This window comes from Cibotium barometz, chromosome 3 (assembly GCF_041138505.1).
Source record: "Cibotium barometz isolate CiBa-2024 chromosome 3, ASM4113850v1, whole genome shotgun sequence".
Lineage (NCBI taxonomy): Eukaryota > Viridiplantae > Streptophyta > Polypodiopsida > Cyatheales > Cibotiaceae > Cibotium > Cibotium barometz.
In genome coordinates this window covers 73,446,103-73,518,191 of record NC_141048.1, presented here as the reverse complement: position 1 = coordinate 73,518,191, position 72,089 = coordinate 73,446,103, and the positions used below count along the sequence as shown (strand labels likewise).

The 72,089-nt window shown below is 40.6% G+C and overlaps 1 long non-coding RNA gene across 1 annotated transcript; it reads right to left on the bottom strand.

Moving 5' to 3' along the window:
* Window positions 1-14,639: 14,639 nt before the first annotated feature.
* Window positions 14,640-54,342, bottom strand: LOC147640507 (uncharacterized). Its single transcript, XR_015263189.1, has 2 exons — window positions 51,372-54,342; window positions 14,640-16,329 (listed from the first exon to the last, which is right to left on the bottom strand). It is a non-coding gene; the product is annotated as an uncharacterized LOC147640507 (long non-coding RNA).
* Window positions 54,343-72,089: the final 17,747 nt, after the last annotated feature.

Here is a 72,089-nt window from a genome sequence, read left to right as displayed (position 1 = left end):
ATCTTTATAGGTGCGGTCGAATCAGTCTGGTCAGTAATGATCTTGACTACGTAGAGTAAAATTTTATCTTGGAGGAATCGCCTGTGCTTTCCGGGCAAGAGAAGTTTTTCCGAGTTCGGTTTTGGACGAATCGAGGAATTAGTCACCTGTCCGGATATCCGTGGGCGAGGCCCCGAGTGTGGGACCTTGCCCCGCGCAAGTTGTGCTACTTCCACTGCTAGCACCCTGAATCCGTTGCGCGGTGGGGACAGGGATCTTACAGTTGGTATCAGAGCATTTGGTTAATGAGGATCAACCGAGAAACCAAATATGTCAAAAATTCAAGAAGCACTAAAAGGTTGTAATTGTGTGATAAAATTCGTACAATTTAATATTCAAACTGAAATTCGTAAATTGGTAATTGGGTCTTCAGACGGAAGTACCGTAATTGTATGGAATCCGTGACTTGCTTGAGGCCTAGACATGATGGTATTTACCTGATAGTTCCAAGAACCATGACTACTCGTATATACTGAGGGTATAACTGTAGCTCTTTACTGGCAGTATATACGAGTAAATCTAAGACTTGAAGTTATAAGCATTAATACACTATCCAGATGATGAACTCGAATGTGGTTGATATGATTTTAAATTCTGATTGAGAAATGATGAGTTGATTTGGATTCTGATTGAAAAATGAAGATTTCTGAATTTAGGTTGAAATGTAATAAGCTGAGCAAAACCACAATGAGGATGAATGGGACGAGTCCCTGTGATAGTGTTCTTAACTGGAATAACGTTAATGACTTCAACAAATCACTATGAGATTAGTGGATTGTGCTGTTAGATTGCTACTGTTAACACTTGACCCGATGGATCAAGATAATTGGATAACAAATTAAGGACTCGTTTGACTAAAATTCCCGTGGAGGAATGGTGAGAAGGAAATCTTTTTTCAGTCTAATGGACCATTATTGTGTTAAAAGTATGAATGTTATGATCTGAATGAATCGTTATCCGATGATGAGTTCTATATAAGGGATCTTTATCCCAGGATTCTGTTGGATTAACCAGAATATAAGGAACCCCAGAATCAATTGGATCTTAAGGGGAAGAGTTGTCCTCTAGTTGCGAGATGAGGACATCTCGCATTTTTTAAGTGGGGTAGGATGTAGGATTCCACCCTCTAGCTTTTTGAGGTGTGCAGGTGTAAGAACCTCCCCTTTTGATCTTATAATTATTCCTCTCTCTGAAATAAAAGAAAGATTTTGTTTTACCCTGTTTTGATCTAGAGAGAGAAAATGTCTAGAGAGAGATAGTCCAAAATTGAGATATTTTTGGATAAAAAAATCCTCCTAGTGTCTAAAATGAATTCCCCTGAAACAAAAATTCAAAAAGAACTTTCCAATGTGCAATTGGAATTATCAAGAAATGGGTATAAAGGACCTTAACCTAAGGGTCTAGATTTTCAGAAATTTTTGGATTATGGTCCAATTAAGGTTCCTATGGGCCAATAAGATCAATCCATGTGTGGGGAGGAGATAAATCCAATTTGTAAAAGAAAAATACCAAAAAATGATTAAATGCTCACATAAGATGAAGAGTTGACTATGTACAAGGGTTATTAGTAAAAATGAGATATTTTTGGTATAATGATTCCATTTTAACACATGTGTAAGGAAGGGGAGTCCCTTCAAGAGGACGCCTGCTTCACATACTTCACTATGAGTATTACTAAGAAAATGAGATATTTTGGGTATAATGATTCGATTTTGACACATGTGTAAGGAAGGGGAGTCCCTTCAAGGAGACGCCTACTTCACATGCTTAAATGAGTTTTAAACTCAAAAATAATGTGATATTTTTATCTCTCCTCTCTCTTGGATCAAACCGAATCAAAACCGAATAAAAAAGGAACCAAACTAGGTCCAAATCTAGTCCAAATTCAACCAAACTGAATCTGGAAAATTCTAGAAATCAGTTGGTCTTGGTTAGAGCTTCCCTCTCCTATAAATAGAACCAGAGTCCTTTGTAAAAAAATAGGAGAATTTTACTATACCAGAATTATACTGAAATAATGATAATTTTTTATTCTCTAAAATTCTCTCCAAATTGAAGAAATTGGAGCTTCCCTCTTTCTTCAATCTCCATTGGTGGCTCCATCAGTATACCAAACTAATTGATTGGTTGGGGGCCTCTACCGTGATTAAAAAATCAAGCAATTTGTAAGGTAAAGTGTGAATTTTGATCTTTTTCCATAAATTCTCAATGTTTCTCTCTTCTCAACCCCTCTCAAGCTTGAGAAGCTTAATTGGAATGGTTTTTGAATGCTATTGAAGTTAATTGATTAATGGTAATGAATAATTACATAAATTTCTATTTATGCTTAATTTTAATGATTTTTATGTAATTTCTCTCTCTCACTCAAAGAATGGTCATTCTCATGACCTATTCTCAACCCAAATGAAGCTTCTCATAAAGCTTTTCCTTAATCCAAGATTACTTTATGCTTGTTTAATTGGAGGCCAGATTAATGGCTTTTTTTAATGCTTTTAGTTTATGTATTTCATGAATATGGATGATTCAATCCATTGTTGGGTTAATGATCCAATTAGGGATCATTCTAATCATTCCCTTAATGTTAAGCTTTATCCTTTAAAATAATTGAGATTTATCAGTCATAGCAGCGGAGCTATGGTAAAATTTTTGTAAAAATTACACATAAAACAATTTCATTCAAAGCATGAAAAGAGGACTTTCTACCATATTCTAGGAATTATCATCCTAGATTAATTGAAAGAATTTTATTGTAATCATGGAGAAATTGATTTTTATGTTATGCATAATTGATGAATTAAGAAAAAGAGGATTTCTAGTAATTAAATTTTATGTAAAAAAGAATAATCCCCATCGTATGAGTATTCTTAAAGGGTTATTTTCATTCTAGGCATAGAAAAATGTATACTAGAAATATTTTATTATAAAAGTGTGATTTTCATCATAAATGATTTTATGCATAAATTAGATGCATAAAAGAAATTCTTTAATATTAAAAGAATGATTTTCATCATAAATGATTTGTATGCATAAAAGATTTTTTTATATTAAAAGTGAGATTTTCATCATAAATGGATTTTATGCATAAATTAGATGCATAAGAGAAATTCTTTTATTCTAAAAGTGTAATTCCAACTAAATTGGATTTATGCATGGAAAGATGCATAAAGAATTTATTTTAACCCAAAAGTGTTATTCTCACCAATTTTGATTTTATGCATAGAAAGATGCATAAAGAATTTTATTTTTAATTCAAAAGAGATATTCTTATCAATTTTTATTTTATGCATAGAAAGATGCATAGAGAATTTTTTTTAATTCAAAAGAGTTATTCTTATCAATTTTGGTTTTATGCATAGATAGATGCATAAAAGATTTTCTTCTTCTAAAAGTGTTAATTTCATTAAGATGGAAATTTATGCATAGAAAGATGTATAAAAGATTTATTTTTATTTCGAAAGTATTATTCTCATTAAAATAGAATTTATGCATAGTAAAATGCATAAAAGGATTATTATAAAAGTGTTATTCCTATTAAAGTTATCTTTATGCCTAATAGGATGTGATAAGATGCGTATGGAAAGTGATAGGACGTGATAAGATGCGTATGGGAAGTGATAGGATGTGATAAGATGTGTATGGGAAGTGATAGGATGTGATAAGAGGCGTATGAGATGTGATAGGATGTGATAAAATGCGTATGAAAAGTGATAGGATGTGATAAGATGCGTATGAGAAGTGATAGGATGTGATAAGATGCGTATGGGATGAGTTAGGATGTGATAAGATGTGTATGGGATGAGGTAAGAAGTGTATCTGATGGGATAAGATGTATATGGGTTGTGATAGGGCGAGAATGGATGTGTTGTAAAAGAATAGATGTGAAGTCGTATGTGGATATATGAATGAGAATGTGACGATGGATGAATGAATATGGATGTGGATGTATGAATGTAGATGTAGATATGGATGTGGATGCATGAATATGAACGTGGATATGGATGTATGGATAAGGATGTGGATACAGATGAGGATATGGGTGTGGATGTGGAAATGGATGTATGAATATGGATGTGGATGTATGAATGTGGATGTGAAAATGGATGTATGGATGTAGATATGGATGTGGATATATGAATGTGGATGTGAAAATGGATGTATGGATGTAGATATGGGTGTGGATGTGGATGTGGATGTATGGATGTATGGATATAGATATGGATGTGGATGTATGGATGTAGATGTGAGTGTGGATATATGGATGTAGATGTGAATGTGGATGTGGATGTGGATGTGAAAGTGGATGTATGGATGTAGATATGGATATGGATGTGGATGTATGGATGTAGATGTGAATGTGGATGTATGGATGTGGATGTGGATGTGGATGTATGAATGTGGATGTGAAAATGAATGTATGGATGTAGATATGGATGTGGATGTGGATGTATGGATGTGGATGTGGATGTAGATGTATGAATGTGGATGTGGATGTAGATGTATGGATGTATGGATGTAGATATGGATGTGGATGTATGGATGTGGATGTGGATGTGGATGTATGAAAGTGGATGTGGATGTGGATGTGGATGTGGATGTGGATGTGAAAATGGATGTATGGATGTAGATGTGAATGTGGATGTACGAATGTGGATGTGTATGTGGAATAATGAATGCGAATATGTATGTGAATGGATATGAAGTCGATATGAGCGAATGGATGAGATGAGATGTCATGTGAATCACAATGTGAATGAATAATATAAGATGTGAACGAATGAGATGTAATGAGAAATAGATGTGATGAGTCGTAATGTAATTTAAGAAAGATAGGAATGGATGTTATGTGAAGTGAATGGATCTGATGTGATGGGATGGAAAATGATGTATTTGGTTAAGAATAGATACACATATGATTTGGATTTGGGTTAAGTAATATGGATTGATGTGGAACAATCTGGAAAGACGAGAGTTCATTATAGAAACTGTAATTGTGAACTGTTTGTAAATGATTGTTTTATGTCAAGAATGCTGGGGAATCATTTTGCCTGTCTTGAGAATGTGGTCGTGGAGACCTACCTGATAAAGTTGCAACAGCTGACGGAGAGTCAATGGAGGATGTCTCGCGTAGCAAGGTCGGCCGAGGTCTTGACCAGCCTCGGTTCGATTTAAATGGTGAGCTTCGGGTACGGTGGATGAGGGACCAAGAAGCGGCCTATGAGTGAAGCTCTAGGTGACCTGCGAAGGATCCTAGAGGGTGCTGACCATACGGTGCTCAGGCTCTGGGTCACCGAAGATACCCACACGTGCGTCGTGGAAGATATTGGAACAAGGAGTAAGTTGTTTTCTGAAACCGGGCATGGATCTAGTTGATTGACCTTGCTGGTCCTCAACGGATGAGTCCATGGCTCTTTTATATGGAACTATTGGTTGATCTTGCTGATCTTTAACGGAGATTCCATCTTGATTTTTATAAAAGATTATATTGCCAGGTACTATGAGCTAGGAACTATTGAAAAGGCCCTTGAGTGAACCGGTGGTGAGCGTTCTGGTTGCCAATGATGCCATAAGTACACCAATGAAGGAATGATTGGAAATAAGGATTCAATCAGAGATTTTGAGGATTGTGATCAGTGACACAATGGTTTCATTAAAGGATTGTTTTAAAGATAGCCGACGCTGAGAAAAAGACAATTTCAAAGATAGCTGATTGTTTTAAAGATAGCTGATGCTGAGGAAAAGGCAATTTCATATTGGGTGTGTAAGTGGTGTGACTAGTTTTATGTTTGCATGAACATCTGGCTAGGGGGCCTGGGAACTCTTTTCCCTGGTACCCGGGACAAAACCTAACCAAATTCTAAATTGAATCCCATCACTACAGTGGTTGGGTGGTAATCTAACCCATGGGACTGGATGGGGTTAGGCTGGACTGATGGATCCGTAAAATGAGACTCCTTTCTATTATTACAATAGACGAAGTAAATCCTGGATAGTAATTGTTCTATGGATAGGAATCAACGGATGTGCCTCTTGATGGGGAAAAGAGCGTTGATCTCTATGACCCAAGTGCTTTCCGGGCAAGAGAAGTTTTTTTGAGTTCGGTTTTGGAAGAACCGAGGAATTAGGCACCTGTCCGGATATCCGTGGGCGAGGCCCCGAGTGTGGGACCCTGCCCGCGCAAGTTGTGCTACTTTCGCTTCTAGCACCCGGAATCCGTTGTTGCGCAGTGGGGACAGGGATCTTACAGTTGGTATCAGAGCATTTGGTTGATGAGGATCAACTAAGAAACCAAATATGTCAAAAATTTATCAAGAAGCACTAAAAGGTTGTAATTGTGTGATAAAATTTATACAATTTGATATTCAAACTGAAATTCGTAAATTGGTAAATGGGTCTTCAGACGAAAGTACCGCAATTATATGGAATCCCTGACTTGCTTGAGGCCTAGACGTGATGGTATTTACTTTATAGTTCCAAGAACCATGACTACCCGTATATACCGAGGGTATAACTGCAGCTCTTTACTGGGACAGTATATACGAGTAAATCTAAGACTTGAAGTTATAAGCATTAATACTATCCAGATGATGAATTCGAATGTGGTTGATATGATTTTAAATTCTGATTGAGAAATGATGAGTTGATTTGGATTCTGATTGAAAAATGAAGCTTTCTGAATTTTGGTTGAAATGTAATAAGCTGAGCAAAACCACAATGAGGATGAATGGGACGAGTCCCTGTGATAATGTTCTTAACTGGAATAACGTTAATGACTTTAGCAAATCACTATGAGATTAGTGGATTGTGCTATTAGATTGCTAATGTAAACACTTGACCCGATGTATCAAGATAATTGGATGACAAATTAAGGACTCGTTTGACTAAAATTCCCGTGGAGGAATGGTCAGAAGGAAATCTTTTTTCAGTCTAATGGACCATTATTGTGTTAAAAGTATGAATGTTATGATCTAAATGAATCGTTATCTGATGATGAGTTCTATATAAGGGATCTTTATCCCAGGATTCTGTTGGACCAAAATATAAGAAACCCCAGAATCAATTGGATCTTAAGGGGAAGAGTTGTCCTCTCGTTGCGAGATGAGGACATCTCGCGTTTTTTAAGTGGGGTAGGATGTAAGATTCCTCCCTCCAGCTTTTTGAGATGTGTAGGTGTAAGAACCTCCCCTTCTGATCTTATAATTATTCCCCTCTCTGAAATAAAAGAAAGATTCTATTTTACCCTGTTTTGACCTAGAGAGAGAGAAAATGTCTAGAGAGAGGTAGTCCAAAATTGAGATATTTTTGGATAGAAAAATCCTCCTAGTGTCTAAAATGAATTCCCCTGAAATAGAAATTCAAAAAGAACTTTCGAATGTGCAATTGGAATTATTTAGAAATGGGTATAAAAAGACCTTAGCCTAAGAGTCTAGATTTTCAGAAATTTTTGGATTATGGTCCAATTAAGGTTCCTATGGGCCAATAAGATCAATCCATGTGTGGGGAGGAGATAAATTCAATTTGTAAAAGAAAAATACCCAAAAATGAGTAAATGCTCACATAAGATGAAGAGTTGACTATGTACAAGGGTTATTAGTAAAAATGAGATATTTTTGGTATAATGATTCCATCTTGACACGTGTAAGGAAGGGGAGTCTCTTCAAGGAGGTGCCTACTTTACATACTTCACTATGAGTATTACTAAAAAAATGAGATATTTTGGGTATAATGATTCCATTTTGACACATGTGTAAGGAAGGGGAGTCCTTTCAAGGAGGCGCCTACTTCACATGCTTGAATGAGTTTTAAACTAAAAAATAATGTGATATTTTTATCTCTCCTCTCTCTTGGATCAAACCGAATCAAAACCGAATCAAAAAAGAACCAAACTAGGTCCAAATCTAGTCCAAATTCAACCAAATTCTAGAAATCAGTTGGTCTTGGTTAGAACTTCCCTCTCCTATAAATAGAACCTGAGTCCTTTGTAAAAGAATAGGAGAATCTTACTATACCAGAATTATGCTGAAATAATGATAATTTTTTATTCTATAAAATTCTCTCCAAATTGAAGAAATTGGAGATTCCTTCTTTCTTTAATCTCCATAGGTGGCTCCATCAGCATACCAAACCAATTGATTGATTGGGGGCCTCTATCGTGATCAAATAATCAAGCAATTTGTAAGATAAAGTGTGAATTTTGATCTTTTTTCATAAATTCTCAATGTTTCTCTCTTCGCTTGAGAAGCTTAATTGGAATGGTTTTTAAATGCTATTGAAGTTAATTGATGAATGGTAGTGAAGAATTACATAAATTTCCATTTATGCTTAATTTTAATGGTTTTTATGTAATTTCTCTCTCTCACTCAAAGAATGGTCATTCTCATGACCTATTCTCAACCCAAATGAAGCTTCTCATAAAGCTTTTCCTTAATCCAAGATTAATCTATGCTTGTTTAATTGGAGGCCAGATTAATGGCCTTTTTTATGCTTTTAGTTTATGTATTTCATGAATATGGATGATTCAATCCATTATTGGGTTAATGATCCAATTAGGGATCATTATAATCATTCCCTTAATATTAAGCTTTATCCTTTAAAATAATTGAGATTTATCAATCATAGCAGCGGAGCTATGGTAAAAGTTTTGTAAAAATTACACATAAAACAATTTCATTCAAAGCATGAAAAGAGGACTTCCTACCATATTCTAGGAATTATCATCCTAGATTAATTGAAAGAATTTTATTGTAATCATGGAGAAATTGATTTTTATGTTATGCATAATTGATGAATTAAGAAAAAGAGGATTTCTAGTAATTAAATTTTTTGTAAAAAAGAGTAATCCCCATCGTATGAGTATTCTTAAAGGGTTATTTTCATTCTAGGCATAGAAAAATGTATACTAGAAATATTTTATTTTATAAAAGTGTGATTTTCATCATAAATGATTTTATGCATAAATTAGATGCATAAAAGAAATTCTTTTACATTAAAAGAGTGATTTTCATCATAAATGATTTGTATGCATAATGCATAAACATATGCATAAAAGATATTTTCATATTAAAAGTGAGATTTTCATCATAAATAATTTTATGCATAAATTAGATGCATACAAGAAACTCTTTTATATTAAAAGAATGATTTTCATCATAAATGAAAATCATAAATGATTTGTATGCATACAAATCATAAATGATTTCTATGCATAAAAGATTTTTTTATATTAAAAGTGAGATTTTCATCATAAATGGATTTTATGCATAAATTAGATGCATAAGAGAAATTCTTTTATTCTAAAAGTGTAACTCCTACTAAATTGGATTTATGCATGGAAAGATGCATAAAGAATTTATTTTAACCCAAAAGCGTTATTCTCACCAATTTTGATTTTATGCATAGAAAGATGCATAAAGAATTTTATTTTTAATTCAAAAGAGATATTCTTATCAATTTTGATCTTATGCATAGAAAGATGCATAAAGAATTTTATTTTTAATTCAAAAGAGTTATTCTTATCAATTTTGATTTTATGCATAGATAGATGCATAAAAGATTTTTTTTTCTAAAAAAGTTAATTTCATTAAGATGGAAATTTATGCATAGAAAGATGTATAAAAGATTTATTTTTATTTCGAAAGTATTATTCTCATTAAAATGGAATTTATGCATAGTAAAATGCATAAAAGGATTATTATAAAAGTGATATTCCTACTAAAGTTATCTTTATGCCTAATAGGATGTGATAAGATGCGTATGGAATGTGATAGGATGTGATAAGATGCGTATGGAATGTGATAGGATGTGATAAGATGCGTATGAGATGTGATAGGATGTGATAAGATGTGTAAGAGATGTGATAGGATGTAATAAGATGCATATGAAAAGTGATAGGATGTGATAAGATGCGTATGGGAAGTGATAGGATGTGATAAGATGCGTATGAAAAGTGATAGGATGTGATAAGATGCGTATGGGAAGTGATAGGATGTGATAAGATGCGTATGGGATGTGATAGGATGTGATAAGAGGTGTATGAGATGTGATAGGATGTGATAAGAGGTGTATGAGATGTGATAGGATGTGATAAGATGCGTATGAGATGAGTTAAGATGTGATAAGATGTGTATGGGATGAGGTAAGAAGTGTATCTGATGGGATAAGATGTATATGGGTTGTGATAGGGCGAGAATGGATGTGTTGGAAAAGAATAGATGTGAAGGCGTATGTGGATATATGAATGGGAATGTGAAAATGGATCTATGAATATGGATGTGGATGTATGAATGCAGATGTGGATGTATGAATGTAGATGTAGATGTGGATGTGGATGTATGAATATGAACGTGGATATGGATGTATGGATAAGGATATGGATACAGATGAGGATATGGGTGTGGATGTGGAAATGGATGTATGAATGTGGATGTGGATGTACGAATGTGGATGTGAAAATGGATGTATGGATGTAGATATGGAGGTGGATGTATGAACGTGGATGTGAAAATGGATGTATGGATATAGATATAGATGTGGATGTATGAATGTGGATGTGAAAATGGATGTATGGATGTAGATATGGATGTGGATATATGGATGTGGATGTGGATGTGGATGTATGAATGTGGATGTGGTTGTGGATGTATGGATGTATGGATGTAGATATGGATGTGGATGTATGGATGTAGATGCGAATGTGGATATATGGATGTAGATGTGAATGTGGATGTGGATGTATGAATGTGGATGTGAAAATGGATGTATGGATGTAGATATGGATTTGGATGTATGGATGTAGATGTGAATGTGAATGTATGGATGTGGATGTGGATGTGGATGTATGAATGTGGATGTGGATGTATGAATATGGATGTGAAAATGGATGTATGGATGTAGATATGGATGTGGATGTGGATGTGGATGTATGGATGTAGATATGGATGTGGATGTGGATATATGGATGTAGATGTACGAATGTGGATATATGGATGTGAAAATGGATGTACGGATGTATGAATGTGGATATATGGATGTGAAAATGGATGTATGGATGTAGATATGGATGTGGATGTAGATATGGATGTGGATGTATGAATGTGGATGTGGATGTGGATGTATGGATGTAGATATGGATATGGATGTGGATGTGGATGTGGATATATGGATATGGATGTGGATGTGGATGTGGATGTATGGATGTAGATATGGATGTGGATGTGGATGTATGAATGTGGATGTGGATGTGGATGTATGGATGTAGATATGGATGTGGATGTGGATGTGGATGTGGATATATGGATGTATGGATGTAGATATGGATGTGGATGTGGATGTGGATGTATGAAAGTGGATGTGGATGTGGATGTATGAATGTGGATGTGAAAATGGATGTATGGATGTAGATGTGAATGTAGATGTACGAATGTGGATGTGTATGTGGAATTATGAATGCGAATATGTATGTGAATGGATGTGAAGTCGATATGAGCGAATGGATGAGATGAGATGTCATGTGAATCAGAATGTGAATGAATAATATAAGGTGTGAATGAATGAGATGTAATGAGAAATAGATGTGATGAGTCGTAATGTAATTTAAGAAAGATAGGAATGGATGTTATGTGAAGTGAATGGATCTGATGTGATGGGATGGAAAATGATGTATCTGGTTAAGAATGGATACGCATATGATTTGGATTTTTGTTAAGTAATATGGATTGATGTGGAATAATCTGGAAAGACGAGAGTTCATTATAGAAACTGTAATTGTGAACTATTTGTAAATGACTGTTTTATGTCAAGAATGTTGGGGAAGCATTTTGCCTGTCTTGAGAATGTGGTCGTGGAGACCTACCTGATAAAGTTGGGGAAGCATTTTGCTTGTCTTGAGAATGTGGTCGTGGAGACCTACCTGATAAAGTTGCAACAGGTGACAGCGGAGAGTCAACGGAGGACGTCTCGCGTAGCAAGGTCGGTCGAGGTCTTGACCAGCCTCGGTTCGATTTAAATGGTGAGCTTCCGGTACGGTGGATGAGGGACCAAGGAAGCGGCCTATGAGTGAAGCGCTAGGTGACCTGCGAAGGATCCTAGAGAGTGCTGACCATACAGTGCTCGGGCTATGGGTCGCCGAAGATACCCACGCCTGCATCGTGGAAGATATTGGAACAAGGAGTAAGAGTTGTTTTCTGAAACCGGGCATGGATCTAGTTGATTGACCTTGCTGGTCCTCAATGGATGAGTCCATGGCTCTTTTATATGGAACTATTGGTTGATCTTGCTGATCTTCAATGGAGATTCCATCTTGATTTTTATAAAAGATTATATTGTCGGGTACTATGAGCTAGGAACTATTGAAAAGGCCCCTGAGTGAACAGGTGGTGAGCGTTCTGGTTGCCAATGATGCCATAAGTACACCAATGAAGAAATGATTAAGGATTCAATCAGAGATTTTGAGGATTGTGATCAGTGACACAATGGTTTTATTAAAGGAATGTTTTAAAGATAGCTGATGCTGAGAAAAAGGCAATTTCATATTAGGTGTGTAAGTGGTGTGACTAGTTTATGTTTGCATGAATATCCGGCTAGGGGGCCTGGGAACTCTTTTCCCTTGTACCCAGGACAAAACCTAACCAAATTCGAAATTGGATCCCATCACTACAGTGGTTGGGTGGTTGGCTAACCCATGGGACTGGATGGGGTTAGGTTGGACTGATGGATCCGTAAAATGACTCCTTTCTGTTATTATGATCGACGAAGTAAATCCTGGATAGTAATTGTTCTATGGATAGGAATCAACGGCTGTGCCTCTTGATGGGGAAAAAAGCGTTGATCTCTATGATCCAAGTGCAAGTTTCTTCCTTGATCTAGCCGAGTATCTTTATAGGTGTAGTCGGATCAGTCTGGTCAGTAATGATCTTGACTACGTTAGAGTAAAATTTTATCTTGGAGGAATCACCTGGAGGAATCGCCTGTGCTTTTCGGGCAAGAGAAGTTTTTCCGAGTTCGGTTTTGGAAGAACCGAGGAATTAGTCACCTATCCGAATATCCGTGGGCGAGGCCCCGATTTGGGACCCTGCCCCGCACAAGTTGTGCTACTTCCGCTCTGCTAGCACCCCGAATCCGTTGCGCGGTGGGGACAGGGATCTTACAATACGTTCGTAGATGTGGTGGCTGCCCTAGGAGTTAGAGTAGCAGTCTTGGACCCGCATAGTATTTCTTTAGAGCTAGAGATCATGACGGATGCAGGCATTGTGACACAAAGTCTTGTAGTCACAGGCCTTCCTAACCAGTGCTTGAGATGTCATGGTTATGGACACCAAGCACGGTCTTGCCCACGTTTCACTAGATCAAAGCCCTTCACTGCTGCCCCCAGCTCTGCCCCCGGCTCGGCCCGACAGGTAGCACAGGATTCCACTCGCCACACGTCTACCCTCCCAGGGGAGGAAGGATGGACAAAGGTGGAAAAGAAAAAGAAAATACCAAAGAAAAAAAAGGGCAAACCACCTCAGATGGATACCCACCTTGAGAGTGCAGAAGTGGGCCGTAGTAGGCAGTAGTAGCAGTCTAGAAAGGGAAAGGAGAAGGTCAGCCAGATGCCACATCAGAAAACCCCCCCCTCATCATCCTCCTCTCCTCCGCTGCCTTCTCCCTCCCCTCCTCCGTTGCCCCCACCGCTCGTCATCTCAAAGGAGGCTAGGGCCCAGGGGACGATACCGACGTCTCCCACACTGGCAGCTAGCATCCAGATGGAGAAGGGGAGCTAGGAGCCATCACAGGCAGCCAGCATACCACCTGCCCCACAGGTTGCCAGCACCCCTCAGTTAGGATCTTCTTCATCCTTGTCATCGACCCCACCCCCTCAGAGCTCTACCTCTGGAGTTCTATCATGTAGGACCATGGGACTACTTGGATGCAGCCGACGTAGGCTCATTTCGTGCCTGCCTGGACATTAGTATCTTCTTCCTTCGAAAGGGGGTTGAGGGTAAGGTGTCCGCCCTCTCCCCCCATGATGGCCCGAGCTACTCCTCCACTCTCACTAGTGATGGGACAGAGAGCAGTGGACTGACGATAGTGTATGAAAGACCATCCGTAGACAGTCCCAGGAGTACGTACAGAGCTGGATCGGTAGTAGAGTAGGGGATCTACTCCGACAGCAGTGGTAGGAGGGGGATGTCCGCTTGAGGTGGCATCGTAGCACTAAGCGGTTCCATTTGATGGTTATTGTTCGCCCACCGTTGGAGTGGATCTATCCTGCAGAGGTCCGCCGCCCTTGGAGGGCCTCAGAGGTAGCGAGCTTCTACGACATTTCATTGGCAGAGAGGTTTTGAGCTGGCTAGAGAGAGCCTATCATTATGGGACGAAGGGCCTCACTCCACTATTGAAGGTTTTAGGAGATGGGATGGACGATCCAGCCTCCCCCTCTAAACCTTCACAGAAGCGCCTTCGTCTGCATACCGGACATCCACCAAGGACTTCGACTTGGACTTCGACTGCGAGCAGACAGCTGTTCGTGGCCCACCATTCCTCGTCATGAGTATACGCATCATCTCTTGGAACGTCACCAACGGATTCCATTCCTCCGGAACCCATGGTCCCAAGAAAATTATTTTGAGACAAGAGCTTCAGCCGGCAGGTGGATGTGCTCCTGCTACAGGAACACAAACTTTCAGGCTCACAGACTAGCAGGTGTGCGGGAAGGTCCTCCTAGGACATTCACACACCTACTGGGAGCCCTCGATTGGTGAGCAGGGGAGGAGCGGAGGTGTTAGTACCTCCATCGGCGCTCCACTCTTGCAGCACATCTGCGGTCATGGCACTTTAGTTCCAGGTTGAGCTTTATGGGTGGGCTTGGACATTGAGGGTTCCAGGATTGGGATCCTCAATATTTACGCCCCGACTGATGTGAGGAGGAGAGCCACCTTCTGGAGCACTTTGGCAGGATCGGTCCCAGAGATGGACTCATGGGGATAGTTGGAGGGGACTTCAACAACCTTGAGGCATTAGAGGACCAGCAGGGCCAGGGCCCACCAAAGTTTGCCGGCATCGCTCATGCGGAGCAGTCGGAGTGGGAGTCCTTTCTTTTCGTGACAGGAGGGAGGGACAGTTGGAGAGAGCCCTCCTTCAGTAGGTGGACAGGGAACCTGGACTTCTCATGAGGTTACAAGAGGGAGGGTGGTAGACTCTTGGAGCTGTTGGATCACTTCTATGTCAGTGATTGGGCGATAGGCAGAGGGGGAGCATCAGGGGTGGTACCAGGGATGACACTTTCCGATCATGCCCCTGTCATTTTATCCATAAACACAACTACCCACTCCCTAGCCCCCCGCTCTTGCAGGATCCAAGACTCCATCTATGCCAGGGTGGAGGTTCACAACAAGATAGTGGACCTTTGGGATCGGGAGTGGGACCCCTGGGGGATTTGGTAGCGTAGGTATCGTAGGCTGTGACCGAGTCCACCAGCATCTGTCAGGAGGAGGCATTCAGGTCAGCAGGCAACAGTGGTGGGCAAAGGACAGGGGCCTCCGGAGAGACTTGGCCTCGATTCAGCGCATGCAATAGTCATCTCCACGTTCTGAGGAGCTCACGCTTCAGGAGATTAGGGCACGAGCCATGTTGGAGGAGATCACGCAGAGACGATCAGAGTTCTCGTTCCACGCCTCCAAGTCCTTCTGGGCTAGGAAAGGTGACCGGATGTGCAGAGAGTTCTTCAGGACTCATGGTCAGAGGTCTGCAGGGGAGCAGATCTGCTCTCTTAGGGTGCAGGATGGCAACATCAGGACAGGTCCAGAGGAGGTCATGGACATGGCGGCAGACTACTACAGGACCTTATTTCAGCAGGATTCTCCAGACCCCTAATCCTATCGGATGGTAAGAGTTTTTGACCTCTTGTAGACTCTGCAGACCGACAACAAAGGTCTTGAGTGCGCCGAAGCAGGGAGGAGGTGTGGAGGAACATGCAGATCCTTGTGCAACCCAGCATGGGAGAGGCCCTTCTCGCCCTGTTCATAGTCACAGAGATGCAGGAGGCAGTGATGGACATAGATGGGTAGAAATGCCAGGTGAGGACAGGCTGTCCAGAGCATTCTTCACCACATTCTAGGAGCAAGTCCACTAGCCCCTCCTCGCAGCCTTTCAGTAGATCTTTTCCAGCGGGCAAATGCGAGAGTGCCTCGCGTCAGGACTAATTTGCCTCCTCCCCAAAGGGGGAGACCCGATAGTGGCATCCCATCACCCTCCTCCCCACAACCTACAAAATCCTTACCGAGATGATCAGTGGCCGCATCCGCCCCCTCTTACCTGATCTGATTCACGACACAAACCAGATTTCTCCAGGATCGTAGCATTCTGGACAATATCTTCACGTTCTCAGAGGCGACAGAGTGAGCTCAGCACAGTGGGTAGCACCTAGCCGTAGTCCTCCTCGATTTTGAGAGAAGGCTTATGACAGGGTGGACTGGTCATCCCTGGAGGGCACGTTACTTTGGTGGCTAGGCTTCCCAAAGGCATGGATTAGAGGTATTGCAACCCTCTACAGGTCCAGCCGGGTCATCATCGGAGGCCAGATGGGAGAGAGGTTCACTCTTGAGCACTCGGTATGACAGGGATGCCCGCTAGCACCATATCTCTTCCTTTTCTTCGCGGAGGCCATGGCTCACTTCCTCCGAGCCCGCACCACCGGACTCCGAGGAATGCGCCTACCTATCAAGGACGATATAGAGCTCCTAGACTCAGAGTATGCAGATGACACAGCCCTTTATGTTCAGGATGATGTAGAGTCTTTGGAGAGAGAGTGAGGCTAGCTCTAGAGGTGTTTTGTCTAGCAACAAGGGCGAAAATCAACTAGCATAAGTCAGTTGGTTTTCTCACAGATCTTGGAGCCAGCTCATAGTGGGGTATTTCCCTTGGGTTTCGTTGGATCCCTCGAGGTCAGACGATGCACTACCTACTAGGATTCCAGATAGGGTTGGATACCACTCTGGCACAGCAGTTCCTACTTGTCCTAGCTTCCATTCGTCGATGGAAGCTAGCCTTTTGGAGCACGGCACGACTATCTGTTGCAGGCACGGCCCTCGTGGTCAATCAAGTCCTTCTTGCCACTGCATGGTATGTAGCCTCATGTTGGTGCTTCTCTCGCTTATGTGTAGCATAGTTGAGGTGACTTGTGTGGAACTTTGTTTGGGCGGCTTAGATGGCTCCAGTGCCACCAGAGCCAAAGTAGCCTGGTAGACAGTTATTCTCCCACAGGTAGAGGGTGGTCTCGGCATCATCGACCCAGAGCTTCAGAGTCAAGCTCTGCTAGTAGGCAAGCTGGTCATCTGTGGACTGACCCCCAGGAGGGCAGACATGGAAACTCTTGCTTTAGCAGGGTCTCAACACCTGCACCCCCCGGAGAGGAGGAGATTGGCAACTCTCTACCAGGTGGATCTTCACGGCAGCCCCATTGACTTAGCCTCGCTCCCCTTTCCTCTGCAGTCTCCTCACAGTCTAGAGGAGGTTGCGGCACAGCCTCTCACAGATACCTCCTAGTTACCAGGAGGAGATCGACCGACAGCCATTGATCTGGAGTAGCTTGGTGACAGATGGTACAGGATAGCAGCTTGGAGAGCGGTCCCATATCCCATGGGCAAACTGGGCACGTGGATTAGCGCTTGCTTAGGGTTTGGAGGGACATCTTCAATCAGCTGGACACAACGGAGCTAGCAACAGCAACAACAGGTACGACACGGGGGACCTAGGCTCGGAGAGCGGAGATAGATGCCACCATCCCTAAGGATGGATGATTGCCTCGGTCACCAATCAACATTTTTTGGGCGACGAGAGGTGGTTGGGACAGTTTACTCCAAGAGGCATTCCACTGGTAGTCGCTGGTCAGTCCTCCGACTCTCAATACTTTTCTTCTCCATCACTGAGCCGTCTTCAGAGGGATGGTGCCTTGATTGACCCCCTTCTATGGCAACGCATTCGAGTTGTAGGGCTGCACATGAAAGAATGGTATATAGACCCCCTTGTGGAGTAGGCCCAGGACTGGAGACTTTGGATATGGGAGGGTCGCACCTTGGCGTAGAGGTGGAGTGGGATCTAGGGGAGTGGCTTTGGTCACCACTCAACTTGTCGGAGAGAGCAGTTCCTTTCTTTTCCTACAGTGCACGCATTGGCAGGCGTGTACTTGGGGCTCTGCAGCAGCAGTGTCGGCCACCCACCTAGGCACACAGATGGTATGCTCAGGGGGTCTCACAGGATTTTCTTTGCGCTTTTTGGAAGACCCTTTGGGCTAGCTGGCAGCCAAGGAAGATATCCTACTTCCTCTGGATGGTGGCCCATAAGGGGCTACCGGTGGGGAGTTGGCTGCAAGACAGATGGGATAGGACGGGCAGTGCCAGATAGGTCAGCAAGATGAGGAGTCCCTGAACCACTGCCTTTGGGGTTGTACACACACCCAGGCAGTGTGGAAGGGTGCAATGGGGATCCTAGCACGGGCTGCACACCTGAGCTAGGACTAATCACCGGGGGGGCCTTTTGTTGGTGCAACACAGAGGTGCTAACCTACAAGTCTTCGCCATAGGACCTGGTTTTCCTCATTACCCAGGGTACATGGGCATACATGGAGAGCTTCCCGTGGCAGCTAATAGAGACAGATGCAGGTGCGATGACCCGGCACCCAGTTTGGGAGATCGTTGGGAGCATTGTGGGCTGGCACGTTTGGACCTCCCGATGTTCACAGATTCTAGGAGACCAGGCACCATCTGCGACTCAGATCTTTGCTGACACTTGGAGCATGATCATTCACATGCTCTCAAGGGTCAGTGGGATCGGGCAGGGAAGGAAATGAGACATCGTTTCCTTCGCAAACTGGATCATCAGGAGCTCTTCTTCTAGCACTCCGCTCAGAGTCTTTAGTGGGATATTCGCCCCCGCTGTGGCTGTTTGTCCACACATAGCTGATTATGCCTTGAGAGGCTTGTATATCTATTTTTGGGTTTCTCTCAGGCTGCATCCATTTTGTGACAGCAGCCCGCCAGCTGTAAGGCCTTCTTGTATTCTCGTCTTCAAAGTAATATAGTCAACACTACTTTTTGCCAAAAAAAAACAAGGATGTATATAGTTAGTATCTAATTGTTCTAGCAGTTAGAATAGTGGATCATTAGAACAATAGATCTACTGGCTAGAATCTGGTCTCTAGTTAGTGTCTAGGTCTACCACTTAGTATGTAGATCTAGTTAGTAGCATTGTTGTTGTTTCCAGCTAGTAATATCTAGTTACCAATACTAGTAGTATCTAGTGTGGTAGTAGTAGATAGCAGTATCTAGAAGTATGCCACATTTGTGCTCAACCAGCAAGGACAACAATGTCAGATTTGTGCTCATTTAGCCAACATAGAAGTGCGCATTTTTTGGCTCTTAATAGGCTATAGTCTTCCTGTATGTGGAGGTCAATGTGGCTACCATTCTATGTATTCAAGCTATGTGTTCTAAGCATGCATTGAAAGAATGTTTTGAACCTTCAAAGCTGAGAGAGAGAGAGAGAGAGAGAGAGAGAGAGAGCTCTAATCATTGTAAATTTGTAATTGGGAGTTTTCAGCTCCAGGTTTATTTTCATGTACATATGGCTCCAAAAAAGAAGAGTGTTGGAACAAGTGCTAGATGTTTAACACAATATTTTAATAGCATGGCAGAATCCTCAATGGGTTCAAGTAAGTCAACAAGACTTGAGCAAGCTGATAATGGTCCAGATTGTTTATCTAAGGAAAGCCTTAGTAGCAATGAAATGTTACACTCATTGAAATCAACTAAAGTTGTTGCATCAACACCGTCACAAGATGTCCAAAGTGTAGGAGTGGATGCAACACAGTCAATTGCAAGGAGCACCACTCATCTCCAACAAATCCAAGAGAAGGAGAGTCAATTAGAAAGGAAAGTAAGAGGAAGAGAGGTCAATGGGATATCGGGAGGACATTCCAAGCTCATTGGGTTTCAAAGTATCCAATCATACAGCCTTTGGAGTCAAAAAATGAGGAGTCATCAAAGTTTGCTACTTGTATAGCTTGTAGTTGGAAGCTGGGTCGATCAATCAAGCTGCAATTAAAGCTTGACACAATAGAGAAACACCTTGGAAAAGTTTATGACAAAGAGATGGTTGATGGAAATACAAAAATTGTTGCTCGTTGGAAGCTCGTTGGAAGAGTAGTGGTGAATGCAGGCATATACAAAACATGGCTGAATATGAAGCTCACTTATTGCAGTTTGAAGAGGATAGAAAGGCTGGAGCAACCATTCAACACTTGTATGAGAAAAGGGTCTTGAAGGATTGCCAATCCACGCTTGCACAATTTGCCATTGTATTGCACATTCTCTCCATAGGGAAGCCCATGTCAGAATATTCCAAGTGGGAGAGCCCTTTGAGCTTCATTGGACTTCGTGTTCCACATTTTCCAACAAACCATTGGAGTGAAACTGCAGGTTGGGAGTTTGCCTACTGCATGGTAGAAGTGGTCAAGGGACGCTTACAAGAGAAATTAGCAAATGCCAAGTTCATTGTTGTCTCACTTGATGAGGTAACCACACGAGATAATGGCTCATGGGTGTGTATAAATGCATATTTTGTGGAAGAACATGTGAGAAAGGTATGCTATGTGGGAGTCTCCAAGTTCGAATGTAGTGCGACTTCAAATGCTATATTGAGGTTGCTAATTGAAAGCATGACAACAAATGGTGGGATGAGCTTGAGATATTTGTCTCAAAAGATTATATGTGTGGGTGTTGATGGATGTTTGGTAATGCATGGGATTAGAGCTGGATTTTGTGTCCAATTGAAGAGGCTTTATGCTCCTTACATGGTTGGCATACATTGTATGGCTCACCGTACAAACTTGGCTTATAAGATTCTCCAAAGTTTTGATTGTGTGCAGAAGAGAGAGGATTTGGTGAGAAAAGTATATGCTTTTTTTTCAAGGAGTCCTAAAAGATTCAATCAGTTTAAGGTGTTTGCAAAAGGAGTTAGCCAAGGTAAGAAGCTCTTGAAGCAAGTTGATACCAGGTGGATTTCACTCATTGGTCCAGTTCTGCGCCTATATGAAGAATATAAATCAATCATTGGGACTGTGCATGCACTTGCTCTAAAGAAGGGAAAGGGGCGAGAAAAGGCCATAAGGCTGTTTGCAGAAACATTTTTATATCTTGGTGGATTACTTCCAATACGAGAGATGAATCATCTAATAAAAATAGCACAAGCACGGGATTGTTACATTATGGAGTATACTGTAGCACAAAAGCTCGCATGCTTGCAACCTCTATGGAGAAAGCTCAAGCTTCTCAAGCAAAGAGTCTGAGGAATGGAATACTAGTTTGGATATTGAGAATGAGAATTGCTTTTTATGCTATAATCAAAAAGGATGTTTGTGCATGAAGTCAAAAGGAAAATTGATAGAACTTCATCTCATGAGAAAGGTGAAGGGAGTTGAAAAGCATCGAAAAGTCAAACAGTCAACTTTTCCACAACTCATAAGCTTTGTTAGGAAAGAGCTTATTTCTGTGTGTGCCACTCTAGTTGATGAGATCCAACAACGGTTTCCCAAAGATAAACTCCTTGAATCATTTGCAATTGTTCACCCCATGTATTGGAACAATGAAAAAGACAAAAGAGTATTGATGATTGACTTCAATAACAAAGTCCAAGTCATTTCAAATCAATTTGGTCAAAGTGTGGAGTTGATGACAATAGAGTGAATACATTAATCTGTCCCAAAGAGCTCATAAATCAGTCAGGCATCTTTGGGCAGACTATGTGGGAGCAATATAGCAAGCTAGAAGAACCATCAAAGCCTGGATCTATGACTAGATTGTGGAGGAAATTAGAGACAAACTTATATCTAAAGGAGAGAATGTCTAAGTACTTCAAGCTTTGTTGATCTATGCCAAACAATGATTCTTGGTTCAGTGGAAGATGAGCGGGTGTTTAGTAGCTTGTCCTTCATAAAGAACAACTTGCGAAATAGACTTGAAAAGAATTTGGATACATGTTTGAGATTGTATACTACCAAACATGACCTTAGCACATTTCCATTTGAGGAGGCGTATGCTTTATGGGACTTAAATTGTCATAGAAGGACTATTAACAAGAATGCATTACAAGATGAAAGAGCATTTGAGCATGTCCAAAGCTTCCAAATCTGTGACAAATTTTCTCGCAAGTTTCACTTGCTTTGTTTCTTCTCTTATTGGCAAAATCTCTTATCTTGTTTTTATACTTTTCAAGGTTTAGGGTTGCTGATGGTCTCGCTCTTTGATTTCATTGCTTGTGGTACAATCTCTTACTTTATTCTATTGTTTTGCAGGGTGATCACCGCTTCCTGTTTTTTGCAATATTTTTGGTTTAACTCCTAACTATTGCAATATTTTTGGTTTAACTCCTAACTATTGCATGAGCCACTTATTTTAACTGGTAAGCTTTATATTTCTCATTTTCAAATTCATATGGGTAGACCTTGGTAAAGAGGGAGTTATATCTATCAAGCTATGCAAGAGAGATTTAGTTAGGTTAGTATAAGTATAAGACTAACACCAAATATCTAGCACTGACAGTATCTAACACTGTTAGTATTAGTTTAGAATAGTCCAGAACACTTAGTTTGGAACAATTCAGAACAGTTAGGAACAGTCCAAAACTAGAACAATTCATAATAGTTAGGAACAATTCAGAATAGTTTATTTTTTGATATCAAATATAGTTTAGTAGTTTAAATGTTAGTATTAGATACAATTAGTTTGAATTAGTATCTAATCAGTACAAGTTGAATAGACTTAGTGTTAATATGGGCCTATAGTTAGTATAAGACTAACACAATACGTTTAGTATTACAAAAGCCAGTAGTAGTATTAGTTGGATAGTTTGGATCAGTTCATATAGTTAGTATTAGCTAGGTTAGGATCAATTCATATAGTTAGTATTAGCTAGGTTAGGATCAATATTTAGAATATTTACCAACTAGGTACTATTAATTAATATTTAGAATATTTACTAACTAGGTACTATTAATTAGTATTGCATACACTTAATATTAGTCAATATTAGAACAATTAGTAGTAGAATAATTGGAGTTAGTTTTATAGTTATATTAGATTTACAAATTTAGGATTAGCTAGATTAGACTCAATTTAATGTAAGCATTAGTTAGTATCTAATAACACCTAACACTAATAGTATTAGTATTTGATCAACACCTATCAATGTAATGCTCGAGATTTGCTTTGAATGCTATGATTCCCAACGGCCTCTGAGAGAGCAAGTGAGCTCACTCCACATATTGTTGATGTTTGCACTATATACTTAAAGATGCTATTAGTATTACTATTTAACTGTATCAATGTTAGCATTATTGAATACTTATAAATGTTGGACCTATTAGTACTTGTATTATGATCAATATGTAACACTAAGACTATTTACCAATATCTAACACTAATTATATCTAATCCTAATAGTATTTAACAAGAGATCTCCTAACCCCAAGAGTGTAAGATGTAAACCCTCCGCTCTTGCTAAGACTCTGAGTAGCCCTAATGTCAATCCAACTCCCCTTTTAGGGAGAGGATAATATCTTGTTAGGCAGACAGTGAGGAAAATGTCGAGGTGGCATGAATCTTGATGTTGTTGACATAGCATCACATGTGAGAGAGAAGTGTTGATATTATCTTTTGTAAATAAATTCACTTACTATATTTTCTAGGGGTTCATGTTTGCACTTATTTTGGACAAATCTTTATGTTTTTTACTCTCAAGGAAATGGTTGTAAGAGCTTTTGATGGATATTACATGCAAAATAAAAATGTTGATCTTATCTTTTTAAAATACAGGCAAAATACTATATGTTGTAGGAGCTGAGATCTACAGTTGCTGGATATTGCACAAAACTTTTGGGAGGTGTACCCTCAAGGTAATTTTGTAATTCAAATGTCAATGTGGAATAAATGATGATGCATTGTGCTATTGTTGTTTGGGTTTCTCACAATTAATGCTATGAAGAACTTGCTACAATTATAGGTATTTGCTACGTGTTCCCTGATTTGTAGTTTAAAAGGGACTGCTTTGGACAAGAGCATAAAATCATGTATTGGATACACGGCTATGATAAATGGCCATGAGCAATGGTGTTGGCTGGAGTATATGTCCAAATTGCGGTAAAGCAGAACTGAACATGAATTGCAGGTATGATTCTTCATTGCCTCTCTACACATCATTCTCTTCTTTCTTCTCATTGGTTTTTCTTGAACTAGGACTTGCAGCATCCACTTTTTAATTGTCCTCAACATTACCCCTGATGATGTAGCAGAAGTCGCAGTCTTGGGGGACATATCAACATAAGCTCCATGTGGGAAGGTAGTCTTGAAGGAGGCAAACATTGAATAATGAAATTTGAAATCGGGAGTCGGAACAACATGACACAGCAGCTGTGAGAGGTCCAGATATGCCCAATGGTAACAGACATTATCCTTCTCCCCATGTGTAAGATCTGTGACTCAAATTTGGTATATACTTCTTCTATGTGTCACTCCCATTATGACAATATGCAAGGTTGCATGATGCTTTATGAACCATTTCATTTTTTGGTAAATTTTACAGAATTTGCAGCAAGTATGATTATTTTTTGTATATCATGATGTGTATTGTAGAAGGGAAACATAATCAAGTGCACTGCTTTAAACAAGCGGATACAAGCATGCAGTGGTGTGAGAAAGGCACTATGAGCAATGGTATTGTGGCTAGAGTGTAAATTTGAATTGCGACAAAGCAGAGTTGGACATGAATAATAGGCATGATGCTTCATTGCCTTTCCCCCATGTCTTTCTCCTTGTCATTTTAGGGCTTCCTCACATATGTTATCATAACAAGAACAATAATTAGTTGAATGAGTACATGGTTTTATACCCCAATTGTCCCTTTTCATTGTGGGAAGGTGAACTGATGTCAAAGATGTCTTTCTTTTATTGCAGGGACACTTACTTTGATCTACTACAAAGGTACCATGATGAGCTTGGATACCCATTTCCAAAAGCAAAGGAAGGATTGATCTACTACAAAAGTACCATGATGAGCTAAGATACCCATTTCCAAAAGCAAAGGAAGGATTGTATGAAAATCTTGTTAGCAGTTCTTTAGTTGATATATGTACTTTATACATGTGCTAGGAAGTGCTTCACAAGTTTTTGATTTGAAATTTGTGCAAGATCCAAGCTGAAGGTGAAAGTTTTTCTTATTGATGTATGATGATTCATGGCTTGCACTAAGTAAGTGGTATGTAACAAATGACAACATGCAACAAAGAGGCAAACATCAGAACTATAATAAAAGTTGGTTTGAAATATGTTTGCCTCTTTTGTGTGTCTTGGTAAGTCAACATATTTTGAATTGGGCCATTCTTGATGCAAACAATGATCAAGTATTGGATTTAATTTGGATCATAAGGTTAAATGCATTGGAGGTGCATGAGGTTAGTTGGTTGAAAAGTGTTTTGACTATTATTTTCAAAGAGCTATTTGAAACATCCATCCTAATGTGTTTTGAAGAAAAAAAGGTATTGAATTAATCTTCAACACTAGAAAAAGGAAAAATCACATTCAACTTTTAAAGGTTGAAAAATAAGAGCTTGACTGAATTCAATTGCAAGCATGGGTTGATAGTAGGGTTCTATAATTGATTATGGTCAAATTAAAACTATTTGAGGGTGTTGTTGGATTTGACCATGTTGTGGACTCACATAGCACACAACACAGTGAAGCTGCCACCAAGGCAAGACTTGTTGGTGATGGTCTCAAATTTTGTGGACTCACATAGGACACACATAGTGAAAGTGCCAAGGAAAGACTTACTGGTGATGGTCTAATCTTCTATGGGTATTTTTTACATGGTTGTTTTGAGGGTAGGGTGCACACTGCATGCATACAAAGAACTGTCTTAGATCCTTACATAGATTTATGGTTTACTTATGTTTACGATCTTAGGATCTATAGTTGTAACCAATGAATAAATTTTGAGATGCTTTTAGAGGGAAATGCTCTCATCTTTTTATGAGAAGTGAAATTGTATCCAAAATGGAGTGCACTTAATGAGATCATTAATATTTTAAACACAAAAATGGAAAAGGTGCAAGTGAGTCAACAATCTACGGGGCGTAGCCTCTTTTTGAATAAATTTATGTGTCATAATCATTGTTATGGGTAGAGAAATAAGTGCTAAGATAATCAAAAAGTGGTTTCTAAGAAGGTAGCAAACACATCAATGATCAGATGTTTGAATATTGAGAATTTTTATAGTCATGTGCATAGCATAACTAGAAACATGCATTCAACAAGATGGCACCTTGGGTGTTGTCTATATAAAATTAGAGAGAGAGAGAGAGAGAGAGAGAGAGAGAGAGAGAGAGAGAGAGAGAGAGAGAGAGAGTTCACAAAAGTTGCAAATGAATTATAGAATCACACAATTATGTTTGGGTACATGAATGTATCTATCACTTTGTAAAAATTAATGTAGACTCCTTACGTAATGAGATAAATTTTTATAGTATACATTTGGAAAATTGACTTCAAAATTATTTGCCAAGTAGCTACACTTCAACATTTGATTTTGAAATTATTTGCCCAAATATCCTAGTGGGATTTTAAAATTTTAAAAAATAGCCCAATCATCTAGACTTAAGCTCTAATCGTTGCTTGTTAAAATTTACCTTGGGTGTGGCAAAAGATTAAGGAATGGTTAACTGTGCAAATCTTTGGAGCATCTTAGAAGTAATGTAGCAAATCTTTATTAAGAAAGTGTGTAGAGTTGAAATCTTGGAGTGTTGATCATAAAATATTGATAACGAAAGGGTGCAGAGTGAAGTTCTTGTGCAAATTAACCTACATCAAGGTATTGGAGTGCAATAATTGAAGTAAGAGTTCAATCTTTCATGATTTTTGTAGTTCTTATTGATTTTCTTACAAAGAAACATGGAAAGGTTGCAGACAGAGAAAAACAGGTGGTGGACAGTCAGTAAGTAGATTATGCAAGTTTGAGGCTTAATCAAGGTAATTAGTGATAAATATCACTTAGTGATTAAAGATAGTTTGGATAGTTTCTTGATCAAGAAAGGAAATTAACAACATGAGATTAATGCTAATCTTATTAAGGTTCACTCAAACTATCAACATTAAGGTGCAACAAGAGGATCAAGGCTTAATAGTGCCTTAACAATAAGTTAACAACAAGATTACTTGGATGATCTCCTTGCATAGAAGTGATTGAAAACCTTTACAAGCAGCAACTGATAAAATCCTAAGACGTGTTAGAGAAGATGAGTATGTCTTCCTCCTTGAACAGGCTCACTCTGCATGCGTGTTGGTGGCAGGCACTTTGCAGCAGATATCACTGCTCGTAAGGTTCTCACAGTTGGGTTATGGTGGCCCTCTTTAATGGTTGACGTTGCTGCTAAGCATGTCAAATGATGTGATGAATGCCAGTGTGTAGCAATCTCTCGTTTCAAGGATCACATGCCCTTGAACCCCATCGTGTCCTTACAACCATTTGAAAAATGGGACATCGACTTCGTATAGGACCCATCAATCTGGCAGCCAAATACACTTAAGACAGATATATAATTTCTGCCACACGAAGGAGTACTGCACCAACTGGTGTGGTGTAGAAGCTTGCACAACCCGCAAAGCTGCTCTGATGCTTGATCGACGACTAAATTTCTCTATGAGTCTGTGATCACACGCTTTGGTTTTCCTCTTGAGCTTGTCAACGACAATGCAATGCGTTTCATTAACAAGGTAATCAAATTCCTCTTGCAAGAGTTCCTTGCCCATAAGAAGTGCTCCCCTTACTATCCTTAAGTGAATGGCCAAGCCGAAAGCACAAACAAAACCTTGTGTGTGGCATTCTCACCAAAATAGTGGAGGCCATCTGCAATGATTGGGAACAGAAGTTGTCGGCTGCATTTTAAGCCTAAAGAACTTCGTACAAAGAAGCAACCAACGCTACCCCTTTCATTTTGACCTACGGTACTGAAGCGGTCATGCCCATGGAGTTCTTAGTTCCAAGTCTACGTGTCGCAGTGCATGAAAAACTCACCGAGAATGCGCTAAGATGTTGCCTCTTCAAACTTGAAAAGCTTGATGAAACCAGCCTCTTTGCAATCTATAGCATGATTGTAGAAGAGAAGCTAAGGCGTAAACAGTGGTTTGACAACCAGCTCATGGACAAACAGATGAATGAGGGTGACATGGTCCTCTTATTCAAATGCACAAGAAAAAGCTCAAGCTCAGGGGCTTAGGACCGTTCCTAGTCTCTGAGATCACACCACAAGGCAGTGTGCGAATTAAAACACTTGATATTGTTGAGATGGCTGGTTACTTTAATGGTAGCAAATTGAAATGCTACTATGGACCTCTCATAGAGGCGACCTTAAAAGCCATCCATGACAAAAAACAACGAAAAAAAGAGCACAAGGATATGAAAAAAACTACGAAAGAAGAGACCAAAGTGAGGCAAAAGCATATCATGGTCAAGAAGAGGCCAAAGTGAGGCAAGCCAAGCTAAGGCAAAAGCATATCATGGTCAACATGGCCGAGTAGTTGACTCAGAAGAAGAAGATCGAGAGGTGAAGCCAACTCAATTATGGTTAAGAATGGCCACACACCAACCAGCTTTGTCCAAAAATTGGCTCTTGTTGATACAAGGCTAGTTACAATTTAATGTCATATGAAACATGGCGTTCCCTAGAGGAACCCACATTGAAAGAAACACCTGCCCGTTGTCACCACAATTGTCTCACAGCATGTTCATTGCATTGGCACAATCACACTCTTGTTCCACATTGGAAATAATCCCTTGGAAGGGAAGTTCTATGTGATGCCTGCAGGAACTATGCATGAAGAGATCCTCGTTGGCGCAGGGGATGGATGGGCCATAACAGATGCAACATCAATTGGGATGCACGGATGCCCACCCTACAATTGGCTTATGGCCACGTTATCGTTCTAATGATAGATGAAGAGCCAATTTTTGTTGATTCTCCATGCCAAGAACTCCCATTTCCACCACCCACAAGTACCCCAACACCTCACCCTTATCACTCCGTTTCCCCAAAAAAGAGGCCGCTCGATATGCCATCCACATTAATGTCTCTCGCACCCACACCACCACCACGCACAGTGGCAATGCACTCTCACATAGCCAAATTACAAGTAGTTGCCCTACCACATCACACTAACCACACTAACACTGGTAACCATACTAACAAATCTCCACAAGGTTCGATATCTTACCAATTGGGTGCAACTTCTTGCAGGACAAGACTACTATGAGGGAGCATCTCCATTGTGGATCCCCAAAAGGTCCCACCATCCCCCTCACCTACACGCTCTCCCAGGCGTTTCGACCCTCAACCGAACCCTAAACCCATGCACTCAACCCTTTGGTGGATCCCAAAATCTCTTCTCCGCGCCTAACATTACTATGAAGGCAATCATACCATATGGATCCCCAAATCTCTCCAACCTAAGCTCCTACCTCGTGTCAAACCATAGTCACCTACCCTTCAATGGGTACCCAAGGTAACATATGCAGTCAAGATTACTCAAGATAAAGGGAAGCAGAAAGTCCTATGTGACACAGCCACTCCCAAGCTACCACTGACAAACTTCCTTACAGATATACCTTCAACGTCAGTAATTCCTCCGTGTAAGATTCCTCCCTCCGGCTTTTGAGGTGTGCAGGTGTAAAAACCTCCCCTTCTAATCTTATAATTATTCCCCTCTCTGAAATAAAGGAAAGATCCTGTTTTGGCCTAGAGAGAGAAAATATCTAGAGAGAGGTAATTCAAAATTGAGATATTTTTGGATATAAAAATCCTCCTAGTGTCTAAAATGGTTTCCCCTGAAACAGATATTCAAAAAGAAATTTCCCAATGTGCAATTGGAATAAATAGAAATCAAGTAAAAAGGACCTTAGTCTAAGGGTCCAGATTTTCTGAAATTTTTGAATTAAGGTTCCTATGGACCAATTAGATTAATCCAAATTTAGGGAGGAGATAAATGGAAGAATAAAAGGAAATCCTCCCAAAAATGAGTAAATACTCACATAAGATGAAGAGTTGACTAAGAACAAGGTTATTAGTTAAAAAAGAAGAGATATTTAGAAGAAATGATGCATTTTTGACACCTCAGTGTGGAGGCGCCTATTTCACACGTGTGGTTGAGTTTTAAACTCACAAATAATGAGATATTTTCATCTCTCCTCTCTTCTACTTCAAGTAGATCCAAAAAGTAAGCTAAACTGATCTAAAAATGGTCAAAAATTGACCAAACTGATCTGGAAAATTCTAGAATCAGTTTGCTTGGTTAGAGGCTCACGTTTTCCTATAAATGAAGCCTCCCCCTTTGTAAATGGTTAATAGTGTTTTATGCACTGTTACTCTACTCCTCCCCAGAGCTAAAAACAGTGAATTTATTGATAATTCATTAGTTTTTGACCATTTCCTCTTCAAAAGAGTTGGTGGCCACTCTTGTTGCAAACAAGAGTAGATCCCTCAAATTATCAAGCCAAAGGAAAGCTCACAAAAATTCATGTAAGCTAGAAATCTTACTTTTTCTTTATTCCATTTAATGGTTTTCTAATTTTTGTTTTCTTTCAAATGAAAAAGGATGTTTGCCTTGTTGGAAAGGCTTTCCCCCTCTCTTCATTCTTGAATTCAGCCTTTCTTTATCCTAGATGTGTAATTAAATTGTTAGAATTAAACTTTTCATATTGTTTCTCTTTATTAAAAAGTGGAATTTGATTAGTTTAGAATGCTTTAAACCATTTGGGACAATTTCTAAGCGATTTGAGAATGAAAAAAATTGAAAAATGGTCAGCCATACAAAGGAGGTTATGGCAAAATTTTCTCAAATTTTGTGAAATAAGTTTTATCTTTTATTATTCAAAAAAAGAGTAATCCCCACCGCTTGTGTATTCTAAAAGTGTTATTTTTATTCTATGCATAGAAAAATGCACATTAGAAATATTTTTATAATAAAAGTGTTATTTTTATTAGAATTAATTTCTATGCATAGAAAGATGCATATTGGGAATATTTTGATTATAAAAGTGTTACTTTCATCAAAATTGATTTTTATGCATAAATAGATGCATAAAAGAATTTTTTTTATTATAAAAGTGTTACTTTCATCAAAATTGATTTTTTATGCATAAATAGATGCATAAAAGAATTTTTTTAATTATAAAAGTGTTACTTTTATCAAAATTGAATTTATGCATAAATAGATGCATAAAAGAATTTTTTTTATAAAAGCGTTACTTTCATCAAATTTTGATTGTATGCATAGAAAGATGCATAAAGAAATTAATTTTTATTTCAAAAGAGTTATTCTCATCAATTTTGATTTTATGCATAGAAAGATGCATAAAGAAATTTATTTTTATTTCAAAAGAGTTATTCTCATCAATTTTGATTTTGTGCATAGAAAGATGCATAAAGAAATTTATTTTTATTCCAAAAGAGTTATTCTCATTAAAATTGAATTTATGCATAGAAAGATGTATAAAAGATTTATCTTTTATTTTGAAAGTGTTATTCTCCTTAAAATTAAATTTATGCATAAATAGATGCATAAACGGATTTTTATAAAAGTGTAATTTTCCACTAAAGCTGTTCTTATGCATAAATAGATGCGTAAAGAATCTTTATATAAAAAATAAGAATTCTCTTACATTCTATAAATAGATGTGATGATATGTGATGCGAATCAGATAGATGGGAATGAATGGATGGATGGATGTGATGAGAATAGAAGTGATGAGAATGAGAGGTAAAAAGATGTGATGAGATGGGATGCGAATCCAGATAGATGGGAATGAATGGATGGATGGATGTGATGAGAATAGAAGTGATGAGAATGAGAGGTGAATAGATGTGATGAGAATAGAAGTGATGAGAATGAGAGGTGAATAGATGTGATGAGATGGGATGCGAATCAGAAAGATGGGAATGAATGGATGGATGGATGTGATGAGAATAGAAGTGATGAGAATGAAAGGTAAATAGATGTGATGAGATGGGATGCGAATCAGATAGATGAGAAAGAATGGATGGATGGATGTGATGAGAATAGAAGTGATGAGAATGAGAGGTAAATAGATGTGATGATATGTGATGCGAATCAGATAGATGGGAATGAATGGATGGATGGATGTGATGAGAATAGAAGTGATGAGAATGAGAGGTAAATAGATGTGATGAGATGGGATGCGAATCAGATAGATGGGAATGAATGAATGAATGGATGGATGTGATGAGAATAGAAGTGATGAGAATGAGAGGTAAATAGATGTGATGACATGGGATACGAATCAGATAGATGGGAAAGAATGGATGGATGGATGTGATGAGAATAGAAGTGATGAGAATGAGAGGTAAACAGATGTGATGAGATGTAATGTGAATTAGATAGATGGGAAAGAATGGATAGATGTGATGAGAATAGAAGTGATGAGAATGAAAGGTAAATAGATGTGATGATATGTGATGCAAATCAGATAAATGTGAATGAATAGATGAGATGTGATGTCATGTGAATCAGGATGTAAATGAATGATATAGGATGTGAATGAATGATATAGGATGTGAATGAATGTGATAACATGTGAAAATTGGGATGTGAATGAATGATAAGGAACATGAATGAATGTGTTAGCATGTGAATCGGGATGTGAATGAACGATAAGGAACGTGAATGAATGTGTTAGCATGTGAATCGGGATATGTGAATGAATGAGATGTGATGTGAAATGGATGTGATAAGATGCGATATAAACTGGATAGATGTTAATGTGTGTGAAGTGATGAGATGTATGGGTAGATGCAAGTAGATGTGATCTGATGAGGATAAATGAGGAAATAAGTGATGAGATAGAAAAAGATATTATTAGATGAGAATGGGAATACTTATGAAATGAATGTGGATTGATGTGTGGGTAATGTGGATTGATGTGGATGGATGAGTGGATAATGTGGATTGATGTGGATGGATGTATCGATGATGTGGTTTGATGTGTGGGTAATGAGGATTGATGAGGATGGATGTATGGAAGATGTGGATGGATGTATCGATGATGTGGTTTGATGTGTGGGTAATGAGGATTGATGAGGATGGATGTATGGAAGATGTGGATGGATGTGTGGATAATGTGGATTGATGTGGACGGATGTGGGTGGATGTATGGATGATATGGATTGATGTGGATTGATGTGGATGATGTGGATGGATGTAGGGATGATATGGATTGATGTGTGAGTAATGTGGATTGACATGAATGGATGATGTGGATTGATGTGTGGATAATGTGGATTGATGTGGATGGATGTATGGATGATGTGGATTGACGTCTGGATTGATGTGGATGGATGTATGAAAGATGTGGATGGATGTGTTGATAATGTGGATTGATGTGGATGGATGTATGGATGATGTGGATTGGTGTGGATGATGTGGATGGATGTATGGATGATCTGGATTGATGTGTGGATGATGCGATTGGATGTGATTTGATGTGGGAATGATGTGATGTGATAGAGATCGATGAAGAAAAAAAATTATGGGAAGATGAGAAAAGATGGGGACTAATGTGAAAGGATGTGGAGTGATGAGAAAAAATGGAAATATTGTTGGAACTATATTTGTATGTGAAATCTGTTTTTAAATGACTGTTTTATATCAAGAATGCTGGGGAAGCATTTTGACCGTCTTGTGAATGAGGTCGTGGAGACCTATCTGTTAAAGTTGCAACTGCTGAGACGGAGAGTCAACGGAGGACATCTCACATAGCAAGGTCGGTCGAGGTCTTGTTGACCAGCCTCAGTTTGATTTAAATGGTGAGTCAACGGAGGACATCTCGCATAGCAAGGTCGGTCGAGGTCTTGTTGACCAGCCTCAGTTTGATTTAAATGGTGAGCTTCCGGTACAGTGGATGAGGGACCAAGGAAGCGGCCTATGAAGCGCTAGGTGACTTGCGAAGGATCCTAGAGGGTGCTAACCATACGGTGCTCGGGGCTCTGGGTCGCCGAAGATACCCACACGTACATCGGGGAAGATATTCGAACAAGGAGTAAGAGTTGTTTCTGAATTCGGGCATGGATCTGGTTGGTTGACCTTGCTGGTCCTCAACGGATGAGTCCATGGCTCTTTTATATGGATCCGTTGGTTGATCTTGCTGATCTTCAACGGAGATTCCATTTTGATATGTGAATATATTGCCGGTTACTATGAGCTAGGAACTATCGAAAAGGCCCCTGAATGAGTGAACAGGTGGTGAGAGTTCTGGTTGATGCCATAGGTACACTGATGAAGGAATGATTGGAAATAAGGATTCAACTAGAGATTTTGAGGATTGTGATTAGTGACACAATGGTTTCATTAAATGATTGTTTTAAAGATAGCTGATGCTGAGAAAAAGGCAATTTCATATTGGGTGTGTAAGTGGTGTGACTAGTTTTAAGTTTACATGAATATCTGCCTAGGGGGCCTGGGAACTCTCTTCCTTGGTACCCGGGACAAAACCTAACCAAATTCTTAATTGGATCCCATCACTACAGTGGTTGGGTGGTTGGCTAACCCACGGGACTGGCTGGACTGATGGATCTTTAAATTGAGACTCAATTCTGTTATGGTACGATAGATGAAGTAAATCTCAGACAAAAATTGTTCTATGGAAAAGAATTTTCACTCTCATCCAACCAAACTATTGCAAATTTTTTCCCCAAGCTCTTACCCTCACAACTAGCTAGTAATATGTAAAAAACTTGCGACTCATCCCTGGAAGTGCTCCACCACACTTCTCTGAGAAGGAAGAGACCTACCACAGCGGTCCATTCGAGGAGCACGTGAAGCACCCCACACAACTCTCCCACCTGGGCAAAGCATTGATGAAGCAAGTCAATGGACACACTGGTCATTCTCTGATGAAGAATCACCGTAAAGTTAAGCACAAGCTCCTTTACACCGGTCTATATTAAGAGACTAAGGTTATGTAGAAGGGGATGAGAAGGGTGTGTGTGTGAAGGGACTTAAGGTCCACTAGCTCATCTATTTAAAGGTGGAGCTAGGAGGCATTTTGTATTGAGCAAGGCCTAGTTGTATTCATAAACAACTTAATAAGCAAGATATTGTTCTTGTATTTTGTGAGTTCTTTTCCTCCACACACTTGATCTAGCATGAGCACCACGTTTTCTCAACATGGTATCTAGAGCCTAGGTTGATTAGGTCCCTTGTTGTGTAGATTAGGTCATTCTTTTTCATTTTTTCCTTATCTTCTACTTGTGGAGCTCAACCCCTTGGCAGTGGAGGAGCTCTACCAGCTTGTAGAGGCCATATCTCTGGGAGATCTCAACATGGGAAATGAAGAGGAGACCTGGGCGCATGCATTCGTACTGTCAATCGACTGATTCCTTCTCTCCTCGCGGCGGCATTACGACTGGTGTAGCCCGGTGCAGTTTCTGGCTGTAGGCATGGTCGTACAGTAATACGCTGCCTACAATCCATTACAGGCTGCATAGCCTTAGGGCTTGTGAAGCCCATTGAGTCAAGAGTCCACAGCTCAAATTTGAGCTCGATTGGAGGTTTGATCCGCCGGTTATAGCAAAAAAAACCAGGCAGTCCTTTTTCAATTCCATGGAAGCTTTCCATTAAAGCTTCCAATTTGATTTTTTTCTTGCTCTAATCCTTCCCTCCTTGCTCTAATCACCCAAGTGATGTTGTGAATGATTGTTGTTGATCCTTCTCTTGAGTTTGAAGCGGTGGCCAACCACATGAGGTATCCATAAGCCTCATTCTCATCAAGCTCCATCATCAACATCACCTTCAAGTTCTCAAAGCTTTTCAAAGTGTGCTTATGAGCACTAATAGTGTTGATTAAACACTAATGAAGCTTCTAATCCAGCAAAGGGGAGTTATTCTAAGGTGTTTTTAAACACTAAGAGTGTTATTAAACACTAATGGTGAATCTAATCACCAATACAAGCGTCATTAGATGCTAAAAATGTGCTCCTAAGCACTAATCGTGTTTTTTAAACACTAATGGGTGGTGATCTTAATCACCAAACAAAGTGTTGCTTAACACTAATGTGGTCTTAACCATCTAAGGAGGAGGTCTTTAACACTAAGGAGGCTCTTCTTCATCAACATTGAAGGCCGGGCATACACCATAAGTGCCACATTACAAGTCTTCATCGTCAACCCGTTTCTTCCAAGGAGAAATGGTGCAACCATAAGCCATTGTCTTCATCCCATAAGCCAAAGAGGTTGAAGATTTCTGGTTTTTCATCATAAAACTCATTATTTTGAGTGGTTTTAAAGTTAGGCACATGTACACTAAGTTGAGGGCATGTTATTCCGCTGCATATTCAACATTTTCATCTTCTAAGATGAGTTGTAAGGTTGAGCATAGCATCACTAAGTGCTCTACCTTGTTGTTTGTCATGATTTTAAACATCTCTTGGCATTGTCTTTGTAAGAGGCATTGGCAACATTATGAGCCATGCCCTCTCCTTCTTGAGCCAAGGATGATGTACCTTATTGGTTTGAGCATTTACCTCAACCACTTACTCACTCTCATTAAGCTTGTATCTTCAAATCCTAATGGGTATCATGTAACCAACATGCACAAAAGTTGTTGTAATTGTGGAGTAGACACTACCCTTGACCAATTCATAAGGCAAGTGGTAAGACCCTCCCTTTCCCTTTCCCATATAAATCTACCTCATTGCCCATGGAGGAGGTATGGTATTAAAGGAAGCATCAAGCATGTTGAAGGAACATCTATAAGAAAACCACTTAAGCAAGGGTGGCAGCCTTGTTTTGATCATTGCGTGAGAATGGTCAAGGTGGAAAGCATGTGGAAGCAATGGCATGTATGTCTAAAGCATGTCAACTACAAGAGGTCAAGAAAGCACAAAGAGTGGGGTGCACCATCATTGAGGTGTACATCTTCATCGACATCAAATAAAGACTTAGATGGCATCATTGTATTAGCCTCTAAGGCTCTAGGAACATATTTGTAAATCCTACACTAGCATATGCCAGTTCGACAACACACACATTGCCTTTACAGTGAAGCCGAGGCTGTCATGATTTTTTCTATACTCACGATCCTAAGGCTGATGATAATGGCAACTGGCCCTACCCCCCTAGACGATAACGACGACGGCACTGATGGGCAGGGTGGCTTGCCTCCTCCACCCCCACGATCTTCTTCACCACCACCCCCTCCTCCCCCATTTTAGGCTCCATGTTTTCACCTCCTCACACACAACTCCCACCCCCCTCAAGCACCTCCACTCTTTCTCTTTTTCTTGCCCCACCTTCTTCTCCCCCCGTTCACTTTCCCACTCCACCCCCATCACCCACACCTCCCTCGCCACCTTCACTATCCCTTAACTTTCCCTCCTCCACCCCCACAATCTTCTTCACCACCACCCCCTCCTCCCCCATTTTAGGCTCCATGTTTTCACCTCCTCACACACAACTCCCACCCCCCTCAAGCATCTCCACTCTTCCTCTTTTTCGTGCCCCACCTTCTTCTCCCCCCGTTCACTTTCCCACTCCACCCCCATCACCCACACCCCCCTTGCCACCTTCACTATCCCTTAACTTAGGAACATACAAAGCATTCTAGGATATACCCTCTACATCTGCCAAACCCCCACCTTTTCTCAACGTCATCCTCACCACACCCCCTTCCTCATCAACACCCCCTCCACCCTCGCTGGCTCCACAACCCACCACTCAAAGAAGGGGAGATTTTGCCATCACCACCATTCGAGCACGACGAAGTAGACCCTCTTCCAAACCCTTTGAATTGGTGTGATCCTCTGGATTGCATGGAGTTTGAGCTAGCCATCGTCATCCTAATCAATTGACAACTCCAAAATCACCCCATCACCCACGTCACCAATCACCTTCGACATATATTTCCTTCACCCATACCTCGACGCCAACAAGCACACAACCTAGCGGCATGACCACCCACCCCGAATCCATGGCGGCAGATACCACCGGCCACCCACCACTGCTGCTGCTCGTCCCATCACATTCAATCTCATGGGTGAGAAGCCGGCTTGGCGGACGACCCTTCCTCAGCAAACCCTTCATATGGTTGGAAGGTCTATTGTAACACACCTCGCGCACTAAGGTTCAGCCCTGATTACCTTCCCATTCAAAGACGGTTGGCCTAGAAGACGTTCCATGATGAAGAACAACAGCAGAACCCGAAGTTACAATTCAACTTCACATGGTTCACGTCCCTGTCAACACAACATCCATGTATTGAAGAATCCATGATCACGCGCTTCCCCACGAATTCATCCGCTATACGACCAGGTCCCGCGACCCATCGGTGATTGCCATCTTTAAGTTCTAAAGTCTCAAGGAAACCCAAGCTATCAAAACCTGGCCTTGAGATATACTCAAGTCAAAAGACCTTCTCATTCACCTCATTTGTATACAAAGGCAACCCCATTTGTGTTTGAAAAGAGCACTAAAGGGTTTTATACTTGGCAAGTCAAAGTCAAGTTCTTGTAAAGGAATCACTTTAGGGGATTGTTTAGTGGCAGAGAGAAGTACTTAGAAAATGAAGATATTGCAAAAAATATTTGGTTAAGCTGGGATAAAAAAGGATTAATCATTATTGCATTAAGATTAGGGGATGGATGTATTTATCATTTTAACAAAGTTAAAAGGGAAAATTTGGGCCCAAGGCCAAGAGGGATGAAGGCGATGTGAAAGGGGCCAAGGGCTAGGACTAGGGTTGGGCATGCCCATGGACATGAATAAGTGTAGTGTGAAAGGGTGGCCTAGTATATTAAGTGAATATGGGCCAATGTAATATGAATCTTTTGAACCTTTTTGATAATCAAGATTACACAAGTTCTTTGGTTTCTCTTCTTGTTCTAATCTTAGGCTAATCTTTTATGCTTTCCTTAATCCTTAGGCTAAATTTAGGGTGCCACTTTCTTTCATTGATATCAAATCCATGTCTTTGATCTAATTTTTTGATTTTTTTTAAATTTCTTGCATTTTCTTGGTTTTTCTTGAACTTTCTTGATTTTCTTGATTTCTTGATCAAGAAATGGATATGGTGATTGTGGGATGATAAATATTTCTTTGATTTTTGGTCGTTCTAAGCTTTTGGTGGGAGGGCTATATGCCTTCAAATAAGGTCCAAGACATTGCCAATGCAAAAGGGAAGTGAGGATTGTAATTGGAGAGAAGTTTAATAGTTTTGTGCTGTGGCACTAAATCCTGATTCAGTCCGAGAGGGTTAGGACTGCTTCCAAAGTTTTTGCTTAGTCTCATTCTACTCTCCAAGGGCTACGTTTGTAGCCCTCAAGTGTTCGATTCGGACTCCATTTACTTCTCCAATTGGCAAGTCTGTTTTCACCTCCTCACACACAACTCCCACCCCCACCACCCCCCTCAAAAAAATCACCTCCACTCTTCCTCTTTCTTGTGCCCCACCTTCTTCTCCCCCCCTTCATTTTCCCACTCCACCCCCATCACCCACACCCCCCTTGCTAACCTTCACTATCCCTTAACTTAGGAACATACAAAGCATTCTAGGATATACCCTCCACATCTGCCAAACCCCCACCTTTTCTCTATGTCAGCCTCACCACACCCCCTTCATCATCAACACCCCCTCCACCCTCGTCGTCGCTGGCTCCACAACCCACCACTCGAAGAAGGGAAGATTCTGCCACCACCACCATTCAAGCACAAGGAAGTAGACCCTCTGCCCAAACCTTTGAATTGGTGTGATCCTCTAGACCGCATGGAGTTTGAGCTGGCCATCGTCATCCTAATCAATTGACAACTCCAAAATCACCCCCCCATCACCCACATCACCGATCACCTTCGACATATATTTCCTTCACCCATACCTCGATGCCAAGCACACAAACCTAGAGGCATGACCACCCACCCTGAATCCACGACCGCGGATACCACCGGCCACCCGCTCCGCTGCTCATCCCATCACATTCAATCTCATGGGTGAGCAACCCGCGGGCGGACGGCATCCCTTCCTCTCAGCAAACCCTTCATATGGTTGGAAGGTCTATTGTAATGCACCTCGCGCACTAAGGTTCAGCCCTGATTACCTTTCTATTCGAAGACGGTGGGCCTGGAAGATGTTCCATGATGAACAACAGCAGAACCCGAAGTTGCAATTCAACTTCACATGGTTCATGCCCCTGTCAACACAACATCCATGTATTGAAGAATCCATGGTCAGGCGCTTCCCCACAAATTCATCCACCTCTACGACCAGGTCCCCTAACCCAGCGGCGGTGATTGCCATCTTTAAGTTCTAAAGTCTCAAGGAAACCCAAGCTATCAAAACCTAGCCTTGAGATATACTCAAGTCAAAAGACCTTCTCATTCACCTCATTTGTATACAATGGCAACCCCATTTGTGTTTGAAAAGAGCACTAAAGGGTTTTATACTTGGCAAGTCCAAGTCAAGTTCTTCTAAAGGAATCACTTTAGAGGGGATTGTTAGTGGGGGAGAGAAGTACTTAGAAAATGAAGATATTGCAAAAAATATTTGGTTAAGCTGGGATAAAAAAAGATTAACCATTATTGCATTAAGATTAGGGGATGGATGTATTTATCATTTTAACAAAGTTAAAAGGGACTCAAGTCAATTTGGGCCCAAGGCCAAGGGATGAAGGCGATGTGAAAGGGGCCAAGGGCTAGGACTAGGGTTGGGCATGCCTATGGACATGAATAAGTGTAGTGTGAAAGGGTGGCCTAGTATATAAGTGTAGTGTGAAAGGGTGGCCTAGTATATAAGTGAATATGGGCCAATGTATGAATAAGTGTAGTGTGAAAGGGTGGCCTAGTATATAAGTGAATATGGGCCAATGTAATATGAATCATTTGAACCTTTTTGATGATCAAGATTACACAAGTTCTTTGGTTTCTCTTCTTGTTCTAATCTTAGGCTAGGACTAGGGTTGGGCATGCCTATGGACATGAATAAGTGTAGTGTGAAAGGGTGGCCTAGTATATAAGTGAATATGGGCCAATATAATATGAATCATTTGAACCTTTTTGATAATCAAGATTACACAAGTTCTTTGGTTTCTCTTCTTGTTCTAATCTTAGGCTAATCTTTTATACTTTTCTTAATCCTAGGCTAATTAGGCTAAATCTAGGGTGCCACTTTCTTTCATTGATATCAAAGCCATGTCTTTGATCTAATTTTTTGATTTTTTTTTAAAATTTCTTACATTTTCTTGGTTTTTTTTTAACTTTCTTGATTTTCTTGATTTCTTGATCAAGAAATGGATATGGTGATTGTGGGATGATGAAAATTTCTTTGATTTTTGGTTGTTCTAAGCTTTTGGGGGGAGGGCTATGGGTCAGTGTCTCGAGACAAAATCTGAGGTAGCTGCTCTAAATTTGAATGGGAGAACCAAAATTGGGAGAAATTTGCTAATCATGATTAGAGATGTTAATAATCAAAATCTTTTTCCTCAATAATCTCTTGCTCTGTGCAATTTCCATGGCCATGGGACCAATTTTTACTCAAATCTTTTGCTATCCTTTGGGACAATCATCAACAAGCAACTCCTCCTTCCATTTCATGAAGCTAGAAGACGAATGATGGGCAACTGATCACAGGCGCGGATCGTAGCTCACATGCAATTTCAATGTCGTATTAAGCTCACCCAAAGCCTAAGTAAGCTTGTGGAGGCCAATTACATGGTGATTCAAGATCAGCCATCGTGGCATCTCTATGTATCTGATCGTGTGGCAATCAACATCCAATTTATGTCCGAACCAACGGTTGAAGACCTTCTTTGGCGACGAGACAGACCACCTTGGTGGATAACCATAGGCATATGCATGGTAGAAGACTTTTGGCACAGCTTCTTGGACTGAGTAGTGATGAGAAGGGCACTCATTTTGGCTAGTTTGCTAAGCACGGATAGCAGCAAGATGGGCACCAAAGCTGTCTGCAGATGGATATGGAGTCTTCCAACAGCCACCACAAACAATGCCTACAAAAGCAATAACCAGCTTTTTGATCTACCTCCACTCTTCCACCATATCAACGCATACAAACATAGGCTTGAATATGTAAAACTAAGCCTACTCTAGCCCATTCACATTTTTGTAAGATAAGCAACCTATTGTTGCCTTCGCCTCCCCCTCTCTTGCTGGCTTGGCTTCACTTTAAACTCTTTCAATGCTTGTTGGCTACTATAGAGTGAGAGTGATCCTTTGATGTGAAGGGCTGTAATGCGTAATGTAATGTAGTAGCATAGAAAGATTGAGTCTACATGAACTTCTTACCAACTCTGTTGTGCGCATCGTGGACCAACGAATCCATATCTAAGATTGCTATTGATCTAAAGTAAGTCTCAAATGCATGCTTCCAGTTAAATGTCTCTTCAATGGTGTATTTCTCCATGATGCCTTCACATGAAGGTCTGTAAAATGTGCAATGTAGTAGCACAGATTGGGTCTGCATGGATTAGTGCAACGGTGAGCAATTAGTCTACATGGGATTGCCCTCAATTGAAGTCCTAAACAAGAATTGAGTATTCTTGTCATTCTCACATGGAAGCTACATATATGCCTATATTGCCATTGGGGGTTTGCACTTCATATTGATGATTTGTTTTGGCAATATTGGTCTCATATGGTCAAGATTGAGTGCATTGTGGTGACATTGGAGTTGGTAATGGCACATTGCATGCATAATGGTGCATGGAGGTATGCTATGATTCACATGGTTGGCTTTCATGTGTTTCCTTGAGCTTTTGATGAAGGATTCGGTACCGGATATATTGAAAGCTTATGCTTATGAATTGTAATGATGGGGCACGCAACTATAAGTGCCAATTGTAAGTGAAATTCATATACACTTTCAAGTTCATACTATACAACAACTCACACACACTTGTATTTATATTTCATTTTCTAGTAAGCAAGTGATGTGTAAGGGTACCTTGGCATATGGAGGAGAAGCCGGGGGAGTATGTCTTGAATCTGCCTTGCCGCCCCGTGATGAGTGCCTTGGAAAAGTGGTAAGGTAGAGCATTAGGTACCGGTGGTGAAAAAATGGCCCCAACTTGTGCCTAGTTTCGACCTAGATACGAGGGTGGGAAGAGCTGGCTGGGAGATCGTCAAGCTTTAATACTCTACACCAACTTCCTAGTGCCTATTGTGGATGTGTGAGGGTACCTTGGCATATGGAGGATAAGCTAGGGGAAGTATGTTTTGAATTTGCCTTGCCACCGTGAGTGCCTTGGAAAAACGGTAAGGTGGAGGATTAAGTATGGGTGGTGAAGAAATGGCCCCAACTTGTGCCTAGTTTCAATCTAGATACGAGGGTGGGAAGAGGGAGATTGGCAAGCTTCAGCGCTCTACATCAACTTCCTACCTACTATTGTGGATGTATTTTATTGGGCAAGGATTTGGCAAGCATGGAATTTAGTATTGCAATTGATTTCAATTGATTTGATATTGAGATTTGATTGCAAAAACAAACGAGGTGCTACCAATTTTTTTGCAAAAAGCACTTATGCAAGGCACTTGAGGTTACATGTGGATGCCAAGTTACAAATTGTTGAGATTCATGCCTTCAAATAAGGTCCAAGGCATTGCCAATGCAAAAGGGAAGTGCGGATTGTAATTGGAGAGAAGTTTGATAGTTTTTTGCTGTGGCACTAAATCCTAATTCAGTCCGAGAGGGTTAGGACTGCTTCCAAAGTTTTTGCTTAGTCTCATTCTACTCTCCAAGGGCTACATTTGGAGCCCTCAAGTGTTTGATTCTTCGGACTCCATTTACTTCTCCAATTTTGGGAAGTCTATCCACAAGACAAAAAGTCTGCCCACAATAAAAAATAACACTTCATTCTGGCAAAGTGAGAATAGGGTCAGGTTCCCCATACCCTAAGCTTCCCATCTACCTTAGACCTCACCATTCGGACACCCGAGCTATCAGCTACATCCATTTTTTCAATGGATACCCTGTTTCTACAAAAATTAGGGTTTTTGGACTAAACTTATTTTGACATCATGGCTAGATAGTATGCTCTTGCCTCATTCCGGCAAGCTAAAAACTGCAAGATTTGGACACTATTTGCTTGGTCAAAGTGGCAATTTACTCACCAGTTGACTTTTCAAAGAAGTCAAAATAGAGAGTACTTCTGCATTGATCGTGGTCAAAGTGATCATATATGGAGGTTCTACACGTCATTTCCTCTCTATAGAGCTAAAATGCTCGTAGGAGTTTGAGAACCCATCCAACCAAAAAACCAGGATAATACTTGGGAAGCCATGGATGCTTATGATAGTGAGGTTGCTAGTGATTACGGAGAGGAAGATGGCTATAGTACCGACACCGACAATGGCTATAGCATGGACACCAACAATGGAATTCACATCTATGAAGAAGAAGGTTACATTGAAGATTGTACCTTCAATGAGGGGAGTCATAGCTTTGAAAATCCCACATACATAGGGGGTGATGCGGAAGAGGTAGTGTATGCTTATGATTCTCAAGGATATTGGGATCGTGTGAATTCTGGTGGCAATGCATATGCCTATGATTATCATGTCTATGATGACCGTGATGCCTATGACTACGATATTCATGGTAGTCATGATTCTTTTTATGAGGGCATGTATAAGAATGAGGATTTGGTCAATGCGGCAATGGAGATCGGATCTATGAAAGTGAAGAAGAGTTCCAACTTGGCACCGGTGAGAGTATTAATGCATGTGACCTTGTGGAGGAATTTGATGAGAAGGGTGATGAAGAGGACTATGAGAATTTCGATACAATGCCAACAAGGGATGAATTTGATGAGAATGATGATGAAGAGGACTATGAGAATTTGGATACAATGCCAACAAGGGATGAATTTGATGCAATGCCGATGCTTAATGATAGTGGAGAATTAAGTATTTTGACGATCTCTATGCAAAATTATTTAGCTAGAAGGGACCAAAGGTTTCAAGACATGGTTGATAGACCACAAGTCTATGAACCCTTTGTTTTAACGCTACTCATGCAACAAGCACAACATTTATCTCTCAAGCTCATTTGCAACAAGGAGATCGGGATCAAAGTTCTATGTTTGGAAAGGGGAACTTAACTCCATATTCAATGCAACAAGGTAGAACTTATGTGTATGGTATGCCTATGCATCAAAGTGGTGCATATGAGACAAGTGTGTTGGGGATGCCGATGCAACAAGGCAGGGAAAATGCATTTGGTATGCCTATGCAGCAATTTGATAGATATCGATCAAGAAGGCCTATGTATGATTCTTCCTCAATACATATGTGCAATAAGATACCCTTTACCCTTTGTCTATCGATGAGCCACATTGTCAAAAACTCTTCTCTTCAATAGGAGTGATTGGAGAAAGGCAATGCACAATGTTTGGTGAAGCTACTACAAGTGAAGCCAAGATAAGGAGGATGAATGTATGTAAATTGTTGGTGCCGACTCTTGGTTTCCAAGATAAGGAGGATGAATGTATGTAAATTGTTGGTGCCGACTCTTGGTTCCCATATTGCTTTGAGTGAGGATAGAAGACCTATTATACACTCAATGTTGCTAGATTTGGGCTTTGCCAAAAGCGATGGAGGATCTTTGTTCTTTTTTATATTTTACCAATGTATGGAGTGTGACTATGTGGGCCTTTATGCACATATTATGGGTGTTGAATTGGAGGGCATGTTTTCTGTAATTTTTGGACAGCAAGAAGATAAAGATACTTTGTTGCCAAATCTTTCCCGACAAGTCACCAATGTGTCTATGGTCAAAGGGGATACGCAAGCTGAAAATGGTTATGATTGGACAACTTTCATAAGTGCTTTGATTGAGGAATTTTCAGCTTGGTTGTTCCATGAGTGAGTGCACTGCTATCATGTTCTCAATAATTTATAGGAACACTCTATTACATTAACCTCCTCCTTTTGCCTATTTGGAGATGTAATATCAAATCTTAGGTACCTCTCTTTTGTAGACAAGTTAATTTTTGGTGTTTTTGCATTTTTTACATAGGGGTTACTTAGAAAAGCTTAACCACCCTTCAAAAGAGCTGTGGCCACATAGCTCAAAATGACAACCCTGGATCTATTCTAAGTGATGCACCTCTGATGTTGACTGCTGCTCTGCATTGGAGAGGATTGTGTAGCGAATGGAGAGCCATGAGTGGAGAAGACGGCTGGCCATAAATGGCTACTTTATGAGACGTCCAAAGATGGTAAATCTAAGGCTAGTTTGGGAGGGTAGCGCCCACCCATAGGGAGATGTGGGGCTGAAGGAGATGAAGTAAAAAGATGCCAAATAATGAAGGGAAGCCAGCCCTTATAGACTACGCACTAGAATCTAAAAATTGGCAAGTTTCATACATACAAGTGTGTATCAACCAAACAACTGGCAAGTCTTCCTCCAGCTGACTATTGGTTAGTTGCATCTAGATGTTATAGACATGGTTGGTAGAGAAGTTACCACTAGATATTGTGGACCTTTTTATATATAGCTTCATAAGGCTAGAACAAATCTAATCTTATAGATTTAAGTTTTTTAAGAAACTTAAAATTAAACAAAAACCAAATTACATAACGAAGAAAAAACAAAACAACATTTTTTAAAAAAGAACCTCAACAATTATAAGCGTAGCAACACTTATGTTCTCATTAGTGTCCAAGCATCTCTGGGTTTCTTGCTCTTGAAAAAGGCTGGTGAGGTTGCTTATAGAATAGAATTACCTCCCCTTCATGTCAAAATATGTTTGGGGCTGGAAACAAATGTTGTTTCACTTGGTGAAATAGTGTACATCGAGGATTTGACCTACATTATTCCACATGAACTAGAAAGAGATGCTGGTTTTAGGGAGAGAGTACTTAGGAACAAATTGATTCCTAAGTTTAAACTTAAGTGGAAGGATACAGACGAAGAGAATTCAACTTGGGAATTGATTGCTAAATTGCAAAGGGCCTTCCTCTCTTTTGTCTTAAGAGTAAACCTTTGAAGAGGGGAGGAATGTTATGTACCTAGATGCTAATCCTCGGATTAGTGGACTTGATCCAATGGGGCTTGGGAGCCTTGGGATCCAGAGTCAAGACTGGTAGGGTATTGGAGCCATGAGCACTAACACAGGGTTGACTGGCTATATTTGGCTAGGGATGCTATTTATGGCAAGGTGCCTACTCTTTATAAGAGCGTGGCTATAGATTATTGCGGGAGTTTAGTGTATTGACACCACTAGATGGTTTGGCTTGGACTGAGGGGGTTGACATGTGTGTGGTGGTTTTAGGATGATCCTTGGGGATGGGCTCTGTGGTGGAATGGTATGCTAGAGTTATATAGGAACATGCTTGTGGGAGCCTCAACTCTAGCAAGGCCCGGGTGGATCGTGGTAGCTTGCATATGTTCTCAGCTTGTTTTTGTTCATGTTCGTGTTACTACTAACTAAGTTCTAGTTTGTCCAGGGTTTGATTGGGCTGGGATTCAATAGCAAGTACAAGCAATAATGGTCAGTTGGAATAGCAGAGTTGTCACCAAGTGCAGTAGGGAATTATGTCAGGTAGTAGGGCTTGGCTGAGCATATGACTAGCAGAAAGGGCATATTCTAGGCCATAGAATTGGAGCAGTAGGCTGCCTAGAGACTGGTATGGTAATCCCAATGCTCTTCATTCAAGTGTGTATATTTGCAGGCTGAGTAGTCTATTGTGTCCTCTTGAGGCTGCTCTAGGTGCAGCCTAGTCCAAGGTAATTGAATTTCTATTTTGGCCCCTACTTGTGGCTCTTTCTATAGGTCAATAAGCCCCCAACCAGTACGTTCCAAGGGTGAGACTACAATTGACATGGGTAAGGTTTAGATCCAATGTACGAGACATAATCCATGAAAGGAAAAGCTCAATTTAGCAATTCTGGGAAAAGCATGGCTTAAAAGGAAAAGCAGAGGCCTTTGTGGAAGCCTCAAGGTTAATCAATCGCTAGAGATAGCTTGGCTTTGACTTTCCCACCTGAGAGCCACAAGAGCCTTCCTAGACCGCTCTCCGATTGCCGTGGAGGGCAGAAGACTCATCACATCAACCTAGTCCGTGGTACAGGGGCTTCAGTGCAGCTCACTTCGACGAGCGCTTCCACATACCTCACCATCCAGTGTCACGTTATAGTTCCCAAGTCTCGCAGCGCGGAGCTACGCCCTATTGTCAGAGACTTGGGGGCACATTTCGGGTGGGTCGTCATGCAGGATACGTTCGTAGATGCGGTGGCTGCCCTAGGAGTCCCTTGAGTCAGAGTAGCAGTCTTGGACCCGCATAGTATTTCTTTAGAGCTAGAGATCATGACGGATACAGGCATTGTGACACAAAGTCTTATAGTCACAGGCCTTCCTAACCAGTGCTTGAGATGTCATGGTTTTGGACACCAAGCACGGTCTTGCCCACGTTTCACCAGATCAGAGCCCTTCACTGCCCCCAGCTCACCCGACAGGCAGCACCAGGATTCCACCCGCCACACGCCTACCCCGCGCCAGGGGAGGAAGGATGGACAAAGGTGGAAAAGAAAAAGAAAAGACCAAAGAAGAAAAAGGGCAAACCACCTCAACCTTGAGAGTGCAGAAGTGGGCCGTAGTAGGCAGCAGCAGTCTGGAAAGGGGAAGGAGAAGGTCAGCCGATGCCACAGTAGAAAACCCCTCCTCATCATCCTCCTCTCCTCCGCTGCCTCCTCCCTCCCCTCCTCCTATGTCCCCGCCTCCTTCGTCGCCCCCACCGCTCGTCATCTCAAAGGAGGCCGGGGCCGAGGGGACGATACCGGCATCTCCCACGTTGGCAGCTAGCATCCAGATGGAGAAGGGGAGCTAGGAGCCATCACAGGCAGCCAGCATACCACCTGCCCCACAGGTTGCTAGCACCCCTCAGTCAGGATCTTCTTCATCCTTGTCATCGACCCCACCCCCTCAGCGAGCCCCCAGAGCTCTACCTCTGGAGTTCTATCACGTAGGACCGTGGGACTACTTCGATGCAGCCGGCGTAGGCTCATTTCGTGCCTACCCTAGACATTAGTATCTTCTTCCTCTGAAAGGGGGTGGAGGGTAAAGTGTCCGCCCTCTCCCCCCATGATGGCCCGAGCTACTCCTTCACTCTCACTAGTGACGGGATAGAGCAGTGGACTGACGATAGTGTATGAAAGACGATCCGTAGACAGTCCCAGGAGTAGGTACAGAGTTGGATTGGTAGCAGAGTAGGGGAACTACTCCGACAGCAGTGGCAGGAGGGGGTTGTCCGCTTGAGGTGGCGTTGTAGCGCTAAGCGGTTCGCCCACCATTGGAGTGGATCTATCCTGCAGAGGTCCACCCTTGGAGGGCCTCAGAGGTAGCGAGCTTCTACAACATTTCATTGGCAGAGGTTTTGAGCTGGCTAGAGAGAGCCTATCATTATGGGACAAAGGGCCTCACTCCACTATTGAAGGTTTTAGGAGATGGGATGGACGATCTAGCCTCCCCCTCTAAACCTTCACAGAAGCACCTTCGTCTGCATACCGGACATCCACCAACGACTTTGACTTCGACTGCGAGCAGATAGCTGTTTGTTGCCCACCATTCCTCGTCACTCATGAGTATACGCATCATCTCTTGGAACGTCAACGGGTTCCATTCCTCCAGGACCCGTGGTCCCAAGAAAATGATTTTGAGACAGGAGCTTCAGCCAGCTTTGGTTGGGCAGGTGGATGTGCTCCTGCTTACAGGAACACAAACTTTCAGCCTCATAGACTAGCAGGTGCGGGAAGGTCCTCCTAGGACATTCACACACCTACTAGGAGCCCTCGATTGGTGAGTAGGGGAGGAGCGGAGGTGTTAGTACCTCCATCGGCGCTCCACTCTTGCAGAACTTTAGTTCCAAGTCGAGCTTTATGGGTGGGCTTGGACATTGAGGGTTCTAGGATTGGAATCCTCAATATTTACGCCCCGACTGATGTGAGGAGGAGAGCCACCTTCTGGAGCACTTTGGCAGGATCGGTCCCAGAGATGGACTCATGGAGGGGACTTCAACAACCTTGAGGCGTTAGAGGACCAGCAGGGCCGGGGCCCAGAGTTTGCCGGCATCGCTCATGCGGAGTAGTCGGAGTGGGAGTCCTTTCTTTTCACGATAGGAGGGAGGGACAGTTGGAGAGAGCCCTCCTTCAGTAGGTGGACAGGGAGCCTGGACTTCTCATGAGGTTACAAGAGGGAGGGTGGTAGACTCTTGGAGTGGTTGGATCGCTTCTATGTCAGTGATTGGGCGATAGGCAGAGGGGGAGCATCAGGGGTGGTACCAGGGACGACACTTTCCGATCATGCCCCTGTCATTTTATCCATAGACACAACTACCCACTCCCTAGCCCCCCACTCTTGTAGGATCCCAGACTCCATCTATGCTAGGGTGGAGGTTCACAACAGGATAGTGGGCCTTTGGGATCGAGAGTGGGACCCCGGTGGGATCTTAGGTATCGTAGGCTCTGACTGAGTCCAAGGAGGCAGTTCGAGTCAGGCAGCAGTGGTGGGCGAAGGAGAGGGGCCTCCAGAGAGACTTGGCCTGGATTCAGCGCATGCAACAGTCATCTCTAGGTTCTAAGGAGCTCAGGCTTCAGGAGATTAGGGCACCAGCCATGTTGGAGGAGATCACGCAGAGACGATCAGAGTTCTCATTCCATGCCTCCAAGTCCTTCTGGGCTAGGAAAGGTGACCGAATGTGCAGAGAGTTCTTCAGGACTCATGGTCAGAGGTTTGCAGGGGAGCAGATCCGCTCTCTCATCAGGAAGTAGGATGGCAGCATCAGGATAGGTCCAGAGGAGGTCATGGACATGGTGACAGACTACTACAGGACCTTATTTCAGCAGGATCCTCTAGACCCTCGAGCGCGCCGATGCAGGGAGGAGGTGTGGAGGCACATGCCGACCCTTGTGCAGCCCAGCATGGGAGAGGCCCTTCTCGCCCCGTTCACAGTCACAAAGATGCAGGAGGCAGTGAGGGACATAGATGGGCAGAAATGCCAGGTGAGGACAGGCTGTCTAGAGCATTCTTCACCACATTCTGGGAGCAAGTCCACTAGCCCCTCCTCGCAGCCTTATAGTAGATCTTTTCCAGTGGGCAGATGCGAGAGTGCCTCGCGTCAGGACTAATTTGTCTCCTCCCCAAAGGGGGAGACCGACAATGGCGTCCCATCACCCTCCTCCCCACAACCTACAAAATCCTCTCGCCGAGATGATCAGTGGTGGCCGCATCTGCCCCCTCTTACCTGATCTGATTCACGACACACAAACCAGATTTGTCCAGGATCGCAGCATTCTAGACAATATCTTCATGTTCTCAGAGGCGATAGAGTGAGCTCAACACAGTGGGCAGCACCTACCCGTACTCCTCCCCTCGATTTTGAGAAGGCTTATGATAGGGTGGACTGGTCATCCCTGGAGGGCACGTTACTTTGGCTAGGCTTCCCAGAGGCATGGATTAGAGGTATTGCAGCCCTCTACAGCTCAGCCTCCAGCCGGGTCATCATCGGAGGCCAGATGGGAGAGAGGTTCACTCTCTTCGTCGAGCGCTCGGTATGACAGGGATGCCGCTAGCACCATATCTCTTCCTTTTCTTTCACGGAGGCCATGGCTCACTTCCTCCGAGCCCCGACCACCGGTCTCTGAGGAATGCGCCTACCTATCAGGGGGGACGATACAGAGCTCCTAGACTCAGAGTATGCAGATGACACGGCCCTTTATGTTCAGGATGATGTAGAGTCTCGGGAGGAGAGAGTGAGGCTAGCTCTAGAGGTGTTTTGTCTAGCAGCAAGGGCGAAAATCAACTAGCATAAGTCAGTTGGTTTTCTCACAGATCCTGGAGCCAGCTCATTGTGGGGCATTTTCCTTGGGTTCCGTTGGATCCCTCGAGGTCAGACGACGCACTACCTAGGATTCTAGATAGGGTTGGATACCACGCCGGCATAGCAGTTCCTACTTGTCCTAGCTTCCATTTGATGGAAGCTAGCCTTTTGGAGCACGGCACGACTATCTCTTGTAGGGACGGCCCTCGTGGTCAATCAGGTCCTTCTTGCCACCGCATGCTGGTATGTAGCTTCATGTTGGTGCTTCTCTCGCTCATGTGTAGCACAGTTGAAGCGACTTAGTTGAAGCGACTTGTGCGGAACTTTGTTTGGTCTGGCATAGATGGCTCCAGTGCCACCAGAGCCAAGGTAGCCTGGTAGACAGTTATTCTCCCACAGGCAGAGGGTGTGGTCTAAGCATCATCAACCCCAGAGCTTCAGAGTCAAGCTCTGCTAGGCAAGTTGGTCATCTGTGGACCCCAAGAGGGCAGACATGGAAACTCTTGCTTCAGCAGGGTCTCAGCACCTACACCCCCCCGGAGAGGAGGAGATTGGCAACTCTCTACCAGGTGGATCTTCACGGCAGCCCCACTGACATAGCCTCGCTCCCCTTTCCTCTGCAGCCTCCTCATAGTCTGGAGGAGGTTGCGGCACAGCCTCTCACAGATACCCCCTAGTTGCCAGGAGGAGATCGACCAACAGCCATTGATCTGGAGTAGCTTGGTGACAGATGGTACAGGACAGCAGCTTGGAGAGTGGTCCCATATCCCATGGGAAAACTGGGCACGTGGACTAGAGCGCTCGCTCAGGGTTTGGAGGGACAATGGAGCTAGCAGCAATAGCAGGTACGACAGGGGGGACCCAGGCTCGGAGAGCGGAGATAGATGCCACCATCCCTGTAGGATGGATGATTGCCTCGATCACTAATCATCATTTTTTGGGCGACGAGAGGTGGTTGGGATAGTTTACTCCAAGAGGCACTCCATTGGTAGTCTCGCTGGGCAGGCCTCCGACTCTCAATACTTTTCTTCTCAGTCTCACAGATGGTAGCCGTCTTCAGAGGGATGGTGCCTTGATTGACCCCCTTCTCTCTTGGGAGCGCATTCGAGTTGTAGGGCTGCACATGAAAGAATGGCATATACTTTTCTTCTCAGTCAAACACATGGTAGCTGTCTTCAGAGGGATGGTGCCTTGATTGACCCCCTTCTCTCCTGGTAGTGCATTTGAGTTGTAGGGCTGCACATGAAAGAATGGCATATAGACCCCCTTGTGGAGTAGGCCCAGGACTGGAGACTTTGGATATGGGAGGGTCGCACCTTGGCAGAGGTAGAGTGGGATCCAGGGGAGTGGCGTTGGTCACCACTCGACTTGTCGGAGAGGTCAATTCCTTTTTCCTACAGTGCGCGCATTGGCAGGCATGTACTTGGGGCTCTGCAGCGTCGGCCACCCACCCAAGCACACAGATGGTATGCTCAGGGGGTCTCAAAGGTTTTTCTTTGCGCTTTTTGGAAGACCCTTTGGGCTAGCTGGCAGCCAAGGAAGATATCCTACTTCCTCTGGATGGTGGCCCATAAGGGGCTACCGGTGGGAGTTGGCTGCTGCGATAGATGGGACAGGACGAGCATAGTGCTAGATAGGCCAGCAAGATGAGGAGTCCCTGCAGCATTGCCTTTGGGGTTGTACACACACCCAGGCAGTGTGGAAGGGTGCAATGGGGATCCTAGCATGTGCTGCACCACCTGAGCTAGGATTGATCACCGAGGGGGCCTTCTGTTGGTGCAATGGGGATCCTAGCATGTGCTGCACCACCTGAGCTAGGATTGATCACCGAGGGGGCCTTCTGTTGGTGCAACACAGAGGTGGGGCATCACCTGGCCTATGAGTCTTTGCCACAGGACCCGATTTTCCTCATTACCTAGGGTACATGGGCATACATGGAGAGCTTCCCGTGGCAGCTGATAGAGACAGATGTAGGTGTGTGCGATGACCCGGCACCCAGTTTGGGAGATCATTGGGAGCATTGTGGGCTGGCACGTTTGGACCTCCCAATGTTCACAGATTCTAGGAGACCAGGCACCATCTGCGACTCAGATCTTTGCTGACACCTGGAGCAGGATTATTCACACGCTCAAGGGTCAGTGGGATCGGGCAAGGAAGGAAAAGAGACATCGTTTCCTTCACGATTGGATCATCAGGAGCTCTTCTTCTTCCAGCACTCCGCTCAGTCTTTAGTGGCGATATTCGCCCCCGCTGTGGCTATTTGTCCACACATAGCTAATTACGCCTTGAGAGGCTTGTATATCTGTTTTTGGGTTTCTCTTGAGCTGCATCCATTTTGTGACAGCAGCCCACCGGCTGTAAGGCCTTCTTGTATTCTCGTCTTCAAAGTAATATAGTCAACACTACTTTTTGCCCCCCAAAAAAAAAACAAGTATGTATATAATCTAATTGTTCTAGCAGTTAGAATAGTGGATCATTAGAACAATAGATCTACTGGCTAGAATCTGGTCTCTAGTTAGTGTCTAGGTCTACCACTTAGTATGTAGATCTAGTTAGTAGCATTGTTGTTGTTTCCAGCTAGTAATATCTAGTTACCAATACTAGTAGTATCTAGTGGTAGTAGTAGATAGCAGTATCTAGAAGTATGCCACATTTGTGCTCAACTAGCAAGGACAACAATGTCAGATTTGTGCTTATTTAGCCAACATAGAAGTGCACATTTTTTGGCTCTTAATAGGCTATAGTCTTCGTGTGTGTGGAGGTCAATGGCTACCATTCTATGTATTCAAGCTATGTGTTCTAAGCATGCATTGAAAGAATGTTTTGAACCTTCAAAGCAAGAGAGAGAGAGAGAGAGCTCTAATCATTGTAAATTTGTAATTGGGAATTTTCAGCTCCAAGTTTATTTTCATGTACATATGGCTCCAAAAAAGAAGAGTATTGGAACAAGTGCTAGATGTTTAACACAATATTTTAATAGCATGGCAGAATCCTCAATGGGTTCAAGTAAGTCAACAAGACTTGAGCAAGCTGATAATGGTCCAGATTGTTTATCTAAGGAAAGCCTTAGTAGCAATGAAATGTTACACTCATTGAAATCAACTAAAGTTGTTGCATCAACACCGTCACAAGATGTCCAAAGTGTAGGAGTGGATGCAACATAGTCAATTGTTGCAAGGAGCAACCACTCATCTCCAACAAATCCAAGAGAAGGAGAGTCAATTAGAAAGGAAAGTAAGAGGAAGAGAGGTCAATGGGATATCGGGAGGACATTCCAAGCTGATTGGGTTTCAAAGTATCCAATCATACAGCCTTTGGAGTCAGAAAATGAGGAGTCATCAAAGTTTGCTACTTGTATAGCTTGTAGTTGGAAGCTGGGTCGATCAATCAAGCTGCAATTAAAGCTTGACACAATAGAGAAACACCTTGGAAAAGTTTATGAAATTGTTGCTCGTTGGAAGCTCGTTGTTGTTGGAAGAGTAGTGGTGAATGCAGGCATATACAAAACATGGCTGAATATGAAGCTCACTTATTGCAGTTTGAAGAGGATAGAAAGGCTGGAGCAACCATTCAACACTTGTATGAGAAAAGGGTCTTGAATGATTGCCAATCCACGCTTACACAATTTGCCATTGTATTGCACATTCTCTCCATAGGGAAGCCCATGTCAGAATATTCCAGGTGGGAGAGCCCTTTGAGCTTCATTGGACTTCGTGTTCCACATTTTCCAACAAACCATTGGAGTGAAACTGTAGGTTGGGAGTTTGCCTACTACATGGCAGAAGTGGTCAAGGGACGCTTACAAGAGAAATTAGCAAATGCCAAGTTCATTGCTGTCTCACTTGATGAGGTAACCACACGAGATAATGGCTCATGGGTGTGTATAAATGCATATTTTGTGGAAGAACATGTGAGAAAGGTATGCTATGTGGGAGTCTCCAAGTTGGAATGTAGTGCGACTTCAAATGCTATATTGAGGTTGCTAATTGAAAGCATGACAACAAATGGTGGGATGAGCTTGAGATATTTGTTTCAAAAGATTATATGTGTGGGTGTTGATGGATGTTCGGTAATGCATGGGATTCGAGCTGGATTTTGTGTCCAATTGAAGAGGCTTTATGCTCCTTACATGGTTGGCATACATTGTATGGCTCACCGTACAAACTTGGCTTATAAGATTCTCCAAAGTTTTGATTGTGTGCAGAAGAGAGAGGATTTGGTGAGAAAAGCATATGCTTTTTTTCAAGGAGTCCTAAAAGATTCAATCAGTTTAAGGTGTTTGCAAAAGGAGTTAGCCAAGGTAAGAAGCTCTTGAAGCAAGTTGATATCAGGTGGATTTCACTCATTGGTCCAGTTTAGCACCTATATGAAGAATATAAAATCAATCATTGGGACTGTGCATGCACTTGGTCTAAAGAAGGGAAATGTGAGATCCCTCTGCCCCCTCCGCGCACCGGATTCTCGGTAGTTGACAGCGGAAGCAGCCCCCTCATGCACGGGGTAGGGTTTCTCACTCGGGGCCTCGCCCACGAATGTCCGGGCACGAGACTAGGCTGGTGGTCTCTCCGAAAACCGAAACCGAGAAAACTTCCCATGCCCGAAAAGCGGGGACGATTCCACCTTTTTGAATTTTTCTTAATGAGTTTTCTAAGGAGATCAAAATCTAAACTATCCTCCACCTGAATAAACCAGATAGAAGGAAACTATTTCTGATATAATTTGATCATTTGAGTAAATTCAACGCTTCTTTCCTGATCAAGATCAGGCAGCACAGCCGTTGATCCACTCATTTGAGAAATTTATCAGAGAATTGACTAGCTACTCGAATCCTAGCGTAAACCTATAATTTTTCAGTTTGATTATTAAAACTCCACTGATTCCAGCCTAACCCCATCCGGCGGCCCATGGGTTCGCCACCACCCTACCACTGGAAACAGTGGAACCAAACAAGTACTCACCCACCCATTATTGAAATGCCTTTCTTAACTTTAGCTTTAGAAAACAGATACGCACACACTCCTCTTTAAAACTTTCATATAAAAATAATCCATTGACTTATGGTCACAGATTTCATAATTCAAAATTTCCATTCAATCCCTTGTTCACAAAAAGAGTACCACTCTGGATTCTCCGTTGGGACTAGCTGGTTAGCAACGAGATCGAGTAACAGATTACAATAATCACTTCGTCAACATACATATATATCTTCCTCGACATACGTATGGGTGTCCTAAGCACCGCGAGCCCGTGCATCACCTAATCATAACCCTCTAGGATCCTCCTTAGGTGTCTTGGCACTTCACTCAGGGACCGCTTCGTCGGCCCTCGTCCATCGTACCGAAAGCGCACCATTTTTCACCATACCCAGGGTGGTCAAGACCTGGGCAGGTTTTTGCCGCGTGAGCTGTCCCTCGAACACTCCCCGCCAGCTGTTGCAACCGAACTTCCCTTAGATAAATATATATACCAAATTCTCCCTCCAGCATAAGACAATCTTTTAAGAAAACAAGGTTTCTATGCAAGTTTTTAGTTTAGATTTTGTTTGAAAACCATGAATAATCTTAAATCCGTATCCCAATACTTCTAGATCCAGGTCTGAATTCCAAACAGAATTCCTCGAATTCTGTTAACTTGATCCTCAGATCAAAATCAAAAGTCTTAACTTAGTTTCAGATTCGGTGGGGGATTTGAGTACATTTTTTCTGAACTGGGCACATCGTCATGATTGAAATTGACGAAGGAATTAGGTCTTGGTCAATAGTCTGATTCAGAGTTTGGGTCTGGAAAGGTTCCTCCTAAACTATCTTTCTCGAAAGGTACTATTTTAATTTCTCTTTTTTACTTACAGATTTCTAAAACATGAATTTCTTATGAGGAATAAAATAATCATTTATCTCGATCTCCGACTTCGATAATTTAATTGAACTTTCTCATTACCATCTTAGTGAATATGAAATGGTAGCATTTCTTCTCACAGATTATCTACTTATTCATTTTTCTAATTTTTGTGGAAATTAAACAGAGGATTAAGGAGAACCCTTATTTTATTATAAAGATTCTATATGCATCTATTTATGCATAAAATCTATTTTGGATGAAAGTCACACTTTTATCATTATAAAAATCATTTATGTTGAAAATCGCTCTTTTAATATAAAAGAATTTCTTTTATGCATATGTTTATGCATATAAATCATTTATGATGAAAATCACTCTTTTAATATAAAAGAATTTCTTTTATGCATAAAAATCATTTATAATGAAATTCATACTTTTGATATAAAAAATATCTTTTATGCATATGCTTATGCATAAAAATCATTTATGATGAAAATCACACTTTTGATATAAAAAAATATCTTTTATGCATATGTTTATGCATAAAAATCAAATCACACTTTTAATATAAAAAAAATATCTTTTATGCATATGTTTATGCATAGAAATCAATTATGATAAAAGTAACACTTTTATAATAAAAAAATAATCTTTTATGCATACTTTTATGCATGAAAATCAATTATGATAAAAGTAACACTTTTATAATAAAATAATAATAATCTTTTATGCATACTTTTATGCATAGAATTCGATAATGGTAAAAGTAACACTTTTATAATAAAATAATAATAATCTTTTATGCATACTTTTATTATGCATAGAATTCAATAATGGTAAAAGTAACACTTTTATAATTAAAAAAATATTCTTTTATGCATAAAGTCCATTTTGATGAAAGTAACACTTTCATAATAGAAGAAAATTATTCCTTTATGCATAAAATTCTATTTTGATGAAAGTAACACTTTCATAATAAAAGAAAATTATTCCTTTATGCATAAAAATCTATTTTGATGAAAGTAACACTTTCATAATAAAAAGATTATTCTTTTATGCAAAAATAATAATAATAATCAATATGCATCTTCTATGCATGAAAATGACACTTTTAGAGTATAGAGTTGATAGGGATTACTCTTTTAGCATAATAAAAGATAATACCTATTTCTAAAAATTTTGCCATAACCTCCTTTGTATGGCTGACCATTTTTCAAAATTTTCTACTTAATTTTGTCTTAAAAATTAACTCTAATTGATAATAATCAATATGCATCTTCTATGCATGAAAATGACACTTTTAGAGTATAGAAATGATAGGAAATACTCTTTTAGCATAATAAAAGATAATACTTATTTCCAAAAAAATTTGCCATAACCTCCTTTGTATGGCTGACCATTTTTCAAATTTTTCTACTTAATTTATCTAAAAAATTAACTCTAATTGATTTAAAATAATCTAGACTAATCAAAATTCACTTATAAAAGAGAAAACATTATAAAAAGTTTAATTCCAACAATTATCACTTAACTAGGATAAAGAAGGGTTGATTCTAAGAAGAGAGAGGGGAAAAGCCTTTCGATCAAGGCATAGCATCCATTTATCACTTCAAACAATCATAAAAATTAGGAAAGAATAAAAATCAATAAGAAAATTACAAGATCTCTACTTACATAATTTCTTGGAGCTTTCCTTTGGCTTGATGGTTTGAGGGTTCTACTCTTGTTTGTAACAAGAGTGGCCACCAATCTTTGGAAGAGGAAAATGTCAAAAACTAGTGAATTATTAATAAATTCTCAGTTCTTGGCTTGGGAGGAGTAGAGTAACAGTGCATTAACACTATTATTTTTCAACAAAAGGGGGAGGCTTCTATTTATAGGAAAAATTAAGCTCCTAACCAAACAAACTGATTCTAGAAATTTCCAAATCAGTTTGATCAATTTTTGACCATTTTTAGGTCAGTTGAGCTAACTTTTTGAAACTAGACTTGAACTAGGAGAGAGGAGAGATGAAATATCTCAATTTTTGAAGATTTAAAACTCAATTGCACATGTGAAGTAGGCGTCTCATTCATGAGGGGGAAATCCCCATTGTGAGGTGTCAAAAATCTATTTTTTTAAGCTTTTGCTTTGGCGCATGTTGAGATCCTTTTGAGTGAAGATCCACTTTAAGCTTTGATGATCAGTCATCATAGTGAATCTTTGACCCAGTAGGTAATGTCTCCACAATTTCAGAGCATATACTACTGAAAGTAGTTCCAAGTCGTGGGGGGACAGCATAATTCCTCTCATGCGTTCTGAGTTTTGGGATTCATAGGGCACTGCATGACCTTCCTGCATGAGTGCACCTCCCAGGGCAAAACTGTTGCAATTTGAGCATTGTGATGTGCTATGGTGGATCAAACACTAGAATCAACATCATTAACAAAGTGATTAGCAAATAATTAAGATGTAATTAGTGGGTAATTAGCAAATAGATTAATGTAGGCATGGATACTCAAAAACCAGCAAATTCTCATTAGGGAAATGCCTCAATTTATAGAGTTTACATCAAGCATCAAATCCCACTGATTTCTCCATGATTCACTCCACCTCTTTTCCCCGATTCTCTCCACCTCTTCACTTTTCCCAGAATATCTCCCAGAATATCTCCACACTTCCTAAATCTTCTCATGCTACTCTTTATTCTCTCCCAGTAGATTCTTCTCACCTTTTCACAGGTTCTTTCACATTTACTCATCCTCTTTTACAGCCTTTAACCAAGGGCTTGTTCCCGCACACACCCTATTCACTTGTATTTTTCAACACCTCCCCTCAAGTGAATACTCCTAGTACACCTAGACCCTATACCAAGTTTGCCTCCCCTTACTTGATAGTCTGCGACCAGTGTCTACTCCTCCCCTCAAGTTATCTTAGCACACCTGGACCCTATACCAAGTTTCTCTCTTACTTGATAGCCTGCGACCAGTGCCTCGAGTCCCTAAACTCATAGTCCTTGACACTCTCTCTCTCTATGTGTCCAAGGCTTACTATAGTTGCCTGCGACCTTGACTAAAGTGCTCACACATACATCTACCACGTGGCCTACATCATCGATGGCTCAGAGGTGGATTTACTTTGTTGGGGCAGGTTACATTGGGTTGTGGGGTCTCTCTCTCTCTCTCTCTCAGAAAAGATGATCCGAATCCACTTCCTTTGGAGCCTCCATGAAGTTTGCCGATGTTGTTCCTTCTCCAATGGGTTTGCTGTAACAGTCTCTCGCCATGTGTCCTGGCTTTCCACATTTGTGGCAAGTGAAGGTCCTTCCTCCTACTCTGCCTCTTCCTCGTCCTCGTCCTTGAGAGAATCCTCCTCGGATGAAGAATGCTTTTTCTTCTCCTGCTGTTGAGTTGAGCCATTTCTTCTCTTTGCCTCTGCTCTCTTGCTCTAGTAGAGATGCTTCTATCTCGTGTAGCTTCAATTCAGGTACATTCTTTAGTGTTGCTACAATGTTTTCATAATCACCTTTGTCCACACTCTTCAGAAGCACTGCTAGTGCCTCATCATCTTCTACCTTTTTGCCAATAGCTGTTGCTTAATGCTTTTATATTTGTTCAAGTGTGTGATTAAAGGTTCACTTTCCTTCATGTCCAATTTGTAGAATTGCATTAATAGATTTATCTTTGAATTTTTTGCTTGTGTACCAAATAATTTATTGAGTTCATCCCATGCATCTTTTGCCCATTGTATCCCTGTGATATGATGAATGATTTCATCATTTAAACTGAGTGCAATAAGTCCCAATGCTTTTTCATTCCTACTCTTCCACTCATTTTCCCCTCTCTCTGGGCATTCATCTCTCCCTTCAACTAATCCCCATAGATTTTTCCTCATGAGCAAATACATGGTTTTTGTCTGCCATGTGTAAAACTGCTCCCCATTAAATTTGGCTATTTCCTATGCTGTACGCATGGTGATGTGAAGGGGGTCTTACCTCTTGATCTAATTTCAAGATTCAAGGGCAGTGTCTACCCTTTTACAACTCAATCTGGTGTTTAAGAGATAACAACAAATTTATCAACATAAAATCACCAGAAATTACATTAAATCAAGGATAACCAATTTATACGGAATGGTTGGAGTATCAAACCAACTCCGAATTGCAATATGAAGTTATAGGGATCTGTATCTGATACCTAATGGTTAATTTGAACCCTCAATTACACCAAAATATAGTGATTAGTATTGATTAATCACTGATTAGCAAATTAATCCAATGTTTTGTGTACAAAAAATAGAGTATGCGGGGAGTCTAGATCTGGTGCCTTAGACTTCAAATGAGCTCAAATGCTTTCAAAGGCATCAATAGCAATGAGTCTAGTAGAGGATTAAGCCAAGAAACACAAGATTTGACCAAATATTGAAAGCTTAATCTCTGTTTTACCAAAGTCGCCTGCCTGCAGATTTGATGAAGAGCTTGGATCTCACTATAGACTTGATGAAACTGAATTCTGTCTTCACCAGCTTGTAGAGCATGCTTGAAAACACCTTGGGCTAAGAGGAATTGAAGCAATTTGATTTGATGAGCACAAGATCTACAATCAGAAAAGTCTGCGCTGGGCCAAATTCGCGATTTCTCCTCAACGCTTCGGCGGTTTGCTGCGTGGAGTTGATGAGCTTGAAGAGTATTGAGGTGGCTACCATGTGCTAGAAGGGTTTGACCTAATTGTGAGTATGCAAGGAGATAGAGCTCCTCCACCAGTTGGGGGTATAGAGGTGAGTTGAAAAAAGAGAGAAAATTATAATTTTCTACTAATCCTAATTAGCAAAATAATTAGCAAGATAATGGGCTCACAAATTAGCATGCCTCTGATACCATGTTGAAATTTGAGCATTGTGATGTGCTATGGTGGATCAAACACTAGAATCAACATCATTTAACAAAGTGATTAGCAAATAATTAAGATATAATTAGTAGGTAATTAGCAAATAGATTAATGTAGGCATGGATACTCAAAAACTAGCAAATTCTCATTAGAGCAATGCCTCAATTTATAGAGTTTACATCAAGCATCAAATCCCACTGATTTCTCCATGATTCACTCCACCTCTTTTCCCTGATTCTCTCCACCTCTTTACTTTTCCCAGAATATCTCCCAGAATATCTCCACACTTCCTAAATCTTCTCATGCTACCCTTTATTCTCTCCCAATAGATTCTTCTCACCTTTTCATAGGTTCTTTCACATGTACTCATCCTCTTTTACAGCCTCTAACCAAGGGCTTGTTCCCGCACACACCCTATTCACTTGTATTTTTCAACAAAAATCTGGCAGCTTCAGAACGGGATTGGTTACCAAGGCAATCTTTAGCTTATCAAAAGCACTCTGGCACCTAGCAGACCATTGAAATGGAATATTCTTCTTGAGAAGATTCGTTAGGGGGAAGCTATGAGAGCATACTTTGGTATAAAAATTCTATACCAACCACTCAATCCCAAGAATCCTCTGACTTCTTTCACTATCTTTGGTTCAGGTCAATCTATGACTACTTGGACTTTTGTGAAATCTAGAGAAATTCCATCTTTTGATACCAGAAAGCCCAAGTATTCAACATGGTCGGTAGAGAAAGTGCATTTGCTCTTTTTGGCAAAGAGTTGGTGCTTCCTTAGAATCTCAAGAACTTTTTTGACATGAGCTTCATGGTCAGCTGCATTCTTTGAGTAAATCAGAATATCATCAAAGAAAACAAGAACAAAATCATCCAAGTATTCTCTGAGAATGTCCTGCATTAAGTGATTGAATGTAGCTGGGGCATTTGTCAATCCAAACGGCATTCATAATGCCCATACCAAGTATTGATGGCTGTCTTCGGGATATCTTGCTCATTGATCCTGATCTGATAATACCCTGATTTGAGATCTATCTTTGTGAAGATTTGGGCTCCACTTAGCCTGTCCAGAAGCTCATCAATTCTGGGGATAGGATACTTATTCTTAGTTGATTTAGACCTCTGTAGTCCACACAGAGTCTTAGCGTTCCATCTTTCTTTTTCTGAAAGAGAACTGGCGCACCCCAAGGTGAAACACTGGATCTTACAAACCCTTGTTCCAACAGCTGTCTAAGCTGTTCCTTGAGTTTGATGGCTTCAAGAACTGGAATTTTGTACGTGCACAGGGCTACTGGATGAGCTCCTGGGGTCAATTCTATCACATGATCTACTTCCTGAATTAGAGGCATCTCTATTAGCTCTGCTGGGAATAAATCATCATATTCACTTAACCATTCAGGTTCTATAGCTTTTAACTTTGAGTCTACCGGATTCATTTTGACAAGATAAATGCACTGCTTCTTTCTAAGTCCTTTTAGTAACTTAGAAGCCTTTACTAACTGCAGACTTGGGGATCCTGAAATTCTGGTTCCTTGAACTTTGTTTCCGTGAAGGTCACGGAAGGAAATGGTTCCATTATGATAGTGAATGTCAGCTTGATTTTTGTGGAGCCAATCCATTCCAAGGATCCCGTCAAAAACACCCAAAGGTATAACTCTGAACTGATAGTCAGTTAAATTTCCATCTAAATTGAACTGAATACGATCTGTCTCAAGGTGAGTGAAAAGAATCTTCCCACTTGCCAATTAAACTTGCATAGATTTCCCTGATTTCTGATCTAAGACTAGCTTACGCAAGCATCCAAGGGAAATGAAAGAATGAGTACTGCCTGAATCAATCAAGAACTCTGGGACCTTGGCTTCCTTGGCCCATAGAAGGAGATGGGCAGTCCTTGAGCTGGTGCCCCAGACCTTGACATCCGAAGCATCTGTTCTCGCTTCGAAGGTCTTCTCTTTGCATTTTTGGAGAGAGCCGGAGTTTCGAAGAATGTACTTCGGGGGAAAGGTCTCCCTTCATTTCTAAAGCTTCCCGTCTCCACATTCTGGTTAGGATCTTGGAGTCTCTTTGGAGGTGGAAAATTGGAAGAACTTCTCGGTGTCTGAAATCTCTTGAAGGATGAGGGAGCTGGATTTGGCGGAACTTTTACGATGAAGGCTTTGGCAAAGTCCTTCGCCACTCTGACAGCTTCAGCCATGGACACTGGCCTGGTATTTTTGACCAATGTGTCTAAGGGTTCGTTCATTCCCCGAATGAACCTCGCCACCATGAGTTGCTCTTCATCTAGAGGTGGTGAATATTTGATTAGAAGAGCAAAGGCCTGGTAATATTCCTTGATGGTTTTTCTCCCATGCTTTAGCTCTAAGAATTCGTTCATTTTGGTTTCCAAAAATCTAGGGGGACAAAATCTCTTTCTCAAATAGGTTTTTAGGTCGGGGTCCAGGACTGAGTATTTCTGTCCAGACGGTTGGTGTCACCGTGGTTCCTCCATGCTACCCGAGCAGTTTCCACTATTTTCAGCCTGGCAAGAGCCATTTTACTCCGCTCATTGTTGTAACCTGTGACATCAAAATATTCTTCCATGGCTTCCACCCATTTCTCCACAGCCTCGCCTAGGTTCTCCCCTTCTCCTTTGAAGGGTCCTGGTGGATGAGTCCTATGAAGAGCCTTACGAACATCAGGCTCAAGCTCGTCATCTTCAGAGAGAGGGTCTGGCTGATGGCCGGTCTCCTCGTCTCATGATTCTACCAAAAATTATATATTATTAAATTTTTATATTGATATCGTCATGAGATCCTAAGACTTAAGAGGTTCGGAAAATAATTTCTTAAACAAGACAATGATCTTATTGGAGATCTATGACATATGTCCGATAACAGATTTTTCTTTATCAGATCATCCATAAACAATGATCTTATTGGAGATCCTTGACATATGTCCGATAACAGATTTTTCTTTATCAGATCGTCCATAAACAATCACTTATACAACAGGGAATTTTTCTCTAGAAAATATTTCTTTATTTATATATAAGTTGCAAAATGTACATAGAGCAGCTCGGCTCCAGAATTCAAAATCTCCTCGGGAGACACATATGACGACGGTATTGGGCCATAGCCATGCCCTAATACAAACGTCCACTTACTGCCACTTAGGAATAAAGCAACTAAAGAGTCTGTAGACTTGACATGAAAGTCTGAAATTTCGAGGCGTCGAATGATATAGAATGACACCACGCACCATTTTCAGCTTTAATAGAATCATTGCCAATGAGAGGTTCTGCCTTAACATTGCACGTCGGTCACAAGAGGTGTGGACATACTGCCTTGCAAACCACTTATACTGTCGTCTCTCTGCTGGGTCATCAGGAAAATATAATTCCTCGAAATGGCTTGCGAGAATTGCTCGGCTTGTTCGAGTTGAAGTGGAAGAGATGAGATGCTCGAAGGCAAACGTAGTCATATCTTGAGACTTGTTGAGGTCGGGAATACCGAATAAGTATGGAGCTTCCATCTATAATTTCCAATTCAATTTATAAGTTTTCAAATTTTTTGAAGTTTACTCAACATAATATTAGCAAGCAAAAAACATTATTTCTCAAAATTTTAAGCAATTTATGCTATTGTTACGTAAATTTTACAACAGTGCTCTGATACCAAACTGTGAGATCCCTCTGCCCCCTCCTCCACGCACTGGGGATTCTCGGTAGCTGACAGCGGAAGTAGCCCCCTCATGCGCGGGGCAGGGTTTCTCACTCAGGGCCTCGCCCACAAATGTCCGGGCACGAGACTAGGCTGATGGTCACTCCGAAAACCGAAACCGAGAAAACTTCCCATGCCCGAAAAAAGCAGGGAGACGATTCCACCTTTTTGAAATTTTCTTAACGAGTTTCTAATGAGATCAAAATCTAAACTATCCTTCACCTGAATAAACTAGATAGAAGGAAACTATCACTGATATAATTTGATCATTTGAGTAAATTCAACGCTTTTTTCCTGATCAAGATCAAGCACAGCCGTTGATCCACTCATTTGAGAAATTTATTAGGGAATTGACTAGCTACTCGAATCCTAGTGTAATCCTAAGATTTTTCAATTTGATTATTAAAACTCCACTGATTCCAGCCTAACCCCATCCGGCGGCCCATGGGTTAGCCACCACCCTACCACTGGAATCGGTGGAACCAAACAAGTACTCACCCACCCATAATTGAAATGCCTTTCTTAACTTTAGCTTTAGAAAACAGATACGCACACACTCCTCTTTAAAACTTTCATATAAAAATAATCCATTGACAAAACAATTAGGGTCACAGATTTTATAATTCAAAATTTCCATTCAATCCCTTGTTCACAAAAAGAGTACCACTCTGGATTCTCCGTTGGGACTAGCTGGTCAAACGAGATCCAGTATTACAATAATCACTTCGTCAACATACATATATATCTTCCTCGACATACGTATGGGTGTCCTAAGCACCGCGAGCCCGTGCATTGCCTAATCAGAACCCTCTAGGATCCTCCTTAGGTGTCTTGGCACTTCAGGGACACTTCACTCAGGGACCGCTTCGTCCGCCCCCTCGCCCATCGTACTGGAAGCGCACCATTTTTCACCATACCCAGGGTGGTCAAGACCTGGGCAGGTTTTTGTCGTGTGAGCTATCTCTCGAACACTCCCCGCCAGTTGGTTGCAACTGAACTTCCCTTAGATAAACATATATACCAAATTCTCCCTCCAGCATTCTGAAGACAGTCTTTTAAGAAAACAAGGTTTCTATGCAAGTTTTCAGTTTAGATTTTGTTTGAAAACCATGAATAATCTTAAATCCGTATCCCAATACTTCTAGATCCAAGTCTGAATTCCAAACAGAATTCCTCGAATTCTGTTAACTTGATCCTCAGATCAAAATCAAAAGTATTAACTTAGTTTCAGATTCGGTGGGAGATTTGAGTACATTTTTCTTGAACTGGGCACATCGTCATGATTGAAATTGACGACGGAATTAGGTCTTGGTCAATAGTCTGATTCAGAGTTAAATGGGTCTGGAAAGGTTCCTCCTAAACTATCTTTCTCGAAAGATACTATTTCAATTTCTCTTTTTCTAAATTTCGTTCGACGAATATTTACTTACAGATTTCTAAAACATGAATTTCTTAATAGGAATAAAATAATCATTTATCTCGATCTCCGACTTCGATAGTTTAATTGAACTTTCTCATTACCATATTAGTGAATATGAAACGGTAGCATTTCTTCTCACAGATTATCTACTTATTCATTTTTCTAATTTTTGTGGAAATTAAACAGAGGATTAAGGAGAACCCTTATTTTATTATAAAGATTCTATATGCATCTATTTATGCATAAAATCTATTTTGGATGAAAGTCACACTTTTATCATTATAAAAATCATTTATGTTGAAAATCGCTCTTTTAATATAAAAGAATTTCTTTTATGCATATGTTTATGCATATAAATCATTTATGATGAAAATCACTCTTTTAATATAAAAGAATTTCTTTTATGCATAAAAATCATTTATAATGAAATTCACACTTTTGATATAAAAAATATCTTTTATGCATATGCTTATGCATAAAAATCATTTATGATGAAAATCACACTTTTGATATAAAAAAATATCTTTTATGCTATGTATATGCATAAAAATCATTTATGATAAAAATCACACTTTTAATATAAAAAATATCTTTTATGCATATGTTTATGCATAGAAATCAATTATGATAAAAGTAACACTTTTATAATAAAAAAATAATCTTTTATGCATACTTTTATGCATGAAAATCAATTATGATAAAAGTAACACTTTTATAATAAAAAAATAATCTTTTATGCATACTTTTATGCATAGAATTCAATAATGGTAAAAGTAACACTTTTATAATTAAAAAAATATTCTTTTATGCATAAAAATCCATTTTGATGAAAGTAACACTTTCATAATAAAAGAAAATTATTCCTTTATGCATAAAAATCTTTTTTGATGAAAGTAACACTTTCATAATAAAAGAAAATTATTCCTTTATGCATAAAAATCTATTTTGATGAAAGTAAGACTTTCATAATAAAAAGATTATTCTTTTATGCAAAAAAGATAATAATAATCAATATGCATCTTCTATGCATGAAAATGACACTTTTAGAGTATAGAATTGATAGGAATTACTCTTTTAGCATAATAAAAGATAATACCTATTTCCAAAAATTTTGCCATAACCTCCTTTGTATGGCTGACCATTTTTCAAATTTTCCTACTTAAATTTGTCTTAAAAATTAACTCTAATAATCAATATGCATCTTCTATGCCTGAAAATGACACTTTTAGAGTATAGAAATGATAGGGAATCCTCTTTTTGCATAATAAAAGATAATACTTATTTCTAAAATTTTTTTGCCATAACCTCCTTTGTATGGCTGACCATTTTTCAAATTTTCCTACTTAATTTGTCTTAAAAATCAACTCTAATTGATTTAAAGTAATCTAGACTAATCAAAATTCACTTATAAAAGAGAAAACATTATAAAAAGTTTAATTCCAACAATTATCACTTAACTAGGATAAAGAAGGGTTGATTCTAAGAAGAGAGAGGGGAAAAGCCTTTCGATCAAGGCATAGCGTCCATTTATCACTTCAAACAATCATAAAAATTAGGAAAGCATAAAAATCAATAAGAAAATTACAAGATCTCTACTTACATAATTTCTTGGGGCTTTCCTTTGGCTTGATGGTTTGAGGGTTTTACTCTTGTTTGTAACAAGAGTGGCCACCAATCTTTGGAAGAGGGAAATGTCAAAAACTAGTGAATTATTAATAAATTCTCAGTTCTTGGCTTGGGAGGAGTAGAGTTACAGTGCATTAACACTATTATTTTTCAACAAAGGGGGAGGCTTCTATTTATAGGAAAAATTGAGCTCCTAACCAAACAAACTGATTCTAGAAATTTCCAAATCAGTTTGGTCAATTTTTGACCATTTTTAGGTCAGTTGAGCTAACTTTTTGGAACTAGACTTGAACTAGGAGAGAGGAGAGATGAAATATCTCAATTTTTGAAGATTTAAAACTCAATTGCACATGTGAAGTAGGCGTCTCATTCATGAGGGGGGAATCCCCATTGTGAGGTTTCAAAAATCCATTTTTTTAAAGCTTTTCCTTTGGTCCTTAGTCCACTCTTCATCTTATGTGATTATTTACTCATTTTTGGGGGTGATTTTCTTTATCTCTTCTATTTATCTTCTTCATATATTTGGATGAATTTGATTGGCCCTTCAAAACCTTAATTTGAAATTTTTCAAAAATCTGGACCCCTAGGATAAGGCCTCTTCAATAAATTATACTTAATTTCTAATGCACCTTCTGAAAATCTTTTTGAACTTCTGTTTTGGGAAAACTTATTTTAATAAGGAGAGATATTTTTCCATCCAAAATTATTCAAAATCTGAATATTCTCTCTCTAGAATATTTTCTCTCTCTAGGCTAAAACAGGTAGAAACAAGATCTTTTATATTTCTGAAGAGGGAATTGATTACAGTGGAAGATGCTGGACATCTTGAGAGGCTGCGGAGGAATCTTACATTCTCTCCCACTTGAAAAACGCGAGATGTCCTCATCTCGCAAACTGGGGGTAATCTCGCAAACAGATCAGCTTCTTTCTCCCACAGGTGGCATCTTCAAAAGGATAGAACTTCCATTTGACCAATAATTCTCTTAGAATTCTGTTCCTGAGAATCTTTTCTCGATCATCAAGGATTTCTTCAGGTTGGAGTTCCATCTGCTCTTAGTAATAAAGTCCATACTGATACATTTCCACTTCATGTGGGGGATGTGGATGTAACTTCCCAGGCATTTTTACTCTTTCAGCTTTGACTTTCTGGCATGTCAGACATTGACGTACATGATTCAGTACATCCTTTTTCAAACCAAGCCAAAAGAAGCTTTTCTTTATAGACATGTAGGTTTTGATGAAACCTGGATGTCCTGCTATAATGCTGTCATGGGCTTCATTCAAAATTTGGTCCTTGGTTCCCTCATCATTGGGAATGCATAGCCTGCGATTATAATACATAATGCCATCATCCAGGCTGTACCCTTGAACTCTATTCAATTCCTAAGGAGTTTTTCTTTGCCTGGGCGGTTAGATCTCCTTAGTGATGCAAAAACATTTTTATATCTTGGTGGATTACTTCCAATGTCACGAGAGATGAATCATCTAATAAAAATAGCACAAGCACGGGACTGTTACATTATGGAGTATACTGTAGCACGAAAGCTCGCATGCTTGTAATTAATTACCCTCTATGGAGAAAGCTCAAGCTTCTCAAGCAAGGAGTTTGAGAAATGGAATACTAGTTTGGATATTGAGAATGAGAATAGCTTTTTATGCTATAATCAAAAAAGGATGTTTGTGCATGAAGTCAAAAGGAAAATTGATAGAACTTCATCTCATGAGAAAGGTGAAGGGAGTTGAAAAGCATTGAAAAGTCAAACAGTCAACTTTTCCACAACTCATAAGCTTTGTTAGGAAAGAGCTTATTTCTGTGTGTGCCACTCTAGTTGATGAGATCCAACAACGGTTTCCCAAAGATGAACTCTTTGAATCATTTGCAATTGTTAACCCCATGTATTGGAACAATGAAAAAGACAAAAGAGTATTGATGTAAGATTCCTCCCCAGCCTCTCAAGATATCTAGCATCTTCCCCTGTAATAAATCCCCTCTTTTGAAATATAAAAGATCTTATTTCTAACTGTTTTGACTTAGAGAGAGAAAATATTCTAGAGAGAGAATATTTAGATTTTGAATATTTCTAGATAGAAAAATTTTTCATATTATTAAAATGAATTCCCCTGAAACAGAAATTCAAAAAGAACTATGTGCAATTGGAATTAATTGGAAATGGTTATAAAGGACCTTAGCCTAAGGGTGTAGATTTTCAGAAATTTTTGGATTATAGTCCAATTAAGGTTCCTGTGGGCCAATGGATCAATCCATGTGTGGGGAGGAGATAAATCCAATTTTATAAAAGAAGATACCCAAAAATGAGTAAATGCTCACATAAGATGAAGAGTTGACTATGTATAAGGTTTATTAGTAAGAAACTATGAGTAATATAAAAAATATGAGATATTTTGGGTATAATGATTCCATTTTGACACATATGTAAGGAAGGGGAGTCCCTTCAATGCTCACATAAGATGAAGAGTTGAATATTTACAAGGTTTATTAGTGAGAAACTATGAGCAATATTAAAAATATGAGATATTTTGGGTATAATGATTCCATTTTTGACACATGTAAGGAAGGGGAGGCCCTTTAATGAGGCGCCTACTTCACATGTGCAAATTGAGTTTTTAATCATAAAAAATTGAGATATTTCATCTCTCCTCTCTCCTAATTCAAGTCTAGTTCCAAAAAGTT